Genomic DNA, 72,089 nt, shown 5'->3' on the forward strand with positions numbered 1-72,089 from the left:
TTGAATATAGAATAAACCTGAAAGTAACCTAATATAATCTAATAAATACATCCTAATCTAGTAACCTAATAATTACATCCTGGGTTTAAAAGCTAAGGTTTTACATGCTCCCGGCCCTGGGTCCATCGCCAAAGGCTGTCTCCAGGTCTTGTCTCTTCTGGCAATTAGCGCCTTATTTTGTGCCAAATTTGTCTCAACTATTTACCCTACAAAATACATCTCATTTGTGACCAATGATGAAATGAGACTGAGAAAAAGAGACCGAACGTTGAGGGCGTCATCTCTGCACATAAAGTCTCAGCTTGTACAATGTCCAGACCACATTGTGTTGTGAATGCAGAGACTAAATATGGAAAAAAAATGTATTATAATGTACAGGAAATGGAGTCTGATAATATTTCTAGATCTGCACATTAAGAATTGTAATCTGCTCATCTTTCAGCGGAGAGGGGAGGGGTGACGGGAACTCACCCCTCCCCCCCAAATTTCTCCAACGGCCATGTGCTACATGCCTCTCACAACGAAATAAAAATAAAAGTTCAATATCATATTTGGATTCACTTGATACGTCTGGAGTAAGTTTGCTGAAGTGAAAAGTGGAATAGGTTGTCAAAGTTTGCACAGGATGGCATTTCTGAGACGTTTGTACAGCTGAAAACTGACCACAGTGATACATTCCACCTACTTATTCTTTGGCAATCAAACGTTTGATCTTTCTTTTTAATAAAAAAATAAAAATTAAAAATTGTTACATAAAAGAAGAATGCAGGGACTTGAGGGGAATATATGTGTTAGTGATTGGTGATTGTTAGTGATTTTATTATTGTTGGTGTAAAAACTCGGTGGGCCTTTGTTGGTCTATAGGTGCTCAGAGTGATGGTGCACCCACTGTGGCCTGCAATCAGAATCGGGCTGTACTGGGAGAATGCTGTCAGTGTGACCTCAATGCCGAGTTCCTGTATATCAAAAGATGATGATAGAAGGAGCTGAACTGTAGGGATGTATCTTATGACTAGGTCATTAGTGGTATAGAGGAGACCCCCTCTATCCACAGGAGAGTTTTGCGAGGGTTTTACTCTAAAAATAGAGTTAGTAAATGATGAAGGGGTAGAGCAGGCATTCTTTCCCTAGCTACATTCAAAGTATATAAGACACATGTATCAAACTTTTTGCTTGGCTCTCTCTTTATTTTTTTTATTTATTTTTTATTAAAGCCACAAATTTTGGTGCAAATCTAAGACTGACCCTGACCGTGGACGTAGAAATGAGCTCAGAGCTTAGAATTTTCGTCAAAGAACAAACACCACATGTATCATTAAGGAAAACATGCTAAGATGCACTTGACCAGCAAAAAAGCAAAAGAAACAGACGGACGGACGGACGGACAAATCCAAACTTATGATACATGTGCCCATGTGTGTGCCAGGGATGGCCAAAAACTCTGGTAATTACTAATACCAACATGGACATATCATGGAGCAGCAGGGCACAAGGATCCATCTTCTGCTTCAACAGTTCGTAGGAACATGACCATAGTTCTGTTGATCATTAAAGGGGTTGTCTGACTGTTTTCAAAATTCTGCAGGCGGGCTGGGGAGGGATTTAAAAAAAAAAAAGGCTCTACTCACCTCCTCCGTCACTCCTGGTGTCCCCCGCCACCATCTCCCCCGGCCCAGTCCCAGTCTCTCCTGGCCCGGTCTCTCCTGGCCCAGTCCCAGTCTCTCCTGGCCTGGTCTCTCCTGCCAGTTCAACTTCTGGCTGGCCGAGGTTGCCGACCATGACCACCTTTCGCCATATCTCAGTGATGAGGAATGGGGACAGGGACGTGTGGGCATGGCTGAACTCAGCATGCCTTCTGAAGGAGGTGAGTACAGCTTTGTTTTTTATAAAAATTCCTCCCCTGCCCTCCTGCAAAATTTTTTAAACATTCGGACAATCCCTTCAAGGTCCAGGGCTCAAATCCCTTGTAAGCAGATTATAATTCCTATCCTGTGGACAGAACTACTAGGCATGGGACCCTCCCTTCAAGTCTTCTGTAATCTCCTTCATGCTAAACCATAACACATTTCTTGCTTCATGTTGTAGGATGGCCTGGAATAATGGATCAATGGTCACGGAGTTTATTCTTCTTGGTCTTACTAATAATCCTCAGTTACAAGTCATCCTGTTTGTCTTCTTTCTCATCATTTACCTAATGATAATTACGGGGAACACCTTCATTGTTATTGTAGCTATCAAGGAGCCCAGCCTTCACACCCCTATGTATTTTTTTCTTGCAAACCTTTCTTCTCTGGATATCATCTACTCAACGTCAATAATTCCCCGGATGCTAAGAGACTTTCTATCCACCAGGAAAGTCATATCTCTGGGAGAATGTGTCACCCAAATGTACGTTTCCCTGGGTCTGGCGGAAGTGGAATGTATTCTCTTAGGCGTAATGGCCTACGACCGCTATGTAGCAATATGCCATCCACTGCATTACATGACCACCATGCGTAGGTCAGTATGCATCAAAATAGCAACTGCAACATGGATGTGCGGATTGTGTCTGACGATTCCGAGTGTCATCGCTGTGTTTAACGTGGACCTCTGTGGCCGAAATGAGATCAATCACTTTGAGTGTGAAATCCCAGAACTCATCTCTATATCGTGTGGTGACACCACTGTTATCGATCTCCTCAACCTCACCATTGGACCACTCCTCTTAGTTGGACCATCCATTTTTATCTGTGCAACTTATGTTCGAATTATTAGATCTGTGTTAAGAATTGCTACATCTGAAGGGCGGAGGAAAGCGTTCTCGACCTGCAGCTCCCATATCATGGTTGTCATAGTCCTTTATGGATTGCCAATGTTTTCGTATTTGAACCCGAGGTCTAACACCGATCCAGGAACTGTTAAAATCTATACATTGTTTTATACCACTCTTACTCCACTCTTTAACCCTATAGTTTACACCCTTAGAAATAATGAAATCATAACAGCTCTGAAGAAGGTCACTAAAAAAGTTACTTAATTGCAAATATAAATAGATTATAGTTGACTGCTTAAGCATTTCACCTTCTTCATCAGCTCCAAGTCTTTACATAAATTTATAGGTCATGCTCCACTGATTCTAATATAGTTGAATTTTTTTCCCTACTCACTACCATCCCCGAGGAACGAATGTAATTGTCTTCTAATCTCTACTATCTGATGGGCTAAACTAGGGTGTCTCCTCCAAGCATCTGAACATGGGGGGTCTAATTAAAATATTGGGGACTGAAACAAACCTGAAACTATTTACTCTCTACTGTGAACTATGTAGAAAAATAGTCCTGGGCATGAGCAACTGGCCTGGTTCTCCCTATTCAACAGTAGAGAGGTCCAAATGTTGACAGTTGTGACCGGACCAGAGGAATATTAAAGGTTACAAAAAGTTGGTAAAGGTCGTACATGTTTATTGAGTGGAGGCTTCTGCTGGCCATATTATTAACGAGGAGGGGCTGCTGCCAAGATTTTATTAATAAGGGGAGATGCTAGACAGTATATTAATAAGGGAGGCTGATGCTGGACACTATGTATAAGTTGTATGAGTATGTCGATGTTGCATATACTGTATGTGTATTGTTAAGAATAATGTGTGGAGCAGGGGGGTGGGGGGTAGAGCAATTTTAGGTATATTATGGTGCCGAAATAAAGTTTCCATCGGGGCCCACTGGGGACATGTCCGCCAAGAAAAAATACTTTTTAGACAGAAGCTGAAAAAAAAGACCCAATACCATGAGACCCCCCCCCCCCCAAAAAAAAAAAAAACATAGACGACCATTCAAAGACAAATGATAAATTCCCCCAGTGATTTAGGACACTAAGCAAATGGTTCAAATTTAGTTTAAACAATGGTAATGTCCAAAATCTTTCTCGCATAGCTGTAATCAATCATATTAAAACCAGATGCCTGATGAGTCAGAATAACACCTGGCTTTTTGGATGTTTTATGTTTGAGCGCCAACACCCTTCCCCATCTCTCTTTGGGTCTCTTCCACGAAAGCTTAATTCCACACATTTCAGCATGAAGACTCTTCCTTCTGTGATCTCCACGGGTCTGAACACATGATCGATACCGGCAAAAGAAATGCAGGTACAGTCACCGTTGTATATTTGTTGAAAATGTTTTGAAGTCCTGGATGTATTGACCACATGGGGGTTTCAAGAATAAGATAAGGATTGTTTTATTCGTACTTGTATCAGTACTGAGGTACATTCAACATATTTAACATGACAAGTAATGCTAATAATGGTAAACGACATATGATGTATTACCGGTAAATATTGCAAAATATTCTATGATTGTTGTGTGTTGTTGAGGTTTACATTGAGTCACCGTGACACAACTTGTAGACTTATTGGGGGATATTTATTATATGCCGGCTGCAGCCTCTTGATGTATCCGGTGGGGTGCTGCGGCAAGGTGTATTACCGGTTGCAGCGAGTGTGGAGTAACTCCTCACGCCAGCCCCCTCCCGGCCGGCCACGCCCCCTTCTAGCCCCTTTATTCCTCATTGGCGTGAAGGTGGCGGATTGGGCTAAATAATAATAATAATCGTAATAAGCTAGCATTTGCGTTTATTTCAGGGCTTCTATGCCACTGATTTGGCACAGAGGTCCTGATAAATATTCCCCATTATGTCTGTTTCTATAAAAGCCGTTTAAAGGCAGCCATTTACTAGATTTATTGTTAAAAATAAATTTGGGGAAAGTTCTCTGCTTGTAGTAGTCACTTTTCTAGAAACAATGGGGCAGATTTACTTACCCGGCCCATTCGCGATCCAGCGGCGCGTTCTCTGCGGTGGATTCGGGTCCGGCCGGGATTCACTAAGGTAGTTCCTCCGCCGTCCACCAGATGTCGCTGCTGCGCTGAAGTTCCCCTAGGCCCGCCAGAATGCCCTGAAATTCATGTATGCCTATACCTGGTGAAGGTAAGTGCAAGTTTCACTACACATTTTTTTTTTTTTAATGCGCCGGTTTTTACGAATCTGTCAGGTTTTCGTTCGGCCACACCCCCCGATTTCCGTCGCGTGCATGCCGACACCGATGCGCCAAAATCCGATCGCGTGCACCAAAATCCCGGGGCAATGCAGGGAAAATCAGCACAAATCAAAAATATTCGGGTAACAAATCGGGAAAACGCGAATCGGGCCCTTAGTAAATGACCCCCAATATTTCCATTATCCTTAAGAATAATTTAAAAATCATTGTCAGTATATAGTAATGCCCCGTGCACACTACCGTACAGGGGGACATATATACAGAAGCAAGCTTTTGGCGGTACATATGACCACCATAGACGGCAATGGGAGCGCAAAGCGATACGGTGCAGCATAATTGCGGCACTATACCGCTCCGTACACAGGGAAAAGATAGGACATTTCCTATCTTTCCTTGTGTTACTGCACCACGCATTGCTATAGAGAGTGGAGGGGTCATCCCTTCTCTCCATGGTGCCGCAAGTATGCATGCCCGGCTACGGCTGGGTGGTCACACGTTCGTGTCCATTGGAGATGAGAGAGTATAATCGTCCGAGCTTGATACTCGTGAGCGGGTATACTCGTCCGAAGCGGCTCGTTGCTCGGACGAGTATTTCCCCTGCTCGAGATCGAGCATTTAATTTAAAAAACACAGTGAAGAACAGTGAAGAATAGAATAAAAACAGTGAACACAGTGAACACAGGTTCATTTAAGTGAAGAACACAGTGAAGAATAGATTACAGATGTCCGGCACACCTGCTTAGTTGTCGGAAGATACGCGCGAAACGGTGCAAACAAAATAGTATGTGAAGAACAATATATATGTGTGAAGAACACATTGAAGAACACGGTAAGCAGGACAGAGACACCGGGGCAGCAGCATGGAGACATCGGGGGAAGAGCAGCACGGAGACATCGGGGGAAGAGCAGCACGGAGACATTGGGGGCACAGCAGCACGGAGACATCGGGGGCACAGCAGCACGGAGACATCGGGGGCACAGCAGCACGGAGGTATCGGGGGCACAACAGCACGGAGGCATCGGGGGCACAGCAGCACGGAGACATCGGGGCACAGCAGCACGGAGACATCGGGGGCACAGCAGCACAGAGGCATCGGGGGCACAGCAGCACGGAGACATCGGGGGCACAGCAGCACGGAGACATCGGGGGCACAGCAGCACGGAGACATCGGGGGCACAGCAGCACGGAGACATCGGGGAGACTTCAGTGGAAGAAGAGGAGCGGATCCCGGGAAAGCGTATCTCCCGACAAGTAAGCAGATGTGCCGAACATCCGTAATCTATTCTTCACTGTGTTTTTCACTTAAATGATCCTGTGGCCACTGTTTTTATTCTATTCTTCACTGTTCTTCACATCTGTAACTTGTCGGGAGATAATATACACGCGGAACAGTGAAGAATAGATTGCAGATGTTTGCATACATCTGCTAACTTATCAGAAGACATTATTTTTCAATTAAATAACACATTTTATTCCCGAACCATGGTCCCTTTGAAAAATGCTCGAGTTTCCCATTGACTTCAATGGGGCTCGTTATTCGAGACGAGCACTCGAGCATCGGGAAAAGTTCATCTCGAATAACGAGCACTCGAGCATTTTAGTGCTCGCTCATCTCTAGTGTCCTTGACGCTTAAAGGAGATCTCTTATTATAATGTGGAGGATTTATCATATATATATTTATATATTGGCACATTGTGTGCCAGCATATAAGAGGGAAATAGTCACAATTCCTGCAAGTATACTAGGAAATGCGACTTTTTCGGGGCTCGAATGCCATAAAACTGCCAAATAAGTTTTGATAAATCCCCTTCAATATCTATATTGTTTTTTATAAGTGGTTGAGAAAGAAACAGGAATTTATAACATTGTTTGCTAAGGAAACGTTTAGGATTGTTCTGTACTAAATCTGACCTCTGTGTGTTATTTTCAATGTTTGTGGCCCTGTTTGACATCCGCTTTGAATAATTTAGCCTGTGTAGATATTTAAACACTCTTTTGGGTTCATTCATATTTAGTCTAAGCATTTGTTTATGTGTTTTTTGTCTATTTTCAGAATTTTGGACTTATTTGATGTATCTTAGAGGTTGATATATCAGTCTGTGGGGGAGATTTATCACTGCCTTTTTGGTGTAAAAGAGTGGCAAAAACATCACAAAGGGTTTTTTCTGATTTTTTTGGAGTAAAAAAAACCGCAAGAGCCTTTTCTCGCCACTCATAAATATGGCTAAAACATAGAACCACTGCTAGTGCAACACCGTGCAAAGCCACATTTATGATTTGCAATTTTTCAAAAATAATTCCAAAAAGTTGCAAAATCAATCCAACTCCCCTCCCAGTGTATGTACTGCTGGATTATTTTACTCTACTTATTTTGTGAATATTTTTATAAAATCCCAGAGAGATTTATAAAAGGGCCAACGCCACTTTAATAAATCTCATAAACAGCCGAGCTCCAACGGCAAACATAGAACTATCACAAAGAGCCGCCTAATAATAAATCACCCCCTGTCAGTTTTTTGCAAAAAGTTGCAAATTCTTCTGCAACCCCTTCTAAACTTCGGGCCACATGTATCACTCGTTTTTTCTGTTTTCATTCAGGCGCACCGTTTTTGCGCCATTTTTGTGACTAAACGCCAAACTAGCCAAAATAAGCAGCTTTCCCTCATCTATCTTACCAATCCAGATGTTTTGCTGCGCCTAATGATATTCATCACTTGCAACGTTTTCATTTAGGCACAAAAACGGTCGCAAAAACACTCCAGCCCGAAGGTGGCGTTATCTGAGAAGAAAGCACTGAGCCCCTGTGCAGAACAGCTCATTTCTAGCAGCAAAGCTCAGCCAGACACTGCAGACACTAGTAGAGATCATACAGACATGAGATACTCTGCAGACACTAGTACAGATCATACAGACATGAGATACTCTGCAGACACTAGTACAGATAATACAGACATTAGATACTCTGCAGACACTAGTACAGATAATACAGACATTAGATACACTGCAGACACTAGTGCAGATAATACAGACATTACATACACTGCAGACACTAGAACAGATCATACAGACATGAGATACTCTGCAGACACTAGTACAGATAATACAGACATTACATACACTGCAGACACTAGTACAGATAATACAGACATTACATACACTGCAGACACTAGTACAGATAATACAGACACTACATACACTCCAGACACTAGTACAGATAATACAGACATTACATACACTGCAGATACTAGAACAAATATTACAGACATTAGATACTCTGCAGACACTAGAACATATAATACAGACATTAGATACTCTGCAGACACTAGAACATATAATACAGACATTAGATACTCTGAAGACACTAGTACAGATAATACAGACATAAGATACACTGCAGACACTGGAACATACAATAGATACATTAGATACACTGCAGACACTAGTAGAGATCATACAGACATGAGATACTCTGCAGACACTAATACAGACATAAGATACTCTGCAGACACTAGTACAGATAATAGACACATTACATACACTACAGACACTAGTACAGATAATACAGACATGAGATACTCTGCAGACACTGGTACATATAATACATACATTACATACACTACAGACACTAGTACATATAATAGATACATTAGATACACTGCAGACAGGAGCTGCAGACTCTATTTACAGTTCATCACCTTCTATATACAAAACATTCTGCAAATCCCTGAGCTCAAAGCAAGAGAGGAGAGAACTTTGCAGAATTTTGCAGAAACTACAGACAAGTGTCCCCCCATGTAATTCTGCACAGTGTCGGGGGGGGGATACTGTGCAGAATTACAGGGGTGCAGCAGGAGACCAGCACTGGGGGATCCCCTCCAGGAGAAGCCCCTGCTGAGGAGGTCACTGGGTGCTGGGTGTCACACACCTGGGTGCTGCTGAGGAGGTCACTGGATGCTGGGTGTCACACACCTGGGTGCTGCTGTGAGTGTTATCTTCATTCTGGGCTGTGGGAGAAGCAGAGAGGAGCTTGTAGGAGGATCACATGTAAGTGCCTGAATCTAACATTGCGCCTAAATTGCGCCTAAACTGTGTTGAAGTAAAGTGATTAATAAGAGGCAGAAAATATACTTATCACAGATGGTTGTAGCTTGTGATAATTCTGGCAAAACAGTGCGCCAGAATTTAGGCGCAACTACTACACTTAGGCGCACAAAAGTGATAAATGTGGCCCTTTTTCTACGTCTGTTTGGGAGTAAGTAAGTCGAGACGTTTTACCATGCTTTGCGACAAAATTGTGACTTTTTTCATACATCTACACCTGGATTCTGAAGATATGTTAGACGGAAAAGGTCAGACTTCGTCTAGACAGGTACAACCTGGTGGAGATTGCGTCTGGATCTATTAAGAGGCCGGAGGTGCCTCTGCGATCTGTTGCCCAAATCTACGTCGGGGCACTTTGAGACTAGCATTGAAAACATCGGTCTCAATAAACCCCCTGGTGTTTGGAGTAAATTCACACAACTTAATTTTTTGGTGTCAAAAAATGTTCACAGCTTAATTTAAGGAGGAAATCACAGGAGGAGGAGGAGGTGGTGAAAAGTAAGAGGTGGGATTCCCCAAAACTGTGAGATCTCTGGGTGCCAGACATTGGGGCAGATTTACTTGGTGCAGGTAAGCGCGTGTCAAGCAACACTTTTTTTTTTTTTTAAATACAGCGTTTTTTCCGGATCCGGGTTTTCCGACGACCACGCGCATCACGCCCCGACCAAGCCCCCCCCCCCCCCCGCTAATTTCCATCGCCTGCATGCCAGTGCACCAAAAACCCGGGACAATTCGGCGCAAGCTGGTAATTTTCGGGCAACCCGACGAAAAAACGCGATTCGGGTGCTTAGTAAATGACCCCCTTTCTCTGACTTGCCGTTCAAGCAGAGCCAGTACTCAGGGCGATTTGGTACACTAAACCATCCACAGGTCCTTATGGATCAGTGTTTTAGTGTTCCAAATTGCCCTTTGTGTACTGAGCGCATGCGCTTATCAAGAGATCAGATTTAGTACAGAACAATCCTAAACGTTCTCCTGGCAAACAATGTAATAAACTTTCTTAACTGCTTGTAAAGAACAAGAAATATTTTCTGCATCATAAAAATACATCTTCCTGTTCTATACACCAACAGAGATTTGTCATAAAAGCAGTGACCCTAAGAAGAGAACTTTCCCCCAGTATGTTTTCAACATCTGATCATAAATCTAGTAAGTGGCTGTAAACAGCTTTCATAAATTCACACACAATGGGGCTTATTTACTAAGGGTCGCGGATCGCACTTTTGTCAGACTGGGATTTGCGCATCTTTGACAGGTATTTGCGATGGGATTTTGTCACATGTGATCAGATTGTGGCACAGCTGCGCTGCTTTCATGTGACTGATTTAACGTTCAAATTGTGTCGAAATCCAATGCACTTACATGCACCGGGAAGAAGACCTTCGGACCTGAGCGGGGAAGCAACACATGCAGGATATTGGGCGCACAATCATAGTAAATCGCGGCACAGGGCATTGTTGGAAAATGCACTTTCTGTGAACTCTGGGGACCAGGTAAGTAATTGTACCCCAAGGGCCACTTTCATCAAAACTAGTGCAGACTGTGCTATGTGGAGTGTGCAGAGTGCGGCGGATTATTGAATACTGGCACGTCTTCATTAAAGGGGTTGTCCACTTTAAGCACAGAGCAGCCGCGACACAAAACAGGCGCAGACACTAAGGGCCCGATTCGCGTTTTCCTGACGGGTTACCCGAATATTTCCGATTTGCGGTGCTTTTCCCTGTATTGCCCCAGGATTTTGGCGCACGCGACGGAAATCAGGGGGAGTGGCCGAACGAAAACCTAACAGATTTAAAAAAACCGCCACATTTTAAAAAAAAAAATGTGTTGCAAAAATTGCACTTACCTTCACTCAGCCCGGCTCGGTGTATTCCAGTGCGTTCCGATGCTCTTTAGCGCAGCAGCGCCACCTGGTGGACGTCGGAGGAACTACCTTAATTAATCCTGGCCGGACCCGAATCCACCGCAGAGATTCGGTGGATCGCGAATGGTCCGGGTAAGTAAATCTGCCCCTTTATGTATACATGTACAAGCAGGATGCACATTCTTTTCAGTGCAAAATCATTCAGAAAACTGGCGCAAACGCTTTAATAAACATGGGCCAGTAAGTCTACTAGTTGTGCTCATGTGAAACTTTCACTTAAACAAACACAATCAATTGTACAATATCTCACAAAACCTTACCTGAAATACATCATATGTTGTTTACCTTCAGTAGGGACAGCAGGGTGGCACAGTGGTTAGCATTACAGCCTTGCAGTGCTGGGGTCCTAAGTTCAAGTCAGGGTCAACATCTGCAAAGAGTTTGTATGTTCTCTCTGTGTTTGCGTGGGTTTCCTCCAGGTCCTCAGTTTTCCTCCCACACTCCAAAACATACTGGTAGGTAGATTAGATTGTGAGCCCCATTGGGCACAAGGACCAATCTGGCAAGTTCTGTGCAGCGCTGCGTAATCCATGTACACTATATAAATAAAGAATTATTATTTATTACTAGCAGTAGTTGTAGTGTTCAATATGTCGATGTACGACATATTGAGAAAAATGTCAGCATTGATATTTATGCCTTAATCACTTCCGGTGTATTCTGTATCGTCTTACTTTTGTTTGGTCATTTTGGTTTATTGTTTTTGATATGTCTGCTATATATCGTCCTTACTTGGATTTTTTCATTTCTTGAATGCCAAACGTTAGCTCCTATGATTGGTGTGCTGAGGCTGCATGACTTCCTTCATACCTTTAAGCTTACATCTAATGATAGTAGCCTTGGGTAAGAAAACATATCCAAAATATGTAACCCGAAGTTTTGTTGTTTATTCTGTTCATTGTTTGATCAACTTGTCATGATTAGTGGATCAGTTTTTAAAATTATATAATTAGATATGAGCAAGCATACTCATCCGAGCTTGATGCTCGTTCGAGTATTAGCATACTCGAAACAGCTCCCTGTTTGGACGAGTATTTCACCTGCTCAAGATCGAGCTTTTACTTAAGGAAACACAGTGAAAAACATTTAAGTGAAGAACACAGTGAAGAACACATTGTTTCCGTACATCTGCTAACTTATCAGAAGACACGCGTGCCGAACAGTGTTCTTCACAATAGTATGTGAAGAACACATTGCAGATGTATGGAAACATCTGCAATGTGCTCTTCACACATATTGTTATTCACATACTATTGTGAAGAACATCTTTCTGCACGCGTGTCTTCGGATAAGTTAGCAGATGTACGGAAACATCTGCAACGTGTTCTTCAGTGAAGAACACATAGCAGATGTACGGAAACATCTGTAAACTTATCAGAAGACACGTGTGCCGAACAGTGTTCTTCACAATAGTATGTGAAGAACACATTGCAGATGTATGGAAACATCTGCAATGCGTTCTTCACACATATTGTTATTCACATACTATTGTGAAGAACATCTTTCTGCACGCGTGTCTTCGGATAAGTTAGCAGATGTACGGAAACATCTGCAATGTGTTCTTCAGTGAAGAACACGTTGCAGATGTACGGAAACATCTGTAAACTTATCAGAAGACACGCGTGCAGAAAGATGTTCTTCACAATAGTATGTGAATAACAATATGTGTGAAGAACACATTGCAGATGTTTAACACGGGTCATTCTCCTTTTTGAACCTCCATGAATATTCCATTGAATAAAAAAAACGAAGAAACAGGACTGACTTCCTTATTTCTCAATAAAATGACACATTTTATTGCAGAGCCTTGGTCCCCTTGAAAAATGCTTGAGTCTCTAATTGACTTCAACGGGGAATCGTTATTTGATACGAGCACTCGAGCATCGTGAAAAGTTCGACTCGAGTAAGGAGCACTCGAGCATTTTAGTGCTCGCTCATCTCTAGATATAATACAATAAATCTCTTTAAGGAAAAACGTGGATCTTTTTTGAGCTTAACAAAATTTAGATGGTTGGTTTAATTTTCGTCCAATTCTGTGCAGGTTTACAATTTAAAAAAAAACATACACTTATACTCGATCCAAGACTCTCAGTAGCATTTAGTCAAGTCAGCAAAGTCACCCACACTTTACTGAACATGCATTGAAGCTGCAATGTACTGTGCCATTTGATTGAAGCATTGCATAGGCGTTGGTAATGCTAGAGCCTAATTATCTCTATGTAGATATTAACAATTTGCTGATAGGGCAATTTGAGACAATGATTCACAGGTCCTTAAAGACTTGTAGTTGGTTTAGCGTTCCACATCGCCACAAATAAGTCCTCTATAAGAGTGGCATGGCTACTCTAGTGGTGAAGGTGAGGCCAATGGTGTTAGTGGCTGGCCAGGCATCACATTTGGAGATGGAAATCTTGAAACAACTCACAGTTTCTTTAACAGCACACAGGCCAGAACATTAGCAGACTGTAAACAATCCTTCTTAGGTTTAGGACATCACTATTACTTCTTCCAGCAATCCATCCACGCTGCGACAGAATTTGCATGTTAAATACGGCGCTCGGTATGACTGAGCACCAGAATGCCCCCTAACTTGTGTCGCATGGAGGCTAGTGCAGCCGCGCCACAAAAGGGTCGCATGTAACACAATAGCGCTACGGACATTTCTTAACTACCTGTGCAAGCCGTTTTCCCTTACATGAATGTTCAAAGACAGTCATAAAACCGGCACAACGCCCTTAGTAAATGTGCCCCATTGGGCTTTGCACAAAAGTGGTGGAGCGTGTTGAAGACAATCCGATGTAACTTGAAGCTCTCTTTGAGATATGATTTACCAAGGCCTTAACTTTGTCTGTCCTCTCTGTTCTGGAATTACACTCTCAGTACATCACACTGCCTTAAAAAGGCCAATTTTTTAATTTGAAATACTTTCATAGCTTATTTTGGGCAGAGCAACTGCCCTGTTATCACTCCCAGCCCTTACTACCCCTATTTTACAGCCATTTTTTTTGTGTTAAAATTCTGGTTCCCATTGATTTCAATGAATTTTGTGTTCAGTTTCAAGTTCGTTCTCAAGTTTCTGTCCCAAACTGAGTTTTACCCTGATATTTGGATGAACCAGACGAAGAGCTGTTTAGGCTAAGAAAATAAATCAAAATTTGCTTTATTTTTCCCAGCTGCAGAACCTTTAAAATTCTGATATTATTGTTGTGTCCTATAGTTATTCTTTATAATTGGAAATTTCAAAAATCAAATAAAAAGAAAATATTCTATTGCGAGCTGAATAATGTTGTTATACGATCACAGTTTATTTTACTTGTCTAGAACAAAAAATAAAAAACTAAGTTTAATGTGTGGAGAATGATTAGCTCAGAGAATGAATCATCTCCTACTCTATGTGAACTATAAAAGTACATGGACTTTATTAACCCACTCGGCCGTGCTCTCCGGATTGTCCTCCACCTGATTACTCGCTATGGACTCTTCATTCTCTACATTGGCGCTCTATGTCATATCCCCCCTGCTGGTCATATACATCCTGAAACGTCTGAAGTTATGGACCACTGATGCTCGAGGTGGGACTTTTCCTCCTGGACCCCGGGGATTGCCAATGATTGGAAATCTACACATGATCAATCTCAACAAACCACATGAAACTCTTATGGAGGTAATTTTTATTAAAAATACAAAAGTTTCCATCAGATTATATAGCACCGAGCGACTAATGGCAGGTTTATTTACAGCAGAGGGTTTAGGAGATTAGGAGATCACTTTTTTTTTTTTGGAGGTCACAGATTGTCTAGACTGCTAGGTTCCCCTGTTACATAATAGATGGTAAACTGATTTGGGACTACTTCAAAGGGTTTTTGGGGACTCTGGATTGGTCATCAGTATCAGATCTTTGATGGTCTTAGACTAAGGGCTCTTTCACATTGGTGCTGTTTTTCACATCCGTGGTCCAGTGATTTCCACGGATGCATCACAAAGTTGTTGTTTTCTATGGGTGTTTTCACATTTTCTTGTATTTTCACTCATCCGTTGTCCATGGAAAAAAATTATGAAGCATGACGTATGTTTATTTAAGGATGTGGATCAAAAAAGGCAATGAAAGTCTATGGGGCACATTTACTAACCCGGTCCACGGAGTTCACAGAAAGTGCATTGTCCGTGTATAATGCGCTCAGTCGCCATTCACTAAGATCGTGCACCCGATATCCTGCATGTGTCCCTTCCCCGCTCAGGTCCGACCGAGTTCACCTTCTTCTTCCCGGTGCATGTAAGTGCATTTTCTTGTGACACAATTTGAAAGTTAATCCCATGCTCAGTCCGAATCAGTCGGGTCAACTGATTTCTGTCTCATGAAAACAAATGCAGCTGCTCCACAATCCAATCGCGCCCAACATAATGCCAGCTCAGACCACTGTTAAATACTCGTCAAACTTGTGCAAATCCCGAAAACAGCGAACACACCGACAAAAGTGCGATCCACAACCCTTAGTAAATAAGCCCCTATGGGCCTGCAAAAAAACTGACAGGAAATCATTTTTTTTCACTGATGAGGCTGAGAAACCAGGGGCCACATTTATCACTTTTGTGCGCCTAAGTGTAGTAGTTGCGCCTAAATTCTGGCCCACTGTTTTGCCAGAATTATCACAAGCTACAACCATCTGTGATAAGTATATTTTCTGCCTCTTATTAATCACTTTACTTTAACACAGTTTAGGCGCAGTTTAGGCGCAGTGTTAGATTCAGGCACTTACATGTGATCCTGCTACAAGCTCCTCTCTGCTTCTCCCACAGCCCAGAATGAAGATAACACTCACAGCAGCACCCAGGTGTGTGACACCCTGCACCCAGTGACCTCCTCAGCAGCACCCAGGTGTGTGACACCCTGCACCCAGTGACCTCCTCAGCAGCACCCAGGTGTGTGACACCCAGCACCCAGTGACCTCCTCAGCAGTGGCTTCTCCTGGAGGGGATCCCCCAGTGCTGGTCTCCTGCTGCACCCCTGTAATTCTGCACAGTATCCCCCTCAGACACTGTGCAGAATTACATGGGGGACACTTGTTTGTAGTATCTGCAAACTTCTGCAAGCTTCTGCAAACTTGTGCAAAGTTCTCTTCTCTCTTGCTGTGAGCTCAGGAGTTTGCAGAATATTTTGTAAATAGAAGGCGATGAACTGTAAATAGAGTCTGCAGCTCCTGTCTGTAATGTATCTCATGTATCTATTATATGTTCTAGTGTCTGGCTGAGCTTTGCTGCTAGAAATGAGCTGTTCTGCAAAGGGGCTCAGTGCTTTCTTCTCAGATAACGCCACCTTCGGGCTGGAGTGTTTTTGCGCCCGTTTTTGCGCCTAAATGAAAATGTTGCAAGTGATGAATATCATTAGGCGCAGCAAAACATCTGGATTGGTAAGATAGATGAGGGAAAGCTGCTTATTTGTGCTGCGCGGCTAGTTTGGCGTTTAATCGCAAAAATGGCGCAAAAACGGTGCGCCTGAATGAAAAGGCGCAAAAACAACAGAAAAAACGAGTGATAAATGTGGCCCCTGGTTTACATAAAATCTTTGTTATGTTGTTGTAATGAGTCAAAATGAAGACTTACTTTACTAATTTCGCACAATATGGAGGCAAAAATCTTTACGCTAACTGGCGGACCTGAACCCTGGAGGGAGGTGGTGGACACGTTATTTAAATTACTTAAATGAAGTCACAAATAAAGTGTTCTGCCTGACTTTGCACTTAAAAGTATTGACTGGAGCTTGTACATGTATTTTTAAAGTGTCTGTGCCAGTTTTGTGTCACGGCTGCTCTGTGTCCAACAAGACAGAAAAATTTGCACCCAAAGGGGCTGGTTAGTCGGAGTTTACGGCACATTTAATACAGCAACTCTACAGAATTGTGCCGCATGCTCTATGTTAAAGGTGCATCAAAAAAAAAGAATATGGTGCACACGTCCCGAGCAGTGCAGAGAACGGCAGATAATTGAAGATTTATCATTATTCTGGAGCACACTGCACATTTGGGAGGCAAACTGCCTTAGTGGACTATCTATCACACTCTGGGGCTTATTTAATAAGGGTCGCAGATCACACTTTCATCGGTTTGTTCGCTGTTTTTGGGATTTGCACAACTTTGACAGGTATTTAACAGGTGTCTGCACTGGGATTGTGGCGCACGCGATCGGATTGCGGCACGGCTGCGCTGGCTTTAATGCAACAGAAATCAGGGGGGCGTGCCGTCGGACGATCCGACTGATTCGGACTGAGCGCAGGATTTAACATTCAAATTGTGGCGCAAGACAATGCACTTACATGCACCAGGAAGAAGAAGGTGAACTCTGTTGGACCTGAGCGGAGAAGCGACACATGCAGGATATCGGGTGCACGATCTTAGTTAATCGATGCACAGTGCATTATACACGGACAATGCACTTTCTGTGAACTCCTCGGACCGGGTAAGTAAATGTGCCCCAATGTCTCCCCTGCACAAATCTTGTACTACTGTTCACAACAAATGATCGACACTTCCCATCTGTGTGGGCTGACCCCTATAACACTCACAGAAATGGCAATGGGTCTTATCAAGCTATAACCTCAAAACAATTGCCGTATTAATTCTGCAATCAAACTCCTGTGGGGTAATTTATCTTTATTTTTCATCCAGTTTTTTCTGTCTTTTTTGAGACATTTTTGGCTCATTGCAATTTTTGCGCCTTTTTGGGGACATTTTGAAATGCCCACCAGTCATTTGTCTTCTCTTCCCGAAGTGCTAAATGTCACATTCACCATTTTAAATTCTCTAAAATTTGTGACATTTTTTTCCATTCCATTCTTCTCCAAAACTTTGAAAATGGAAAGAGGTGACTTGAGACATTTGTGTGACATTTGTAACAAACGTCTCAAAAAGAGATCTGAGAAAAAACATTTATGGTCAGATACTTTAACATGATTATTACTTATTATTTGTTGAATATTATTGTTCACTCAATGTCCAACCCTCTAAAGAACTTTTGAAACTTTATTATGGATATTAGTCATTTTAATATTCTCCGTATCCAGACTGATATCTTGGTGAATGAGATCCTCAATTCTCACTAGAATCCAATGAGTAGACATTGCCCTTTTGAGGGGACCTGTTTTTAGCAAGATCATTTCTACATGATGAAACATTCCAATAGCCTCTGACATATTGGTTTAAAATGCTTGTGTTGTGTATCATAATAATTCATATGCTTTTTTAAATTGTTTCTTTAATATTTCCTGTGGTGAGTCCCGGGGGCGGGGTGCAAGTCAGGTCAGATGAGAATTACTTGCGCCAGTGATCTGCTGACGTAAGCAGGGGAAGAGAACAGGGGAGAGGCTGAGGGAGCAGGAGCGCAATGAGTCAGGAGGAGGCAATGAGGAGATAACTCATGCTGTTTGAACCCCCTCCCCCTGGAACTCACCACACACTGCTGGCAGGGAGCCTGTTAATATTAAGTAAACAATTACAAATCAGTGGAATTATTCTGATGTGCCAAAAATAAATTTTTGAAATTAATTTCCCAGAGGATATTGTCATCATGTAAAAATTAACTTAATGATGACAGATGCCCTTTAAAGGGACACTCCAGTCAAACCTAATTCATTGAATAATACATGGTGCATGGCCTAAACGGAGGAGCATGGCTCCTTTTCAGTGTATACCTAGAACCTTGTTAGAACCTAAAGTCATGCCCCTCCCTTCTGACACTGTACATGGTATAACTTAATGAATCAGCTTTGACTGGAGAGTTCCTTTAAGACTTCCTACTCCAGTTGAAATTCCTCAGTGGAAAGCGATAAAGCCTTATCACTTGCATCATGGGCCATAAGCCTTTAGCTATGACTCCAAATTTGTGTGTACAAAAATCTAAATTGTATTTTTTCTTTTTTTTAGCTTTCAAAAAAGTATGGCCCTATATACAGCATCCGAATGGGCGGCCTGAAAATGGTGGTACTGTCGGGGTACGAGACTGTGAAAAGGGCTCTCGTGGACTACGCTGACGAATTTGCTGAAAGACCTCACATCCCAGTATTTGAAGACATTAATATGGGATATGGTAATCTGATTATTATACTATCTGTATGGCTACTGTCATGTATAGTCTGTAATACAAATTTTGGTGCAGATTTTTTATTTTCCATGTAAAAAATAGATTTCATTTCATTTCCTTATTATTAGCTGTAGAATTTTTTAAAAATGCACCAAAATATTCAGAAAGCAGTTCTTTCCAGTATTGATTTGATGCAGATTTAACTGCACTGTGTGAACACCCCCGAAAGTAGACTGCTTTGAAATTTTACTTTTTAGGCTTTGACTTGGCTTATTTTCTTAGAGACCACCACCAAAAGTGGAATATTTGTAACCAATTTGCTAAAGGGATTGTAAGTAGGGAGGAGCAGACCCGAACGGTACAGTTCGGGTTCACACCGAACCTTACCAGTTTGGGTTCCTTGGATCCGTACCCGGATTTTATTAAAAGTCTGGGTTTGGGTCTAGTTTAAACCCACCACCAGGAGACTCAGGATACACCTGAGCAAGTCACCTCCTACTACCGATCTTTCAGGGGGAAGGAGAGAAACCAGAGGACATATCCAACAACGTGGGCATGTGTAAGCACATGTCAGTAGTCCTCTCAATGTTTCCTTATAACAGAGGACTAAAAGACCTAGTGTTACACAGCTTTCTACAGTGAAGTATGAAAAGGTTAAGCTTTTTTTAAATAGACTTAAATTATAACACACCAAAAACTATAAAAAAAATTTATCTCTCGATCGCACTGACCTAATAATGGCACAAGAGTCATAAAAACTAAGGCCAATATATAATATAATGTAAAACATGACATTTCAGATTTATCCCAACCAACGCATATAACCCTTCTCAATCATCCAACCTAAATTTTTCATTATTACAGCGCATTCTGTTACTATTAAATATCAGTACGTGACAAACAATTTTTTTTTTTGCCTCTCTCTACTAGGAATACCATTTTCTCATGGTGAGAACTGGAAAATTATGAGAAGATTCACATTGTCAACTTTACGGGATTTCGGCATGGGCAAGAGAACTATAGAGGACCGGATTGTGGAGGAATGTGGATTCCTAGTTCGGCTATTGGAATCTCAGGAAGGTGGGTATAAGATGATTTGGGGCCTATTTAAAAGATAATGCACAAATTTATTTGAGTTGGTTGAAATTAGAAGTGAGGCAATTCGCATGGCAGTTACAGTATTACAATTGGTAGCCACCAGCTTGATGGTTACATTGACACATGTCATTACATCGGGAAAATTAGACGTTAGGGGGTTGTGTACTCCCTGGCGCTCTCCACATAAATTATGAAAACAAGAGTGAATAGATGTTCACTGTTTCCAAACTTTGCTGGTCAATAAAGTTGTCACTCACCCGCTCCATAAAATTTGAAATAAACTGTTCTACTCGTACTATCAACTCTACTATTTCCAATGTCTGATAGCTTCAGCATTCATAGCTAAAAGGCGTCATGAGTATTAAGGTTCACCACAAACCAACAAGAACCTGTTGGGAAGGTTCCGTCTCAGGTTGTTTTGCATATAAACCAATGTGAAGATGAAGAAAACTTTAGATTTGAAGGAAACCTACATCAGGAATCTACCGAATAAGGAAGATCCGATCGTAGGTCCCTACTAACCCTAAATTATATTTCCCTATAACACTTCCAAGCCTAATCTAAAATGTTCTAATTAATAGGATAATTTTCGGAAGAGGGTATTGGGTCATGGTGACCAATGACCCATGGTCTCCGGGCTGTGGGAGCAAAGTCTACTCCACGCCCCCATAGCCTATGCTGTCCTAACTCATTCCATGTGAGCTGTTGATATGCATCTTCTGCTTGTGCACAAGCTGCATTCCCACCACCGGTTTCTTCAAGCATTGCACAGTAGCCCCTGCAGTCCCGGTGGTTGCCATGAAATGCACATGCCCTCTACAGTCGGTACTAAGCAATTTGGTGGCTTGAATAATGCACCTTGTGTGTACAGGTAGTCCCCGGGTGATGTACAAGATAGGTTCTATAGGTTTGTTCTTAAGTTGAATTTGTATGTAGGTCGGAACTGCATATTTTATAATTGTAACTCCAGACTAAATTTTTTTGGTTTCTGTGACAATTGGTTTTTACAAATGTTGGATTGTCATTAAATCAGGATTAAAAATAAAGCTTAATTACAGAGACCTTATATAACATACACTCACCGGCCACTTTATTAGGTACACCATGCTAGTAACGGGTTGGACCCCCTTTTGCCTTCAGAACTGCCTCAATTCTTCGTGGCATAAATTCAACAAGGTGCTGGAAGCATCCTCAGAGATTTTGGTCATATTGACATGATGGCATCACACAGTTGCCGCAGATTTGTCGGCTGCACATCCATGATGCGAATCTCCCGTTCCACCACATCCCAAAGATGCTCTATTGGATTGAGATCTGGTGACTGTGGAGCCATTTGTGTCCAGTGACCTCATTGTCATGTTCAAGAAACCAGTCTGAGATGATTCCAGCTTTATGACATGGCGCATTATCCTGCTGAAAGTAGCCATCAGATGTTACAGGCTACATTGTGCTCATAAAGGGATGGACATGGTCAGCAACAATACTCAGGTAGGCTGTGGCATTGCAACGATGCTCAATTGGTACCAAGGGGCCCAAAGAGTGCCAAGAAAATATTCCCCACACCATGACACCACCACCACCAGCCTGAACCGTTGATACAAGGCAGGATGGATCCATGCTTTCATGTTGTTGACGCCAAATTCTGACCCTACCATGCGAATGTCGCAGCAGAAATCGAGACTCATCAGACCAGGCAAAATTTTTCCAATCTTCTACTGTCCAATTTCGATGAGCTTGTACAAATTGTAGCCTCAGTTTCCTGTTCTTAGCTGAAAGGAGTGGCACCAAGTGTGGTCTTCTGCTGCTGTAGCCCATCTGCCTCAAAGTTCGACGTACTGTGCGTTCAGAGATGCTCTTCTGCCTACCTTGGTTGTAACGGGTGGCGATTTGAGTCACTGTTGCCTTTCTATCAGCTCGAACCAGTCTGCCCATTCTCCTCTGACCTCTGGCATCAACAAGGCATTTCCGCCCACAGAACTGCCGCTCACTGGATGTTTTTTCTTTTTCGGACCATTCTCTGTAAACCCTATAGATGGTTGTGCGTTAAAATCCCAGTAGATCAGCAGTTTCTGAAATACTCAGACCAGCCCTTCTGGCACCAACAACCATGCCACGTTCAAAGGCATCAAATCACCTTTCTTCCCCATACTGATGCTCGGTGTGAACTGCAGGAGATTGTCTTGACCATGTCTACATGCCTAAATGCACTGAGTTGCCGCCATGTGATTGGCTGATTAGAAATTAAGTGTTAACGAGCAGTTGGACAGGTGTACCTAATAAAGTGACCGGTGAGTGTATATAACTGTTATAGCCTAGGACTAAAGTACAGTAAATTACCAATTACCAAACGTCCGTTTGTAACTAGGGGTCATCTGTAACTCAGGTGTTCTTAAGTAGGGGACCGCTTGAATATCAAGAGCACGCCAACACAAATGGAGGTGGGACACCAAATGCTACTGGGTCATGGAGTAGCCTTTGCTCCTATAGCCCGGAAAGGCTACTCCTTGCCCTGGGGGGCTCTGCCAAAAATTTGCATATTAATTACAAGAATTTTTAAAACAGGTTAGGAAGTGTTGTAGGATTAGGAAAAGATATCTTAGGATTTTAGTAGAAACCTACCATTGCATCTATCTTAACAGTAGGTAGATGGTAGATGCCAAAATGTCATGGTCAAAAATAAATAAAACATACATACATACAATTGAAAAAAAGAAATTATTGTATTTTTTTTTTTTCAAATGTATTTAATTTTTATCCATAACATTCAGCATTTCCGTGTTCTACTTTATAGGTAAACCCACTGACCTGACAATCAAAACAAACTTTGCAATCGGAAATATAATCATATCCATAATCCTTGGCCACCGATTGGACTACCAAGATCCTGCCCTGCTCCGAATCATGACACTCATAGATGAGAATATGAGACTTCTCGGGACCCGATCTATAGCGGTAACTTTGGTTTTTTTTTTTAATAAATATGTATGAAAATGTGCAAAAATTTTTAGTGCAGGAAAACACCAGAGTATTGAGGAGGGGTCCTAAACTTTCAGATCAACAAAAGTGCATTCTACATTGTTACCTGCCAAAAATACTAAAACCCAAATGTAAATTAGCTCTCCTCCAGAAAGCTGAAAACGGTCTTTCTAATGCCGTATCTAGTTAGTTACCCCATTAGTCAATGTCCGACCCATTGAATTTACAACACAGTACATTTGGGTTTTTTTTTTTGTATGTGAAAAATATTTTTTCAGAAATATGCATTTTTTGTTTTTACAAAGAATGTTTAAAAATTCCGGAAAACCAGCAGTTTACGTGCCATCATGGTGGTAGAAGACACCACTTATAGACACCACTCATAGATACCACACGTAAGTGGGGGCCCCAAGTTTTATTAATATGCTCTATCGATAGGATAGAGCAGTGATGGCGAACCTTTTAGAGACAGAGTGCCAAAACTGCAACCCAAAACCTAATTACTTATCGCAAAGTGCCAGTACGCAATTTAACCAGAAAACTGACGGTTTAGTTTAGAATCAATTTACACAGGACTGTCTGAGCTCGGATTCCAGCAGTCCTATACACACTGAAACGCCACTTTTACACCATTTTACATCACATAAAAGAGTAATAAAAAGTTATCAAAAGGTCACGCAGTCCTCAAAATGGTAGCAATGAAAAGAACGGCTCATTAAGCAAAAAAAAAACACACCTCCCCAGCTCCGTGCACTAAAGTTATCAGCGTCACAAGATGGCGAAACCATTTTCTTTTTCGTACACTGTTTTAATTATTGAAAAAGTATTAAAACACAATAAAACCTACAAATCTGGTATCACTGCGATAGGACCGAACCAAAGAATAAAGGAGACAAATGATTTGGAGCGCACAGCGAAAGTATTAAAATCCAGATTCCCAGTACACGACATGGAATAATACATGAGAAGTAAAATATGTTATGCAAAAAATAAGCCTTCACACAGGTATAAATATATAAATGCACATATAAATATATAATATAATATGTATATACATAAATACATACATAGAAATACATATGTTACTTGCTCTTCGGTTGTCCAAGGTGGCGGCCATGCTGGCGGCCAGAAGTTTAGGTGTCTGTTGTTCCAGGGGGGGGGGGGTCAGTAGGGTAGATGGGCAGAGGCCGGGCGGCTAGAGTTAGGGCTGGGGGGGGGGGATAATGCAGCATCTGGAGTACGGGGCAATGGGGTTATGAGGCATGAGTTCCAGGGGAGGGGGTATGGGGGGCAGTGACCGGAATTGAGGGGGGGGGTAGTGAGAGCGGCCAGAGTTTGGGCAGTAGTGGGCGGAGTTTGGGCGGGGGGGGGTGCAATAGCGGGCTGGGGTTTGGGCGTGGGGGGGCTTGTGGTAGCGCCGCAGTGAGTTGCGGGCCGGTTTCTTAGGGGAGGGGCGGGAGCGGGCAGGAAATAAGCCTCCTGCTGATCTACTATGCCCCGTGGAAGCGCCGAATAAAAAAAAACTCACCTCAGACTCCGCGTTCCTCCGGCTGATCTCTGCAGCGCACACGGAGTAAGGTGTCCAGCGCTGGCAGCGTAAAGACATCATTACGCTACCAGCGCTGGGACGCTTACCGTCCTGTGCGCTGCTGTGATCGGAGTGACAGAGCAGGAAGTGTCAGCACCCTGCTCTGTCATGGCTGTTAGCAGTATCGGAGCGCAGCTCCGATACTGCTAACAGCCATGACAACCAGGTGTGGACAGTGGTTGTCCACACCTGGCAATGGTTGGGAGGATGGGGCGCGTGCCAGCAGTGAGGGCTCTGCGTGCCCTCTCTGGCACGCGTGCCATAGGTTCGCCACCACTGGGATAGAGCATAGGAGTCTGATCATGGAGGTCTGACTGCTGGGATGCCTACCGATTCTGAGAACGAGGGTCCCGATCCCACTAGCAGATAATGTAGCAGTTAGAGCATATGTCCTGTCCATATAAGGGTCAAAACTATCCAAACACAGCTCAGCTATCTCCAGTATGAGATTTCAGGATGGGGGAGCGGGAAAGGTGATGACAAATATTTAGCCACAGCCCCATAGTGCGCTGGTGATTCCCCTTTTACCTAAAGCACCTGGGCCAAACTCTTAACAAATATTTTGCTGTATTCACCCTCCTGGGAGCTGCTCAACGGCATTAAAGTATATGTATCACCAGGAAGGAGGATTGTAAACCAAGTACACTGACATGCTGGTGTGTGCCCCCTCTGACAGGATCCAATCTTCTTTTAGCTTCTTTTGTCCTTGTTCTTATAAAAAAAATATATATGCAAATGAGCCTGAGGGGCTCCAGACTCCATGGCTGTTAAATGAGCATGGAGCCCCTGAGGTTTTTTTTTGCATACATTGTAAAGCCTTTTTTTGTAAAAAAAAATAAGAGTGGATCCTGCCAGAGGGGGCGCACACCAGTATGTAAGTGTGCTTGGTTTACAAGCCTTCATCCTGGTGGTAGATTTCCTTTAAGGGTGAATATAGCTATGTACAAGTGGTAGATTTTCTTTGGAGAAAGTTTTGGAAGTATGCTTCCCTAGATGGCAGGTAACCTTTCTAATTCTTCTACCTATACTATAATATAATATTTCCCTGATCCGATATCTTCCTTCTGCAGATCTACAATATATTTCCCGCCTTACAATTTCTGTCTGGTGCCCATACAACAATTATGCAGAATATTCGGGAGCTCCAGGTCTACTTCAAAAAGATGCTTGAAGAACATCTCACATGTCTGGACAAAGACGACCAGCGCGGTTACATAGATGCTTTTCTTGTTAAACAGGAAGAGGTAAAAAAAGTTTATTAGTTTGCTTTATTTACATTCTTTAATTTATCGGTGGGCACGTACCAAAAAACGGTTTTGACCCCCTCCCACCGAGCACTATTGTGGCATGCTTCATGTCATAATTTAGACCAGGGGCGTAACTACAGTGGTAGCAGCCATAGCAGCCGCTATGGGGCCCACAGTGTCAGGGGGCCCCCGTCATCCTACCTGACATACTAAAGAGTGGAGGATGTGCACCATTATATACATATTATGCTGCACATTGTACAGCATAACATGTATAAACCATTTATGTGATGTATATCTGCTCTATATGTGTGTATAAATGTATGGATTGTAACTTGCATGTGTGAGTATATGAATATGTACATTTATTTAGTGAGAAGGGGGGGGGCATGCAGAAGCCTGCTATGAGGCCCTGCTACTCCTAGTTACACCACTGAGTTAGACGGTTCATTTTGGTCATCTTTTACGCCCAGGGGTGGAGACGACCACCATGGGTCCTGGACTGTATGAATATTATGGCCCCTACAAGTCTGGCATTACTTCCTACATCTGGTACTAGAATCAGCTTTTTGGGCAATGGATGATGTGTTCCTTCTGCTGCTTTCCATCTGTGGTGAATGTTTTTCTAAGCATAAAATCTCGTGGGTGGGTTGGGTGGCCATGGCTCCCTGGAAAGCTTGGACCCCGGGCTACTACCCAAACAGCCTATATTATAATTCATTACTGATATTGCTGTACTTTTAAGATGGTGGCCGTACTTGTTTCCCAATCTTCAACCTTCTTTTTTTGTTTTGTTTAAAAACTGTTTTTATTAGGTACAGTCAAGACAGTTTATACATTTACAATCCGCACAATTAGTGTACCAATTTTTTAGAACTGCGTATAGATGTGCAATGTAAAATAGAACAACAATAACCACATCAACCGTCCTTGTTCAGTGGAAAAAGGGGGGGGGGATAAAGGAGGGGACAGGATAGGGGAGGGGGGTTTGAGAAGATCAATTCATCATTGGTAGGATGTTTTGCCTCTGCGGGACAGCCAGGCCGACCATATGTGGAGGTATCTATATCTTGTGTCTGCAGCCCAGTGTGCGATTTCTTCAAATCTGCACAGTTCGTTAACTTTTTCATACCATTGGGTGTATGGGTTTTCCAGTATCTAGGGATTAGTAATTTAGCCGCGGACAACATATGGGTGTGTAGCTGATTGCTACCCAAGGTGAAGCCCTCATTCGGAATACTTAAAAGGACTGTCTTTGGTGATTTGGGGATTTGTGTGTCACATATCTTCCCTGTTGCCTCTAGGACCGCATCCCAGAAATCCTCAATAATTGGGCAGGACCACCATATGTGAGTCATGTCTCCTGTATCAAGTCCACATCTCCAACATGTTTTGGGGATATCTGGGTTTATTGAGTGTAGCCAAGCTGGCGTTTTATACCATCTCGTAACAATCTTATACTGGTTTTCTTTGATTCTAATACATCTGGAGAAGCCGTAGGATTGTCTCCACTTCTTCTTTAGAGAATGTGGTCTGTAGTTCCCGTTCCCAATGGCGAATGTAGGTGGGGTTCTCCTGCTTTCCTAGTTGTAGGATAGCGTCGTAGCTACTAGACAAAATACGTTTAAATAGAGGTTTTTTATTGGCTAGGGCAGTTAACCAGTCAGCTGATTGGTTAGTGTGCCAGAGTGAGTCCTGGAATTTCTTACAAATGACCGTGAAACTTTGAATGTGTAGGAAGTTTTTAAGCAATAGGCCTGTTTTCCTAAATAGATAGTGTTCATCAACCGAGTCTACCTTGTCAAAGAAAGAAGCCACTGAGTAACTCTGAAGATGTCTCCAGTATGAGTCTGTATGAGACCTCTCGGGGTATATAAGATAAGGGAGCATACTCAAGGGGAGTATTTTGTAAGGTATGCCTCCGGGTCCTAGTTTATCTCTCAGATCACGAGAAAACTGAAACAATCCCCCATGTAGGATGCTGGTAGGCTGTCTTAACACTTGGGAGTGCCCAAATCCCCATAGCTGTATCTTATCTTCCTCTCACATTGTGTGACACTCCAGAGTCAATCTAGCTAGTTGTGTAGCTTTGTAATAGGCATGTATAGCCGGGCATCCCATGCCTCCTTGTCTAGGACGCTTTACTAGTAGCCTCAATGGCAATCTGGCTCTCTTCCCTTGCCAGAGAAATTTGGCGAAAACTTTGGACACTATTGTGAAAACTTTTTTTGGATGTTTAATAGGTAAGGTCTGATAGAGGTAGAGAAGTTTAGGTAGGATATATGTCTTTAACATGTTTTTCCTCCCCCACCAAGACATGTATAATACTTTCAGGTTATCTAGCTGAGACCTAATTTGAGATAGTAGCGGGGTATAGTTTAATTCAAACAGCTTATTCACGTCTGGAGACAAATTTATGCCCAGGTATTTAATACTCTGTCTCTGCAATTTGTAAGGCGAGTTTTGACCTAATCTCTGCACACTGTGTTCCGAAAGGTTAATATTTAATATCTCTGATTTAGAGAAGTTTACTTTAAAATTAGATAAAACTCCGAACTCTGTGAACAAATATGTTATTATTGGGAGGGATTGGGACAAATTAGTTGTTATTATCAGGAGATCATCAGCAAATGCTGCCGTTTTGTGTGTGTACTCTCCTATCTGAAAGCCCTCTATCGAAGAGTGGGATCTAATCTTTCTGATGAGTGTTTCCATGACAAGAATGAATAATGTGGGGGAAAGGGGGCATCCTTGTCTAGTCCCATTTTTAATATGGAAGTAGGGAGAGAATGTGCCGATTACTCCTATGCGCGCAGTAGGTGTATTATACAGTGAATGGACAGCATGGGCAAATTGGTCCGGGATGCCGAATCCAGACAGAGTAGATGTCATAAAAGGCCAGCTTACCCGATCGAATGCCTTCTCGGCATCAGATGAAAGAGCAAGGTAACTGAAAACATACAGTAAGAGAAGAAAAAAGGTATAACATTTAATCCTACAACTTGGAATCCTCCTGTTTCGTGGTGCGCATGACCAGAGCTACTCTCTATCTGCGCCCCATGAGCGCTACTGAGCGCTAAACGCCAACATGTAGGAGCACTGACTCTCAGTCCCCCACTCCGATTGGGATGTAAAGGCTCGGGGTGGAGGGGGGGGAAGAAGTCAGTCCTCTGAAGCATGATCGAGTTTGTCTCCCCTTGCGCGGGACCTCTCTAGCAAGCTGTCGGGTAAACTGTCGTGAGTCATTCAATCCCCTGGACTCACTTGTCCAGGGCCTACGACATATCTAAACAAGCTCAATAAACTAAACAACTTGTAATGAATGAATAAACCAGAGTTATATATTTGTCTATATGGATCTGGGGTGTAAGATCTCACTGAAACATAAAGTTATACACTCAACCAGCGTCAGACTGGCCCACCGGAGTACCGGAGAATCCTCCGGTGGGCCCTGACACCTGCCGGCTCCGATGCCGTCGAGTCCCCGACGCTCCAAAGCCAGTGCGGCCCCAGCGCTCCAAAGCCAGCGCGGCTCTGGCGCTCCAAAGCCAGCGCGGCCCCGGACCTCTCATGCTGGCGGGGCCCCAGCGCTCTCATGTCTTCACATCCGCGTGGTCCGGCTCCCAATGCCTGCTTCCACTGTGACACCGCATCCTCGCCGGCACCTGAGATTTCCCAGGGCTGCTGAACATGGTAAGACCCTCTGTGTGTGTGTCTGTCTGTACTGGGGTGGGGGGTGAGGCCCTATTTCTATCCTGGGGTAGGGGGGTGAGGCCCTATTTCTATCCTGGGGTAGGGGGATGAGGCCCTATTTCTATCCTGGGGTAGGGGGATGAGGCCCTATTTCTATCCTGGGGTAGGGGGTGAGGCCCTATTTCTATCCTGGGGTGGGGGGTGAGGCCCTATTTCTATCCTGGGGTGGGGGGTGAGGCCCTATTTCTATCCTGGGGTGGGGGGTGAGGCCCTATTTCTATCCTGGGATTGGGGATCAGGCCCTATTTCTATCCTGGGGTGGGTGGTGAGGCCCTATTTCTATCCTGGGGTGGGGGGGAGGCTCTATTTCTATCCAGGGGTGGGGGGGAGGCCCTGTCTCTATACAGCTGCAGTACACAGCCACACATGGAGCTACAGGCACAGTACACAGCCATACATGGAGATACAACTGCAGTACACAGCCATACATGGAGCTACAGCCGCAGTACACAGCCATATATGGAGCTACAGCCGCAGTACACAGCCAAACATGGAGCTACAGCTGAAGTACACAGCCATACATGGAGCTACAGCAGCAGTACACAGCCATATATAGAGCTACAGCCACAGTACACAGCCGTACATAGAGCTACAGCACCAGTACGCAGCCATACATGGAGCTACAGCACCAGTACACAGCCACACATGGAGCTACAGCCGCAGTGCACAGCCACGCATGGAGCTACAGCCGCAGTGCACAGCCACACATGGAGCTACAGCCGCAGTGCACAGCCACACATGGAGCTACAGCCGCAGTGCACAGCCACACATGGAGCTACAGCCGCAGTACACAGCCATACATGGTGCTACAGCGGCAGTACACAGCCATACATGGTGCTACAGCCGCAGTACACGGCCGTACATGGAGCTACTGCCGCAGTACACTGTAATATAATAAGATGTTTTCCCAGAGATTATTTGACACAGTTAGTGTGCATTCACATTGCCAATGTGGGGACGCATATTTGGCTGCGACCCCCCCCCCCCCAAAATTTTCTCTGGTGGGCCCAAGGTACACCAGTCCAACACTGCACTCAACCCATGGACAATGTGTCTTCAACTCATGCTCCTGAATAGAGCTGCAGGTATGTCAGTCCCAGGAGTTTCAGATTGTCCCCTCCGGGTCTCTTGGCATTCTCTTGCTTCTTCCCCACTGTGTTCCAGGTTGCGGCAGTGGGCAGCGTCGGGAGCTTAAGATCCTGAGCAGACGGTAGCCAAGATGGAATCTCAAGCGGTTGAATACCGAGTAGGGGCCATGCTGTTGTCAGGTCGTCTGGTGATCGTATGCTCAGTCCGAAAGGGTAGAGCCAGCGGAAGGGTAAATAAGAAGCTCGTAGGACCTCTAGCAGTGGTTTAAGAACTCTCCTCTTCGCCAACGTCGATGGAGCTATGTCTTGATAGAAGGTAAGAGTCGCATCATGATATGTCATGGCGCCTTGTTCTCTGCTGGCTCTTAAAATGGCGGCCGCGTCTGTGTAGCATAGGAAGCCACAAACGATGTCTCTTGGCGGCTCTCCTGTTTTTGGCTTAGCCCTGAGCACTCTGTGGATTCGTTCTATTTTTATCGACTCCGCTCTATCTTGGCCCAGGAGGCTCGAGAAGATTTCTTTAGTGATCGCAGGTAAGGCCTCATGAGCGAATGATTCTGGCAGTCCCCGGATGCGGACATTCTGCCATCGGCTCCTGTTCTCCAAATCTTCTGCTCTCGCAAGAGCCTCGTTTATCAAATTATAATGTATCTGGAGCGATTCTTTAACTTTTCTATCAAAGTACAGAATGTCTATTTGATTCGCTTCCACCAGCTCTATTCAGTTACCTAAGTGCATCATGTTGGCTGAGAGCCTGCAAGAGGGTGCGTCGGATGAAGCCTCTGGAAGCTGGGGCAGTTTTTGCGGGATTAAAATCTCCTCCGTTGTCCGATGTCTCACCCAGACTCTCTCCTTCCGATTCCTCCTCTGTGCCCGTTCTTGATGCAGGCGCCATCTTGGACATCCGCGCGGGAGACTCACAGATCTTTCTCCGGAGGAATTTCTCCAGGTCTGCTTGGTTTTTAACCCCTTTAACCATGCCTGGTGTCCTTGAGCTTTTCCTTGCTCGTTTTGCCCATGTTCGTAGCTAAATTAGAAGGCAAAGAGAGGTCTAGTACTCGGTATGGTGAGGAGCACAGATCTATGCGGCCATCTCACTCAGCGGTCATGCTCCGCCCCCCCCCCCCCCCCTTCAAACTTCTTTTTTTGATTTTGGCCAAAGTGGTGAAAAATCTCCTTTTGAGCAAAAACATTTCTACATCAGTAAAAAAAAAAAGGAAATTGACGCACCCCATCACAATGAGTGTCTATTAAGAAATAAGCAAATCAAACCTAAGTACCACAAGGAAATAAATAGTTAAAATACCAGATCTAAAAAATGTTTGCGTCTTTACAATAAAAAACGTAAACATTTACATTGTAATAATGACAGATTATCTATTAACACCTGATTAAAATATACACAAAAGCAAAAATGTCACTGCACTTGTATGTATACAGACAGTCCCCGGGTAACATACAAGATAGGCTCTGTAGGTTTGTTCTTAAGTTGAATTTGTATGTAAGTCGGAACTGTATATTTTATAATTGTGACCCCAGCCAAATTTTTTTTGGTCTCTGTGACAATTGGATTTTAAAAATGTTGGGTTGTCATAAGAACCAGGATTAATAATAACGCCTCATTACAGACACCTGTGATAACTGTTACAGCTGATCATTGTAGCCTAGGACTAAAGTACAATAAATTACCAATATCCAGTGGTCCGTTTGTAACTAGGGGTCGTATGTAAGTCGGGTGTTCTTAAGTAGAGGACCACCTGTATCTATCTATCTATCTATTTATATATAGCTGTGCCATCTCCCTGCTGTTTCGACCAAAAAAATTCTATACCAAAAAAGTCTCATCTTTTATTTGATTTTCCTACTAATACATTCAGCCCTGTGAGAACTTATTTTTTTTTGCAGGATCAGTAGTTTTCACTGTACATATAATTTATTTACCAACTTTTGTTGGTTTTCAGTTATGAAGTTTTCTTTTCAGAGCGCTTACATTTTATACTGTTAATCATTCTGCAGGACAACTAAGGACAAGTTTGGAATTTTATAAAAACAAGTTTTATTTTGTTAAACATGAATGTAAATGCCGGCGGTCTCTGAGTTATAAAGAGCCTGTCATGTAAATGAACCCAATGTTACAAAAAAGTAAGTTTTTAACTTATATTCAACTCACCTGATGTGAGTCATTCACACTAAGTGAGTCATGCATATTCAATTTTACTTGCATTGGCCCGCCTCCTTGTTCCTAATTGACAGGTCAAAGAGCAATGATATTCTGTTGAATGGAACATTGATAAAGAGCTCTGTTACATCATTTGGGCAGTTAATGTCATGTGACCAGGATGACATAATTTAAGGTCCTGTTAAATTTACAATGTGTATCCCATGTATGTATCTGATCACATGAAATCATAGCAGAGAAACAGAATTTCATGGAAGATGGGGAGGAGAGAAGTCCATGGAGGATGGGAAGAATTAGAAGTCCATGTAGGCATGTTGTGATTTCATGTGATCAGATATATACATGGGTTATACAATGCAAATGTAACAAGACCATCCAGGTCACATGATTTTATGTGCCCAATGATGTAACAAAGCTCTTCTTCAATGTTCCATTCAGAAGAATATCATAGCACTTAGACCTGTCAGGATCACGGAGGGCGGGACAATGCAAGTCAAATTAAATATGCACAACTCACTTAGTGTGATAGACTCAAATCAGGTTTACAAATGGACCTTTGTAACATTGCAGCCATGGAAACGAACCATTCAGGGATAAGGGCAATGCTTTTTAATTATGGTTTTTATGGTTTTTGTATAGCCATATACATGACTATAGCCCCATCATACAATGTGCAATTTGTACATTGTATTAGATGGTGTGGAAAATCCCCACATACTGCCATACTGTAGTATGCTAGTATATGGTAGGATCAATCAGACAACCTAGGGTTACAGAAAAACAGTGAAAAAGTAAATAAATAAAGAACTGATAAATAAACAGTAAAAATCCTAAACATGTTAGGTATCGCCACGTCCCGAAATGTCTGATGTATAAAAATATAAAAAATTCCTGACGTTTAACCCCCTAATGGAAAATAGCGCCCGTAGTTGAAAATTTATACTTTTTTTTAAAAAAAAGTGTTCCAATACATTCTCCCCCTGTCTCCATCCTAATCCAGGCTTGGTTTATATAAAAAAAATACAAAAAAATATTAAAAAAATACAAAAACCTTCTCCGACATGAAAATGATTTGATTCCGAAATTCTGTAATAAAAATACAGATATGCTTTAGTGCCTCAAAATTAGGAAATCCATAAACCTCTGAGCGTGTGTAACGTACCGTACATGTACATTTAGCAGCACTAAACAACATTTTTGTTATTGTCTAGAAAGAGTTAAATAGTTGTCTGACTTTCATAACACTTGTCGTGGTTTAGTTGGGTCCATTAGTGTGAGGTGCTGTGAGGGGAGGTTCTGGGCAGATACTCAAGTTATTTGACACTAAAAAGGACCTTGATGTGTGCACAGAGGTTAAACCACGTCTAGAGCAGGGGTCACTCCTCAAAATGTTGCAAAAAGTTGGCAGCCATCTTTTCTAAGCATAAAAAAAAAAAAAAAAAAAAATTCCTTGCAGCAGGACTTACCTCCGAGTGTGATGTTTACATAGCAGATGATAGACTTTATCACTGACGGTCAAAGAGTTGCAATCCTCTGTAGTAAGCACCAGTCTGCAGGATCATAACTAGGCTATGAATACTTAAAGGGATATTCCCATCTGGGCATTCACATTTAATTTAATTCATCTGCTATATACAGACATTCCTTCAATTGGACGTTATTAAAAATATACCTGTGTGAAGATAATTTCCCATGTTGTCCCTTAGAAACGGAATAGCTGTCCATGGATACGACCACCCCTTAACCTTGGTAGTGGTGGCTAGGCATGAGCTACTGAGCCCTGCTTGACCGCCTGGGTTCAGCATTCACTACCACAGGACAGACGTGGGACATGCAGTAACTCCCAAGCATTTTATATGCAATAACAATTTGATTCTTTGTGTAATCACTCAAGCAGAGGTGGTTGTATCCAAGGACAACAATTTTGTTTCTGAGGGACAACATGGCTACATTTATGGGATATTTTCTTCATACATGGACATATAACATTCAATTGAAAAAAGGTTTGTATATAGTAGATGAGTTAAATTGAAAGTCAGTGCCCCCTTTGAGCTTAGTATGACACAGTGGACACCTATGGGCATGAAATTAATTGGAGATTAATTTTTCCTCCACGGTCTACTCATTCAAAAAAATAAAAAAATTTCAGCCACAAGCTTAACGAGGACCTGTCACCCATACAAAGGCACTAGGAGCTGCTTACCAAAGTAAGCAACACCTAGTGCTACAACAGACTGAGCAGTGTTACACCGCTAGCGTTATCAGAAACCTCTGATAACGCTAGGGGACACTGCCGTGATGTACAATAGACACCGGAGGGCGCTGTAAGTGATTGGGCGCATTCACGAGGGGGTGAGATTAGGGGCGGTGACTGCCCCATGAAGCTCGGCAGTCACTGCTGGCCTATGGAGTGGGAGGGTGTATTCATGAGGGGGCGGTCCGAGGCAATGCTTGTCCCCCGGACCGCCCCCTCATGAACACACCCGACCGTTTAGAGCGCGGTCCGGCATTTCTATTGTTTCCGATAACACTAGCAGTGTAACACCTGTTGTAGCAGTAGGAGCTGCTTACTTTAGTAAGCAGCTACTAGTGCCTTTTATATGGATGACATGTCCTCTTTAAAAGGAACCTGTCATCAGAAATGGTACTACCATTATATTGTCAAGCAGCTGAATAGCTTCTAGGTCATGTTTTAGACATGTGAGAAATAAAAGCACATAAAAAAATGCAAAGAAATGAATGTAAATGTTGGCTATGAAAATCACGGACACTGATCATTGACGAGTCGCACACTGACTTAATTCAGGAAAGTATAAACAAGCCCTAAGTCCTGGGGTAGGGCATTGGCTCCACCCATGCTGCTTTTGCCAAATTCATCCAAAACGAATCAGTAAATATTCAGATACTATTCAGTCCTGAGAAAATGGAAGTTTTTCACCAAATTACGAATTTACGAATATATACGCACCTGAGGTTGGTCCGTTTATCGTCTATACATATATTACAGAAGTACTAACCCTATTCTTTTCATGAACTTTTTGGATTGTTTTGGTAGTAATATTTTGTTCTATTCCAGGAAAAATCTGATCCTAACAGCTTTTTCCATGAAGATAACCTTGTCAGCACCCTGACCACCTTATTTATGGCAGGAACCGAAACCACGTCCTCGACAATCCGATGGGCCATCTCCTTTATGGTACAAAATCCTGACATTCAGAGTAAGTTTTTGGTATAACCTGCTATTTAAAGGTTAGAACTGCAGAAAGTATTAGGTATTGTCACTGGGTATCTATGTAATTATACCTTTGTGTATGTTGTTAGTAGCAGCAGGACTGTGAAAAGACTTGATGCACTGTGGTAAACTCCTCCTTCACTAAACACAACTTTTCCCCCTTTGAGCTCTGTAAAATCTGTAGCAGGTTTCTGAGTGATATCTTTCTAAGGAGATGGATATGGAGAAGTTTGAAAGCCGTGATGACCAAGCAATGTGAGGAGCCTCTCGTAGTGTTCTTCTGTAGCCTGCTGCTACAAACATAATGCAGACATAACAGTAGTTACAGTTATAGAGTATTACCATTGCCATTTAAGGGCAACCACAAAGCTCAACATTTGTTAAATAGCCTCAGACAATCATATGACCATTATATGCCCCTGCAGGAGCCAAAAGTCAAAGTCCACATACACAGTAGCACATGGTCATAGTGCCCAGACAGAATCAATGTAATAGCCCCCCTTATAGTTAATAGTCACAGTGTCAACCAGTGGCTAATAGTGTCAGTTCCCTAAATAGTCACTTTGCCAATAGTCACAGTGCCCCCATAGTAGCCAATAGTCACAATGCTCCACCATAGCCAATAGTCACAATGTAACCACAGGAGCCAACAGTCACAGTGCTCCCATAGTAGCCAATAGTCACAGTGCCCCCATAGTAGCCAATAGTCACCGTGCCCCACCATAGCCAATAGTCACAATGCCAACACAGGAGCCAACAGTCACAGTGCCCCCATAATAACCACTAGTCACAGTGCCCCACCACAGCCAATAGTCACAATGCCACCACAGGAACTTACAGTCACAGTGCTTCCATAGTAGCCAAAAGTCACAGTGCCCTCATAGTAGCCAATAGTCACCGTGCCCACCATAGCCATAGTCACAGTGCCAACAAAGGAGCCAACAGTCACAGTGCCTGCCCCACAATAATCAATAGTTATCGAATAGTCACAGTTTGGTCTGTAACCCCCTCGTAAACTGCCCTCTTTTGTGCCGTCTGCCATTGGCTTCCACCGAATACTGAGGCAGTTTTGGTAGTAGGACAGACTGACATATTGCCATTTGAAACTTCTTTTTCAAAAACGACACACTTTAGAGCGAGTACATGAAGAAATTGAAAGGGTGATTGGATCAGCCGTGCCAAGGATTGACCACCGTAAAGATATGCCATACACCAATGCCGTTATCCACGAGACGCAGAGATTTGCCAATATTTTACCAATGAATCTTCCCCGAGAAACTACCAGTGATGTTGTCTTTCAGGGCTACAATCTACCAAAGGTAAGTGCTTTTTTGTATATTTTTTCCTCCAAAATCAGGTTCACTGTTCAATTAACCTTCTAACTTGATTTTGATTGATTTTTTTTCTGTACTTATGATGTGGCTATGATGTAGGTATATGATGATGAATTTGCATATTAATCTAATGCATATTAATAATTATATTTTAGGGCACCTACGTCATTCCCCTTCTGGAGTCAGTCTTATATGATAAAACACAATTTGAAAAGCCAACATCCTTCTACCCGGAACATTTCCTCGATTCTAAGGGTCAATTTGTCAAGAAATCTGCCTTCATGCCCTTTTCAGCAGGTAATTTACTAATATTAGACTATAAGACTATTAGACCATCGGAGTTATGAGAAAATCTGCACCAGCCTGTGTCATTAGAAGGGGCAGAAATTAGCATTAGGGGGATCCCAAGACATAATTTAGCTTTGGAACCCCAAAATTCCAAAGTCTCCTATATGGAATATATAGGAGGTTTTGGAATTTTGGGATCCCAAAGCAAAATTATGTCTTGGGATCCCCCTACTGCTAATTTCTGCCCCATGTTATGACACAGGCTGGCGCAGATTTTCTCATTATTCCAATGGTCTCATTTCTAACTGAAGAAGGATAAAACACGGCTCTTAGAAGGGTTGTCACCTTTACTCCAATCATTTTGAAGGAAGGGTCCTGATGTTGAGACCCTCAATGATTATTCTTTGGAAGAAAAGCTTCATTTACTGATCATCACATTTTATTGCTCCCCACCTGAATGGAAAATGCTGGGTTTGACAGTGGCTCATGTGGTAGCTACCTATAGGTGGCGCTACAGAAATAGTTTTTCTATTTTGTATGAAAGCTAATTTGCACTTTTTCCCAACAAGTATTTCTACTTTTTTTTTTTAAATCAAGGCACAATCCATGTTATACACATGTCCTCCAGTACACATTGTAGATTGCATCCTCCCAATTGTAGCAATTTTCTTAATAGTGTTAAGTGTTATTCCCGTTTTAGAGATATCCTTGTATCGCCTGATAATGAGTCATCGATGCTGGCAGACTGTAAAGGTGCACACCTCTTTGACATAGGAAGTGGATAGAGCCAGTTGTCAAGCTAATTCTAAATATTTAATAGATTTAAAGGAAATCAACCATTAAAAAAACGCAGAAAAAACTAGAAATACTCACCTCGGCTCCTCTTCATCTTGATCCCGCCGCTGTCCGTTGCTAATCTTGACACTCCTGGATCACCTAGAAAAGAAAGTTATAGTTAGCAGCAAGGGGAAAAGATATCCGGTGCTCCGGGTTGCTAATTATGCATGCCCTTGCCACCTCCCACGACATTCACATGACGTCACCTCACTCTCCCATGATTCCAGTGTGGGGGTGTGCATAATTAGTACCCCAGAGCACAGGACATCTTGTCCCCATGCTCTGTGCTGCTAATTATAAGTTTCTTATCTAGGTGATCCGGGCATGTCAAGATTAGCGACGGACAGTGCTGGGATCATGATGAAGAGGAGCCGGGGTGAGTATTTCTAGTTTTTTTTGAGAGTCTGATTTCCTTGAACATAACAACTTGATATAATGGGGGTCATTTACTAAGGGCCCGATTCGCCTTTTCCCAGCGCGTTTCCGATTTGCGCCGATTTTCACTGAATTGCCCCGGGATTTTGACGCACGTGATCGGATTGTGGCGCATTGGCGCTGGCATGCACGCAATGGAAATTGGGGGGGGCGTGGCCGAACTAAAACCAGACGGATTCGGAAAAAGCGCTGCATTTAAAATAAAAATCTGTTGCAGAGCTTGCGCGCGTTCCGATGCTTTTCAGCACAGCAGCGCCACCTGGTGGACGGCGGAGGAACTACCTTATTGAATCCCGGCCGGACCCGAATCCAGCGCAGAGAACGCGCCGCTGGATCGCGAATGGACCGGGTAAGTAAATCTGCCCCAATGTTGTTATCTATAGCAAAACCTTCTGCAGATTTGAAATTTTATTAAAAAAAAACATGCATTTTTTATTTAGATATATCCCTGAACTCAACATCTAATAGCAAACATAGGGGAAGATTTATTATTCCGGAAAATTGGCAGAGAAGGCATATAGTAAGCAAAGCAGGCAGGGGGTGGATGGGGGCGTGAATGCCCCATCCTCCATATTTACTATAGTCCCCACCGGAAAAACTTCAGAGACAATAGCTGGAATCTCCACTAGGTCAGGCCTGGTGTAGGAGTGCCCTGACTCCATAGCACATCGCTGTTGCTTGCCGGGCTTTATCAGTAGGCTGGATATCCGGCAAGTGCCGGGGCACCGTCGCGCGCTGGCTGCCCGTATTCCTTTAGGCACCACTACAGTGAATCCAGTGCGTTAAAAGGTCATCCAGTGTGTCGATGCTCATTTACCCACATCTCTCTCTGACTTTTCATTATGTTATTTGTTATTCTCCCTAGGAAGAAGAATTTGTGCCGGCCAAACACTGGCAAAGATGGAGCTGTTCCTGTTCTTTACTAGCCTCATGCAAAAGTTTACTTTTCATCCATCACCAGAGAAAGAATTTTACGTGAAACCTTCGTTTGGATTGACTATTCCCCCGATAGCCCAGGAAATCTGCTGTGTGTCACGGACCTGCATAAACTAAAGACACAAAGAGACACATTGGAAAAACAGTGTAAAGCCGAAATACAGAACATCTGACATATGTCACATACTGTATGTAACTCCTCTTACTATATGTAGCGTGAATTAACTTCACCCATTGGGCACCATCCACTCCTACTCACTATACATGGTGGTCTCTGACAATTGTAACAGCCACAATGGGATTGCTTTGACTGCTTCAATAAATCAGTTATGATCAACTTTAAGGTGATCACATGGTTTCCTGTTTTCGACCATTCAGAAAACATTACCACAGGTGAAATTGGGCATTACCTAGTTCCTAGTATGAATTCTTGTAATTCATGGAAAGGCTGAGTCTTCCAGACAAAGGGTTTCCCTTTTAGTACAGGTGGTCCGCAACACCCGACTTACATATGACCCCTAGTTACAGACGGACCTCTCTGCCCCCTCTGACCTCTGGTGACCTCTCTGGAATTTACTATAGTCCCAGGCTGCAATGATCAGCTGTAAGGTGTCTGTAATGAAGCTTTATTGATAATCCTTGGTCCCATTACAGCAAAAAATGTTGAAAATCCAATTGTCACTGGGATAAAAAATGTTGTCTGAAGTTACAATTATAAAATATACTTGTTCTGACTTACATACAAATTTGACTTAAAAATATAAGATCTAAAGAACCTATCTTCTACGTAACCCGGGGACTGCAAGTATATCTTAACTCTACCCTAATAAATGATCATTTACTAAGGGTCATGCTGCTCACTTTTGTCAGACTTTTTTGGAGATTTCAGGGTTGCACAGGTATTCAAAAAGTGTGTGCACTGTAATTTTGGCACACACGATCCTTTTTTTGGCACAGCTTTGCTGGCCTCCATGCGACACAGTTTAGGGGGGTGATCCGACTGTTTCGGACTGAGCACGGGATTTAACTTCAAAATTGTGTTGCAGGCCCAAACACTTAGATGCACCACTAAGAAGAAGATGAACTCTGTCAGACCTGATCGGTGAAGCGACACATGCAGGATATCGGGGCACGATCTTAGTGAATCGCGGCACTTTCGGTGAACCACAGTGGCCTGGTATGTAAATGTGCCCCATTAACTTGGTTGATTGTTCTTGGAAGACAGTGGAGTACTAGAGCTTGTTTCGACCTGTAATCCAATGATTACTATGGGGCTTCAATCATGGCTCACAGTGTAAGTCAATGTAGTTGGCAATACAGGGCAGCCAAGTAGGGACCGAGAGGTCGGGTGATTGGTGATATTTCCTGCTGTTGAATCAACGTGATCGGACATTTCATGGGAAAAACCCTTAAAACTGGAAAATCCACAATGTACCTCAACAGTGATCAGCTATAATCCAAGAGAAAACTGACTGTAAGGGTTCAATTACTCTGTAGCGTAATACGCTACACGATCATTGATTTGACTTTCTAAAGCAAGACAGCCGCTCCGCCTCTGCTCAGTATTTTGATGTGTATACAGTATTTAGATCCTAAACTAACAATTCCCCAATATCAGTAAAGGGGTTTTCTAACCTGCGTAGCCTCTTAGCAAATATTTGATTGATAATTCTATAAACAAGTATTTTATTCATTAGCTGTTCTCCTTCCGGGCCATTCAATACCAACAGCTTCTTGTCCTATATCACAGGAAATATTCTGGTTACATAGAACCACCCAATCTGGCTACTGTGGGGTCATTATTACTGTTTTCAACTACGCAGATACGATTTCTATATTGTCTTCATGGGGGCACCGTGACTATATTGGCTACTGTTGGACATTGTTACTATATTGGAAACTGTTAGCAAATAATAGCAATTAGTGATAAGCTGACCCAAACTGCGAAGTTCGGGTCCATACCAAATTTGGCAGGTTTGGCAACCACGGACCTGAATGGAGACTAAGCTGCTCGCTTGACTGCTAAAGTAGCCAATCAAGCAGCTTACAGCCCCTGGGCTCGACATATGACTCTTCAATATAAGAACTGGGGCACATGTCCACATGTAATTACACACAGGAGAGCAAGGGAGAGGTTGCTGCACTTTATAGGGTTAGTCAGATAGGCAGGGACTTCTCAAAACCAGCAATTTCCCTTTTCAGGGCATTTAGGAGTATAGAAGAGGGTGCTGTTATTAGGGACAGGTGGAAATCTGTAATAATTGCCCTTACTAGGGCACTCTAAAGATCTGCATTAGGCTACTGATAGGCTGCTATAGTGCAGGGATGTTGTTACTGATTATAGAGGATTATACAGCAATACTTAGAAAGACCAGACATGAATATTAGAATTTACTGCAATATCCTGCAAGATGTTGAAGGTCCTGTCTCTGTATAGTATTAAAGGACACCTGTCATCAGGTCTCTGTCACTAGTCCTGTCACTACTACCTGTTGGAGCAGCTCACAAGGATCCCATCACAGCCTTTATCTAATCAATTCATACGTTAATTATTGTAAAATCCTCTTTTCTTTATTATGCAAATGAGGCTGGTCACATGGTTAGAAGCAGTGATGTCACCCCTGTTCCCCTTCCCCTCTCCTCCCCCTGCTCATGTCTGTGTGTAATGTATAATAAAGCATTGCTGGTGTCTGTGCTTTACCTGCTGACATCCTCTGTCTTCCTATACACATGTGAGAGACACATACATCAGCTACACAAGTACCTGACATGTTCTGCTATATCATGGCTGCCTATATACACACAGGCTGCAGGGGGCGCTAGCACCAGGAAGCACATGCAGGAACCATTACATCATTATACCTCACATCATTATACAGACTGTCAGTCATGTGTATAGGAATATCTCATACACACAGGCTGCAGGGAGCGCCAGCACCAGGAAGCACATGGAGGAGCCATTACACCATTATACCTCACATCATTATACAGGCTGTCAGTCATGTGTATAGGAGTATCTCATACACACACAGGCTGCAGGGGGCGCCAGCACCAGGAAGCACATGGAGGATCCATTACACCATTATACCTCACATCATTATACAGGCTGTCAGTCATGTGTATAGGAGTATCTCATACACACAGGCAGCAGGGGACGCCAGCACCAGGAAGCACATGGAGGAGCCATTACACCATTATACCTCACATCATTATACAGGCTGTCAGTCATGTGTATAGGAGAATCTCATACACACAGTCGGCAGGGGGCACCAGCACCAGGAAGCACATGGAGGAGCCATTACACCATTATACCTCACACCATTATACAGGCTGTTGTCATGTGTATAGGAGTATCTCATACACACAGGCAGCAGGGGACGCCAGCACCAGGAAGCACATGGAGGAGCCATTACACCATTATACCTCACATCATTATACAGGCTGTCAGTCATGTGTATAGGAGTATCTCATACACACACAGGCTGCAGGGGGCGCCAGCACCAGGAAGCACATGGAGGATCCATTACACCATTATACCTCACATCATTATACAGGCTGTCAGTCATGTGTATAGGAGTATCTCATACACACAGGCAGCAGGGGACGCCAGCACCAGGAAGCACATGGAGGAGCCATTACACCATTATACCTCACATCATTATACAGGCTGTCAGTCATGTGTATAGGAGAATCTCATACACACAGTCGGCAGGGGGCACCAGCACCAGGAAGCACATGGAGGAGCCATTACACCATTATACCTCACACCATTATACAGGCTGTTGTCATGTGTATAGGAGTATCTCATACACACAGGCAGCAGGGGACGCCAGCACCAGGAAGCACATGGAGGAGCCATTACACCATTATACCTCACATCATTATACAGGCTGTCAGTCATGTGTATAGGAGAATCTCATACACACAGGCAGCAGGGGACGCCAGCACCAGGAAGCACATGGAGGAGCCATTACACCATTATACCTCACATCATTATACAGGCTGTCAGTCAAGCACTGGGGGTGTGGCTGTGCCTCCCACTCATGAATAAGCTGGACAGCAGGAATATGCTAATGCTTCATTGGACATTTCACAGGTCATTTGCATACAGCTTTAGGACCTCATTGCTTAGGTTTACAGGCATGTAGAGGGACAATGAGGGGATAGAGGCAATGCTTTCTAATGGCAGTTTATGAAAATATATTTAGTTTAATTTGCCTGATGGGTTCTCTTTAAGCTTCAGAAAAATCATCATCAATTATACCTTGATTGTAAAGTTGCCAAAAGTGCTTTTCCCAGTATTAGCGTCAAGTAATACTTGGCTCATAAAAGTGTTTTTCTCTGTAAAGAGCATAGAGCAAAACATGAATCATAAGGGCTCTCTTCTTTGATGATTGATGTCCTGTGATACTTGATATGGTGGTGGAAGTTTACGTGCCACAACAATTCCTGTCTTGGGCCTAGACGCCATTACTTCAACCAAGTGGGCAGTTAAAGAAATATAACGTCCCTGTCCATTCTTAACCCCTACGGGACTCAGACGATTTTGGCCTTTAGGACGTGGTCCCATTTTTCAAATCTGCCCTCTGTCACTATAAGTGCTTATAGCTTTGGAACGCTGTGAGATATCCAGGGGATTTTGAGATTATTTTCTCGTGACACATTGTACTTCAAATTAGTTTAAAAATTTGGAGGGACCGTGATCCCTCTCCATGACAGCTTTTAGGTTGCTTGTCAACCCTTTATATGTTTTATAGTAAAAGATTGGAAGTAAGCAGCAGGTAACAGCTGCCAGAAGGGGTTAATTGGGAAAAATAAGGGGGTTATGAAGTATGTAGGTAGGTGAGTGTTTGTGAGTTTTAACTTTGATGAACACAAATCACTTCAGATATCTCTTAACTCCGATCTCCTGGCAGGGATGCGGAGATCAGAGCTGCTGAGGCAAGATACTTTCTTTCTTTTAAATTTTTAGCTATGACTGTTCAGTGAGATTTGACTGACCAATCACAGCAATCACTGTGCAGGTACAGCGGTGAGACTTCTTGGGAGTGATGACCCTGACGATCCGCCATCTGTGACAACTTTTGGCACTTTTCTATGACTATGGGGCAGATTTACTTACCCGGTCCTATCGCGATCCCGTGGTGCGTTGTCCGACGAGGATTCGGGTCTGCCGCGATTCACTAAGGTCGTGCGCTCGATATCCTGCATGTGACGCTGCTGCACCGAGGCCTGCCGTAGTTCACCTGCTTCTTCCCGGTGCATGTAAGTGTTGATCTTGCGACACAATTACGTTTTTAAATTCCGCGGTTTGTCCAAATCCGTCAGGTTGTCCAATGGCCACGCCCCCTGATTTCTGTCGCATTCAAGCGGCGCCGATGCACCACAATCCTATCTTGTGCGCCAAAAACCCAGGGCAATTCGGAACCCTCGGTGCAAAACGGAAAAAATTGTGAAACCCGACGAAAGTGCGGCGTTCGGATCCTTAGTCAATGTGCCCCAATGTGTTTACACAAGGTGACAATTAACTGCATGACGAAATAGAGTGTCCAAATGCCAAAATGGCTGACTAATCGTGACGAGAAATCTCATCCTTTGTCTTTAAGCAGTGCCTGCCTTATAAGGTAGCTAAGAAGTGTTGCTTTCCTTGTCCCATCATGGAAAACTTATTTTCATTTTCATCGGACTGATAAGGAAAGCTTGTTTTACAAATGTGCCAGAGACGTCTTGAATCTTCATCCCCAAAAGAAGCTTTTGTACAAATTATTGTACCCAGTAAACAAGTTCAACACTGATTCCCTGCATCATTTCTTATTATTACCCATAACTTATGGCAGTGGTGGCGAACCTATGGCACGGGTGCCAGAGGTGGCACTCTGAGTCCTTTCTGTGGGCACCCGGGCCACCGCCCCAGCACATCAGACAAGACTCGAACCAATCTTCCTGCAGTTCCAAGCAACTTAAAAGTTGCTGCTTTCAGTCATATTTTGATACTTACTTCGCTACTTGGGACTGTAGGAAGAGGGAGAATGAATAGACAGGGCCGAATTATCTATGGAGGACCCCCTGCTGGCCCCACGATTCTGTATACAGACGGACACTGGAAAGAAGCAAAAATTATGCAAATTTTCCATCTTTCTACTGTGTTGCTGTCCTCAGGAGGCCAATATGATTGTTGAAGAACAGGGAGCAGTAAGTTACTGCTTTAATTTTTGGTTGGCACCTCGCAATAAATAAGGGGGGTTTGGGGAGTCTCTTTGGGCACTCGACCGCTAAAAGGTTCGCCATCACTGACTTATGGACTAAATGATACAGGATGTTACTGACACCTAGTGATAATTTCACTATAAGAGCAACTTTAGAAATAAACTTTTACGATTTGTATGTTATGTTTTTTTCCTCTTGTTTTTGGCATTTGTGTCTTTATAACTAGGAGTTGGCTGGTGCGGAGAGTGTAAAATGCAATGATCCTGAACCCGAGAACAGGGTTAATCATTTGAGAGATAAGTGTGAGTCCAGCCAACTATAGCAAAGGACCATAAGATCATCAAAATGTAGAATTTTTCTGTACTTGTGGATGTGATCCACCATAAGAGCCATGTCTTGCTGTATCACCATATTAGCTCTGGTGATAATTTGCATATTGAAGCGTTACAATGTATGGACCTCCCAGGCTCCGCTGAGAAACTTCCCTCCAGGTCCCAGGACTTTGCCAGTTATTGGGAATCTGCACATTGTAAATCTTAAAAGATTCAGCAAAACTCTCCTGGAGGTAAGTATGTGTACTTACTGCAGTGATGTACAAGCTATCCCTCACTGACTGCCGCAAAACTGCAAATCCAGGGTTTTTACTCTGAAAGTTGCCGTTTTGTAACCGCTTGGAAACCCGAATTTTAGAGTTCAGCGTGTGTCATCTATACTGTATGGGGGAGACGTACTAAGTGTCATGCACCATGATTCCAGCTTAATTTGCATCAAATCAATTGGGGAGGGATTAGCAGAAAAGGCGTGGCTTAACATGAAGGTTGGGGTTGTAAGATATAAGTATATGTGTCAGTATTGTTACAAAATTTAGTGTGAATTTTCTGCTCCAGATATATTATCCAGGATTGTTGGTGCATCTGCACATAGAGACCATTATACACTTTTATTACATTTTCTCTTCTTTTTGTAATTTATCAACACAATTCTGGTATTTTTGCAACCATAATTATTTAAAGGAGGTGAATATGTATGATCAAAACTCCTGAAGATGCAAAGAAACCCAAAACTTAACATCAGATGAAACCCCAAAATATCAGCAGCAGGGGAACAGCAGTAATAACAGTACAGTAGTACTCAGTGGGAGGGGGCGGGGGCTTTTGACAGAACCCTTTTATATTGGGGCAAATTCTAATAATAATGGTATGATAATATAGGCAACTATACAGTACATGGATCCAAGGGAAAGTCATAGGTAACAAGGACATCGGGCTGTATGAAGATTGTGACCCCCTTCCAGTTTATTTTTACATGATTTGACACTTACTACTTAAAAACATGACCAGAATAAAACATTACTACATATGTACAAAATCAAATCCAAGCCTACCGCATAGATCCATTACCAGAATCAAACGTACTACATAGATACAATACAGACAGTCCCGGGGTTACGTACTAGATCAGTTCTGTAGGTTTGTTCTAAAGTTAAATTTGTATGTAAGTCGGAACTGTATATTTTATCATTGTAATCCCAGCCAGAATTTTTTTGGTCTGTGTGACAATTGGATTTTTAAAGTGTTGGGTTGTCATAAGAACCAGAATTAACAATAAAGCTTCATTACAGACACATGTGATAACTGTTACAGCTGATTATTGTAGCCTAAGGATAAAGGACAGTAAATTACCAATATCCAGAGGTCCATTTGTAACTAGGGGTCGTCTGTAAGTCGGGTGTTCTTAGACCACCTGTACCAGAAACAAGATTACTTGTCATACTATATGAGGAGTGCAAGAACCTACTTCTCATTGGGGCACATTTACATACCCAGTCCCTACACGATCCCCGATCCGGAATGTCCGACAAGGATGAACTCTGCTGCGATTCACTCCGAGTACCCGATATCCTGCATGTGTCGCTTCCTCGATCAGGTCCACCGAAATTCACCTTTTTCTTCCCGGTGCATGTACTGTAAGTGCATGGCTTGCGACACAATTTTAAATATTAAATCCCGCACATTGTCCGAATCCGTCGGATCGGCCGACGGCCTGCCCCCCGATTTGCGTCGTGTGAAAGCCAGCGCAATCGCGACACAAACCCCGGTGCCATCCCACGAAAAGTTGGGAAACCCGATGAAAATGCAGCTGCGGGACCTTTCGCAAATAAGCCCCATTATGTCTTCAGGACAATATCCAACTTGGTGGACAGTTTTGTAGCCCGAGGGCCATCCACACAGCCATCAGTATCACCCTTAGTATAAGTCGGAGTTGCAAGGATTTCTGATGTTTGGTAATTTTTATGTATTTCCTAATAACTAATAACGAACTTTAACACTCGGCTCACTTACAGTCATTAAAAGTGGATTAGAAAGGTAAATATTTACAATAATATCACCCATATAGAATGAAAAGTGTCATTTATAGCAATGTTCAATAAATAACATAAATAATGTCATATATACAGGTGGTCCCCTACTCAAGAACACCCGACTTACAGACGACCCCTAGTTACAAACGGACCTCTGGATGTTGGTAATTTACTGTACTTTAGCCTTAGGCTACAATAATCAGCTATAACAGTTATCACAGGTGTCTGTAATTAAGCTTTATTGATAATCCTGATTCTTATGACAATGTAACATTTTTAAAATCCAATTGTTACAGAGACCAAAAAATTTCTGTCTTGGGTTACAATTATAAAATATACAGTTCCGACTTACATACAAATTCAACTTAAGAACAAACCTACAGACCCTATCTTGTACGTAATAATAGTAAAATAAATAAATCGTTGTGGTGTAATTTATTATAATACCCTCAGCCAGAATAAAAAAAAATATTTACAAATATAGTAAATGTAATTTAATGTAACAGTTAAATTCTTACAATTATAATGATGATGATTATTATTTTAATGTATTAATACATACTGCAGAAGTTTCAACATTAAAGTATTATGAGGACATTTATGGCCTATCCACATGATCAATGATAACATCCTTTTGTTGGTGACATTAGCATCGGTTCATCCTGGACCCTGTTGGGCGTCCCATGGCAATCTAGGGGGTGGAGGACAAAAAATGTAAAAAGTGGACAACACAAGACATCTAACAGGATCTTTCATTCTGCTGATTGCCCTTAGAGACGGGAGTTGGGTGGTCGCCTGTGTATAGGGAATAAATATCCAGAATGCGAAAATAATAATACAGGCAGTCCCCTACTTAAGGACACCCGACTTACAGATGGCCCATAGTTAAAAACGGACCCCTCTGCCCCCTGTGACCTCTCGTGAAGTCTCTGAATGCTTTACTTTAGTTCCAGACTGCAATGATCAGCTGTCAGGTGTCTGTAATGAAGCTTTATTGCTAATCCTTGGTCCCATTACAGCAAAAAATTTTGAAATTCCAATTGTCACTGGGGCAAAAAAATTTTACCATTATAAAATATACAGTTTCGACTTACATACAAATTCAACTTAAGAACAAACCTACGGACCCTATCTTGTATGTAACCTGGGGACTGCCTGTAATATCATTCTTTATTTGTAAAACTCAACTTGTAACAACTTGTCAAAGGTATAGCTAAAAAAAAGGAAATTCAAATTATAAAAATGTGTATCCTTCAATCTAAATCACAAATTTCTGATAAAATTCTGTTGAAATGTTTAGCTTTCCCAAAAGTATGGACCTGTATTCAGCATACAGATGGGTAGTGTCAGAATGGTGGTTCTCTCTGGATATGAGACCGTGAGGAGCGCTCTCGTGGACTACGCGGATGAGTTCTCCGAAAGTCCCTACATTAACATTTTTGAAGACATGAACCAGGAATTCGGTAATTTTTAAAAAATTTTATCAAATAATTTAGAAAGTGGCTTAAGGTGCATTGTCTGGTCTTTGTGTATTTTGCTTGACATTCTAGTGTGAACTGTGGCTACTGTTGCTGGCTGTATTAAGACTAATTGTACCATACCCAGTTCCACTGCAGTTCTGCTCTGCTCCATCAACAGTGATGGACAGACATTCGCTCTGGTCTTCTGAGGTTCTTTGGCCACCTATATGGATTCCAATCACAGCTCGTTCACTGCTGGTTAAATTTCTAACTAGCTTTTCAGTTTGCTATTGACTTGCTATACTTCTGATATTTCTGTTTTTCTGGTCTTGGCTTTTGTATTTTTGACTATCCCTTTTGACTCTGATTTTGTGTCATATTCACTTTCTTTGAGACTTCTGACCTCGCTTTTGTGTTTTTTGTCCTCGATGAGTTCAGAGTTCACAATACAATCCCCCCAGGGCACTCCCAGTGTAGGTGCCTATCTCTCCAACAGAAGTTATGTTGCACACCCAAGACATAGATTGAAGCAGAGATCTTTGGTGTGGAGGTGGTGTAATCACAAAATAATTGCAATTGCTTGCGGTGCATAAATTGCACCCATAGACTTCCTCTGTCTAGACATTCTGAGCATGCCACAAAATCATTAAAGGAAACTTACCACCACGGATCCGCCTGGGATCTGGATGGAAGTTGCCTCTATTGTATGTGAGGATAGCCCTTTTAAGGGCTAATCCTCAACTCCGCTGTATCTTTTTATAATTTTTATTCCCCTAATATGCTAATTTTCTAAAGAGGCTACTGGGGCGTGGAGTAGCCGGAGCTGAGGCTACATGGCGCGGCTACTCCACACCCCAGAAGCCTCTTTGATCCTCCTACCAGATATCTTCGGCGTGCAGCTCCTCGCAGCTCCTTATCCATGAAGCTGGCATTCTGCGCATAAGCAGAACGCAGGCCCGGTCACTGCTCGGTCACTGCTCCGAAGCCGGAACTCTGGCTTCACGGATGAGGGGCGTGCAGCTACATTGAAGATATCTGTAGGAGGATCAAAGAGGCTAATGGGGCATGGAGTAGCCGCGCCGTGTAGCCTCAGCTCTGGCTACTTCACGCCCCAGTAGCCTCTAAATTAGCATAATAGGGGAATAAAAGTTATATAAAGATACAGGGGACGTGAGGATTAGCCCTTTAATGTGCTATCCTCATGTACAATAGGGGCACTTACCACCCGATCTACCTTAATAAGTAGATCCGTGGTGGTAGGTTTCCTTTAAAATGGCAACCTACAGGAAGATACATAATGTAACAGCCACCCAGTAAATACAGATATTAACCCTTAGTGGCAGACACAGCATGACATACTTGTATAAAGACACTCTCTGGACAGTAGGTGTCATCAATATATTAACACATAGAATGGCTGAGCAGGTCATGCAAGGTGCTACAAGCTTGGAAATGGCAAGGTCTGGAACAGTAACGGGTCTTTATTATTTTGCAAAGTTTTGATATTAACTTTGCTATCTCCATGTATTTATTGATCCAAAGAGTTTTTTTTTTAATATTATAACACATTTGTAATTTTTTTCCAGCTTCCATGTAAATGGCACAGAATATTAAATGGTGAAGATATAAAGACCCATAAGTAAATGGAAAAATCAAAAAAATTATGGCTTATGGAAGGAAGGGAATGAAAATTGCGAACCCAAAACACTGAAAAAACCCAGTTCTGAAAAGTTTATAGCTAGAGATGAGCGAACATACTCGTCCGAGCTTGATGCTCGTTCGAGCATTAGCGTACTCGAAACTGCTCGTTGCTCGGACGAGTATTTCGCCCGCTCGAGAAAATGACATCTCCCGCCGTTTTGCTTTTTGGCGGCCAGAAACAGAGCCAATCACAAGCCAGGAGACTCTGCACTCCACCCAGCATGACGTGGTACCCTTACACGTCGATAGCAGTGGTTGGCTGGCCAGATCAGGTGACCCTGGAATAGACTAGCCGCTGCCCGCGCTGCTCGGATCATTCTGTGTCTGTATGCCGCTAGGGAGAGAGCTGCTGCTGGTCAGGGAAAGCGTTAGGCTGTTCAATTAGAATAGTGTTAGGCAGGACTGATTCTACAAGAACCCAACAGCCCTTCTTAGGGCTACAATAACGTTATACTTTTTTTTTTTTTATTTGCAGCTAGTACCATATTGTGAGGAATTTGCAGGGGGACTTGCTACCGTTGTGTTTAGCTCTTAGTGACACACATATCCACCTCAAACACCAAAGTGGGAAAATTTATTAAGGGTTTGATTTCAATTAGGCACAGTCTGCCATTTCCTTTTTATTTTACGTTTATTTTTTCATAACTCAGCGTCATCTCATCTGGCATAGCAGTGTGCTTTCATACTTGGCTAGAAAATAGCCATAGGAGAATCCAAACGGCTTACTTACGCCTACAATAGCGTTATATATATTTTATTTCTGGTTGATCTGCTGGTGGCTGGCCTTGCTGCAGTGCATCTACTACCAAATTGTGAGGAATTTGTAGTGAGACTTGCGACCTTTGTGTTTAGCGCTTAGTGACGCACATATCCATCGCAAAGACCGAAGTGGGAAAATTTATTAGGGGTTGGATTTCAATTAGGCACAGTCTGCCATTTCCGGTTTATTTTTTCATAACTCAGCGTCATCTCATCTGGCATAGCAGTGTGCTTTCATACTTGGCTAGAAAATAGCCATAGCAATAGGATAGCATCGTTTGGTTTTAAAAACTAAAAAACACACACAAAAAAAAAACACAAAAAAACACAAAAAAAAGTTAAAAAAAAATTAAAGTTATAACTTTCATTTTCAAAATGTTTAACCCCAGGGCTAGGGGTAGAGGACGAGGGCGGGGACGTGGGCGTCCAACTACTGCAGGGGTCAGAGGCCGTGGTCCTGGGCGGGGTGAGACACCACCTGCTGATGAGGGAGCAGGGGAACGCCGCAGAGCTACACTCCCTAGGTTCATGTCTGAAGTTACTGGGACTCGTGGTAGAGCACTGTTGAGGCCAGAACAGTGCGAACAGGTGATGTCGTGGATTGCTGAAAATGCTTCGAGCAATTTGTCCACCAGTCAGTCTTCCACGCAGTCCACCCATGTCACCGAAATCGGCACTCCTCCAGCTCCTGCACCTCAGCCTCCTCCCCCCCAGTCTGCCCCCTCCCAGGAAAATTTGGCATTTGAACCGGCATACTCTGAGGAACTGTTTTCTGGACCCTTCCCACAGTCACAAACCACTTGTCCGGTTGCTGCTGAGCAATTTTCCGATGCCCAGGTTTTCCACCAGTCGCAGTCTGTGGGTGATGATGACCTTCTTGACGTAGTGGAAGAAGTGTGTAAAGAGGTGTCCAACGATGAGGAGACACGGTTGTCAGACAGTGGTGAAGTTATTGTCAGGGCAGGAAGTCCGAGGGGGGAGCAGACTGAGGGATCGGAGGATGATGAGGTGACAGACCCAAGCTGGGTTGAGAGGCCGGGTGAACACAGTGCTTCTGAGACGGAGGAGAGTCCTCGACCAGAACAGGTTGGAAGAGGCAGTGGTGGGGCCAGACGGAGAGGCAGGGCCAGAGCAGGCGCATCAGCGCCAAATGTGTCACGTAGTGAAGCTCCCGTGGCGAGGGCTCCCGCGGCGAGGGCTAGATTTTCAGAAGTCTGGAGGTTCTTTAAGGAAACAACGGATGACCGACGGACTGTGGTGTGCAACCTTTGCCAAACCAGGATCAGCAGGGGTTCCACCACTACTAGCTTAACTACCACCTGTATGCGCAGGCATATGAATGCTAAACACCCCACTCAGTGGCACCAAGCCCGTTCACCTCCGGCCGTGCACACCACTGCTCCTTCCCCAGTGTCAGCTGATAGTCAGCCCCCTGCCCAGGACCCTGGCACAAAAACCCCATCGTCGCCTCCACGATCCTCCACAGCATCCACCAGCGTTCAGCTCTCCATACCCCAGACGCTGGAGCGGAAATGGAAATATAGTGCAACCCACCCGCACGCCCAAGCCCTTAATGTCCACATCTCCAAATTGCTTAGCCTGGAGATGCTGCCCTATAGGCTAGTAGAGACCGAGGCCTTTCGCAACCTCATGGCGGCGGCCGCCCCTCGGTATTCGGTCCCCAGCCGCCACTACTTTTCCCGATGTGCCGTCCCAGCCCTGCACAAGCACGTGTCAGACAACATCATCCGTGCCCTGACCAACGCCGTTTCTGACAAGGTCCACCTGACCATGGACACGTGGACGAGTGCTGCCGGGCAGGGCCACTATATATCGCTGACGGCACATTGGGTTAACTTGGTGGAGGCTGGGACCGAGTCTGACCCTGGGGCTGGTCATATACTGCCGACGCCGAGGATTGCGGGGCCTACCTCGGTCCAGGTCTTTCAGGCCTACTATGCCTCCTCCTCCTCCCACCCCTCCTCCACCTCCTCCTCCGAACTGCCATCCGTGGGCATGGCGCCATCAGTCGGTAGCTCTAGGCACAGCAGCAGTGCCATCGCTAAGCGACAGCAGGCGGTGCTCAAACTGCTGAGCCTAGGCGATAAAAGGCACACCGCCCAAGAACTATTACAGGGCATCATGGCGCAGACTGATCTGTGGCTGGCACCGCTGAACCTGAAGCCAGGCACGGTTGTGTGTGACAACGGCCGTAACCTGGTGGCGGCTCTGCAACTCGGCAGACTGACACATGTGCCATGACCGGCCCATGTGTTAAATCTGATAGTTCAGCGTTTCCTCAAGACATACCCCAATCTGTCTGATTTGCTCACGAAGGTGCGCCGCATCTGTGCGCATTTCAGGAAGTCCAGCACAGATGCTGCCACTCTCAGTGCAGCGCAGCGCCGCCTCCAACTGCCCGCTCACCGACTGTTGTGCGACGTGCCCACGAGGTGGAATTCAACATTAACCATGTTATCCAGAGTTTACCAGCAGCGCAGAGCGATTGTAGACTGCCAGATGTCAACTTCCACCAGAACTGGTAGTCAGGTCAGTCAGCTTCCTCAAGTCTACAATGAGGAGTGGACGTGGATGTCTGATATCTGTCAGGTGCTGAGTAACTTTGAGGAGTCAACACAGATGGTCAGTGGCGATGCCGCCATCATCAGCCTCACCATCCCGCTGCTTGGCCTGTTGAAAAAATCTCTGATCAGCATGAAGTCGGAAGCTTTGCGCTCGTCACAAGAGACGGGGGAAGAAGATTCCCTTGTTGATAGCCAAAGCACCCTTAGATCTGTTTCTCAGCGCATATCGGAGGAGGTGGAGGAGGATGAGGAGGAAGAGGAGGAGAATGTTGGCGAGCCACAAGAGGGGAGCATTGCTCAGACCTTCACTGTTCAGCGTGTATGGGCAGAAGAAGAGGAGTTGGAGGAGGAGGAGATGGACAGTCAGGCCAGTGAGGGGAGTGAATTCTTGAGAGTTGGGACTCTGGCGCATATGGCAGATTTCATGCTAGGCTGCCTATCCCGTGACCCTCGCGTTCAAAGAATTTATTCCAGCACCGATTACTGGGTATTCACTCTCCTGGACCCACGGTACAAGCAAAATCTTTCCACTCTCATCCCTGGAGAGGAAAGGAGTGTGAGAATGCATGAATACCAGCAGGCCCTGGTGCACAAGCTGAAACAGTATTTCCCTTCTGACAGCGCTAGCGGCAGAGTGCGTAGTTCTGCGGGACAAGTAGCGAGGGAGAGTAGGCGAGCTGGCAGCTTGTCCAGCACTGGCAAGGGTACGCTTTACAAGGCTTTTGCCAGCTTTATGTCACCCCAGCAAGACACTGTCACCTGTCCCCAGTCTCGGCAGAGTAGGGCTGATCTTTACAGAAAGATGGTGAGGGAGTACGTAGCTGACCATACCATCGTCCTAAATGATCACACAGCTCCCTACAACTACTGGGTTTCAAAGCTGGACATGTGGCACGAACTGGCGCTGTACGTCTTGGAGGTTCTTGCCTGCCCTGCCGCTAGCGTGTTGTCCGAGCGGGTTTTCAGTGCAGCTGGTGGCATCATCACCGATAAGCGTACACGCCTGTCGACTGACAGCGCTGACAGGCTGACGCTTATTAAGATGAATAAAGCCTGGATTTCTCATAATTTCCAATCTCCACCAGGTGAAGGAAGCTCAACCTGAATGATTTATGCACTCCTCCTCCTCATTTTCCTCCTTCTCCTCCTCTTTGTACACTAAAGCAGAGGAAACTGGCTATTTTTTGACAGGGCCCACTGGCTCTAGCTATAGTACTTTATGCATTTAATTTTTCTGGAGGGCCACCTACCCGGTCCTCTGTTTTAAACAATTTTTGGGACTGCCACATACAGGCACTCAATCTATTCAATTTTTCTGGAGGGCCACCTACCTGCTCCTCTGGTTTGAAAACTTTTTTGGACTGCCACATACAGGCACTCAATCTATTTCATTTTTCTGGAGGGCCACCTACCTGCTCCTCTGGTTTGAAAACTTTTTTGGACTGCCACATACAGGCACTCAATCTATTTCATTTTTCTGGAGGGCCACCTACCTGCTCCTCTGGTTTGAAAACTTTTTTGGACTGCCACATACAGGCACTCAATCTATTTCATTTTTCTGGAGGGCCACCTACCTGCTCCTCTGGTTTGAAAACTTTTTTGGACTGCCACATACAGGCACTATCCAAATTAAATTGTCTCCATAGCAGCCTCCACACGTTGTCTCCATTGCTACCTCCAAAAGTCGTCCATATAGCTGCCTCCATACATCGTCCCCTTATCAAACGAGGTGTGTCAGGCAGAAATTTGGGTTGTTTTCATGGATTCCACATCAAAGTTGTTAACTTTGTCGCCACCCTGCTGTGTTATCCACAAAATATACTGGCAAACTTTTATGATTAACCTATATTATTTCAGCGCTTCTTGCGCATCTGTTTACATTCCCCTCACCCGCCATATCCCAAACTTATAAGAACGCTACTACACTTAACTTGGTGGAGGCTGGGACCGAGTCTGACCCTGGGGCTGGTCATATACTGCCGACGCCGAGGATTGCGGGGCCTACCTCGGTCCAGGTCTCAAAGGCCTACTATACCTCCTCCTCCTCCCACCCCTCCTCCACCTCCTCCTCCTCCGAATTACCATCCGTGGGCATGGCGCCATCAGTCGGTAGCTCTAGGCACAGCAGCAGTGCCGTCGCTAAGTGACAGCAGGCGGTGCTCAAACTGCTGAGCCTAGGCGATAAAAGGCACACCGCCCAAGAGCTATTACAGGGCATTCCACATCAAACTTGTTAACTTTGTCGCCACCCTGCTGTGTAATCCACAAAATATATTGGCAAACTTTTATCATTTACCGATATTATTTCAGCGCTTCTTGCGCATCTGTTTACATTCCCCTCACCCGCCATATCCCAAACTTATAAGAACGCTACTACACTTGATCTTATACAAAAGGTTCTTAGAAGTGCTGTTTGGGGAGTAGCCTAGAGACAGGGGCTTGGATTGGCGAAAGCTCGCCTGGAAGCGGAGCGCCAGCTCCATCCCAAGATCCAACTAACATAGTTTTAACTGCAGCACCTTTAATCTACTACTAGTTCACTACCTCCATAATAATAATAATAATAATCTTTATTTATATAGCACCATCATATTCCGTAGCGCTTTACAAATCATAGGAAACAAATACAAATGTAATGTAACAGAGCACAACATTTGTATGGAACAACAGGAGTGAGGTCCCTGCTCGCCAGAGCTTACGGTTTATGAAGATGATGGGGTAACACGAGGTAAAAGAATATTTAATGGTCAAGCCATTCTTCTTAGGGAATAGAACAAAATATAATAAATGGAATTGCTGTCGCTTGAACCACTCAGCCGTCATCTTATATACCAGGTCCAGGGTGAATGGGACTGCAGAGAAGTCTGGTGCCTGTTGGTTGCTGGATAACAGATGGGAGGACGACACAGGACGGGTTAGTAGAAGAGTTAAAACTTCATGCAGTTAATGAGTGTTATAGGCTTGCCTAAAGAAATGGGTTTTAAGAGCACGTTTGAAACTTTGGAGGTTAGGTATTAGTCTGATAGTCCGGGGCAGAGCATTCCATAGAATTGGTGCAGCTCTAGAGAAGTCTTGGAGACGCGAGTGGGAGGTCCGCACTAGGGTAGAGGTTAATCTAAGATCACTGGCGGATCTAAGCGCACGGGTTGGGCGATAGACTGAGATAAGAGAGGAGAGGTAGGGGGGTGCAGCATTATACAGAGCTTTATGGATGAGGGTTATTATTTTAAACTGTATTCGAAAGGAGACTGGCAGCCAGTGCAGCGACTGGCATGAACTGTAGGCATACATGGTCCCCTTATCAAACGAGCTGTGTCAGGCAGAATTTTGGGTTGTTTTCATGGCTTCCACAACAAACTTGTTAACTTTGTCGCCACCCTGCTGTGTAATCCACAAAATATACTGGCAAACTTTTATCATTTACCAATATTATTTCAGCGCTTCTTGCGCATCTGTTTACATTCCCCTCACCCGCCATATCCTAAACTTATAAGAACGCTACTACACTTGATCTTATACAAAAGGTTCTTAGAAGTGCTGTTTGGGGAGTAGCCTAGAGACAGGGGCTTGGATTGGCGAAAGCTCGCCTGGCAGCGGAGCGCCAGCTCCATGCCAAGATCCAACTAACATAGTTTTAACTGCAGCACCTTTAATCTACTACTAGTTCACTGCCTCCATACATGGTCCCCTTATCAAACGAGCTGTGTCAGGCAGAATTTTGGGTTGTTTTCATGGCTTTCATGTTAACTTTGTCGCCACCCTGATGTGTAATCCACAAAATATACTGGCAAACTTTTATCATGTACCGATATTATTTGAGCGCTTCTTGCTCACCTCCTTTGGTTCCTCTCTGCCACCCATTGGTTTGAAGCCTGAGTCCATTTAGGGTATGTCGCCATGCCACTCTCTAGCCTGCCGCTGCTGCCGCTGCCTCTGCATGCCGTCCCCTATAGTGTCAGGGTCAATTATTGGATGTTTTAGATGCTATCTAGCTTCATTCTGTCACTCTGTCATGGCCATGCTGTTGCCCATAATTTTGGCATAATCGTGCATTTAAGCAGCCTCAGAGGCATCCATGCATGCTGCCCCTGCTGTTTCCTGTCCATTTCCGTGGTGTTTCCATCCTTTTCTGAGGTTTCCAGGTGTTTGGCCAAGCTTCCCTGTGCAGACCCTTGGTCCCCTTGAAAAATGCTCGAGTCTCCCATTGACTTCAATGGGGCTCGTTATTCGAGACGAGCACTCGAGCATCGGGAAAAGTTTGTCTCGAATAACGAGTACCCGAGCATTTTAGTGCTCGCTCATCTCTATTTATAGCTTTCGAATTAAATAACAAAAAAAACTTAGCATAAAGAAATATACCATCATATCCGGACTATGCAATGTATAAAATAATACTAATATATAAAAAGTAAGCTAGTGTCGGACTGGGTTTCCTTAGACCCTCCAGAGAAAATCAATTTGGGGGCCCATTTTTCCTTATTCCCCAGGAAATGTACTCTAGCAGACCCTGAATTGTGGTGTTTTCAGATGGACTTCTGTGGTTCAGTATTGGGTTAAGCCAGGGCCCACCAGAGGATCCTCTGGTACTCCGGTGGGCCAGTCCGACACTGTAGTAAGAGCTTATTCATCTTCCTCCTTGTGCACATGTAGCCGTAGTTATTGTGATAACCATACATGTTCTTTAATGGCAACCAATGGAAAAGATGTAACCTGATATTTCATATTTTATTCATTACCCACAAACCACCTTACTTATTTCATGATACTCATCTTAGTTTGTATCATCTACCAGTAACAGTATTATTTTGTTCTCATAGGCATCACATTCTCCCATGGTTTTCAATGTGTTTCACATTGTTACTAATACATAGACCCAGTATGGTACCCTCACTAAATGCCGATGGCAGGGTACTCGTGTATGAGTCCATATGGCAAAAGGGAGGGGTGTCAGCCACAATCCTCAGGACATAGATAGAGCAATTGATTTATGTATGTCTGACTTCTTCGATTCTGCATAGTATGGACACACCAAAGTACTACTACCATCATCCTATACATATGGAGACAGTACTACTAATTATGTCTGTCATATACTGTAAGGGTATGGCACAGTTCTACTACTCTTATACTGCCCAGGCAGGCACAGCAAGTACTACTCCTATCCTGCATATATGATCACCAAGCACACGTTTATGTATATATGGACATGTGGTACCCCAGGGGATGGCAAGAGTTGCTAGGATTAGTTGTCACTACTCTAGAGTCTCTTCCACAGGTGTGACTAAGACAGTGGAGGGAGAAGGCGACTAGTTGGTCGGTGTTCCAGACAAGTTCCTTGGGGTACTTGCTTTGGTGTATAGTGGGTGTAGTGATGTGGCCTTGGTGGGTCCTGTCCAAGATGGTTGTAGCTGGTGGAGTTGCTCAGACACACACAGAGGCAACAGAGATAGTAATAGCAATATCTGTCCCTTATCCATTTCACTACTGTGTGCAGGTCCCAAATGTTTTTATTCTTGGCAAATTGTAATTTCGGTATAAAGTATTGTGACACTACACTAAGTAAGTCCAAATTCTGGTATTGGTGTCACTTTAATAGGCATTGCACAGTACTATTACGCCTATCCTGTAAATATGGGTACAGCACTAACTAGTACTCTTATCTCATTTTTACCAACCCTGGTAATCTCCTATCCAGTTTTTTCCATTGACACCATGTTACTTTTGCATTTTGGGTAACCAATGAGTTAAAAAGCCATATAATTCCAAGTTTTAAAGGAAATCAACCAGTATGAAAAAGTAAGAAAACATCAAAAATATTCACCTACTCTCCTCTTCATCTTGATCTCGGAGCTTGTCTTCGCTAGCCTTGAGATGTCGAGATCACCGAGAAAAGACACCTATTAAAAGCAGGCCAGAGAGCAAGAACAAGATGTCCGGCGCTAAAAGCTTATTAATTATGCAAGGAGGTGACGTCACGCTAGAGGCGTGCATAATTAGCAGCCCGGAGCGACAGACAGCTTGTCCTCGCGTTCTGGCCTGCTTTTTATAAGTTTCTTTTCTAGTTGATCGTGGCGTGTGAAGACTAGCAAAGACAAGGTCCCCGGTCAAGAAGAAGAGGAGGGGAGGTGAATATTTGCAGTTTTTAAAATTTTTTTACCTTGGTTGATTTCCTTTAAGTATTGTGTATATATATTCTGTGATATTGCTCAGTGATTTGTTTTACATTTCCTTAGGAAAAATCCAACCCAATGACCTATTTCCATGAAAATAATCTTCTGGGCGCTGTAACCAATTTATTTATGGCTGGAACTGATACCACATCCAGTACTTTAAGATGGGCTATCTCTTATATGACGCTGAACCCGGAAATTCAGAGTAAGTTTTCAGTAGGAATAAAAAATATGGTACTTTACTAGTATCTGGCTCATTGCTCATTAATCAGCCCCCTTTGTACATGCTACTAGTCACATGATGACAGAGAGGGATGGTGAGACATTATTGTTAGCTTTTTGTGTTGGATTAAAGTGGTTGTCCGATACTAAGAAAATAAAGCTAGGTGACTGGGAAGCTGCATAATCCATCCCAGTGTCCCGCTCTGTGAGGGAAGGACCTTCTGTGCCTTTTGAAACAAACAGGGCCATGGCATGGAGCGACCTCGGTGCAGGACACCCGGATGGATCTGGGAAGTAAGTACATATTGTTATATGCAGCCACCCCCCGGCCAGTTTTCTTAGTATCAGACAACCGTCAACCCCTTCAAAGCCTCATTCACAAGACCGAGTGCAAAAAGTTACACTAAAAGGGTAAAGTTTGTGGCCCGTTTCAGCTGGGTGGTGACTTCAGAGGTGAGATCATCCCTCCCTCCATAGGAGTTGAGCGGCTGCTATAAATTTCGCGGCACGGCTGCCTGGCGTGGTAAAAGTGCAGTGAGACATGGTGTGACCATACACAAAAGACCACTAAGGGGGCTGTGGGCTAGCCATAAATTGTGCAGCTAGCTGAAGACCCCAAGTATGGGTGGGTCCATGCGGTCTCTGGTGTTAGACTAATTGTTGACCAACAAACAGATATTAATGGTCATTTCTTGGGATTCAAACAACCTTCAAGCTGAATACAGTTCTACAGGTGGTAGGGATAGGTTTAGAAGACATCTAGAAAAATCAAAACATTTCTATCTATTTCTTATTCATGTTTCTTAATATGTAAGGGAAAGTACATGAAGAAATTGACCGAGTGATTGGATCGGCGGTGCCACGGGCTGAACATCGGAAGAATGTGCCTTACACAAATGCCGTCATTCATGAAACCCAAAGATTTGCTAATATTTTGCCCTTGAACCTTCCTCTTGCAACTTCTCAGGATATTTAGTTTCAAGGATACTATTTGCCAAAGGTATATATTTGTGCTGTTGTTAATTCCTTCATTTTTTGTAATATTTCTTATTATTAGAGATGAGCGAACATACTCGTCCGAGCTTGATGCTCGTTCGAGCATTAGCGTACTCGAAACTGCTCGTTGCTCGGACGAATACTTCGCCCGCTCGAGAAAATGGCATCTCCCGCCGTTTTGCTTTTTGGCGGCCAGAAAAAGAGCCAATCACAAGCCAGGAGACTCTGCACTCCACCCAGCATGACGTGGTACCCTTACACGTCGATAGCAGTGGTTGGCTGGCCAGATCAGGTGACCCTGGAATAGACTAGCCCCTGCCCGCGCTGCTCGGATCATTCTGTGTCTGGATGCCGCTAGGGAGAGAGCTGCTGCTGGTCAGGGAAAGCGTTAGGGTGTTCTATTAGAATAGTGTTAGGCAGGAGTGATTCTACAAGAACCCAACAGCCCTTCTTAGGGCTACAATAACGTTATACATTTTTTTTTTTTAATTTGCTTGTGCCTGGGCTTGCTGGCACTAGTAGTGCAGCTAGTACCATATTGTGAGGAATTTGCAGGGGGACTTGCTACCGTTGTGTTTAGCTCTTAGTGACACACATATCCACCTCAAACACCGAAGTGGGACAATTTATTAGGGGTTTGATTAGAATTAGGCAGAGTCTGCTGATTTTTTTTTTTTTTACCTTTATTTCATTTTATAGCTCAAACTCATCTTGCAAAGCAGTGTGCTTTCATTGTAGGCTACAAAATAGCCATAGGAGAACCCCAACGGCTTACTTAGGCCTACAATAGTGTTATATTTTCCTTTTTTTTGGTTGCTTGTGGCTGGGCTTGCTGGCATTAGTAGTGCAGCTAGTACCATATTGTGAGGAATTTGCTGGGAGACCTGCGACCGTTGTGTTTAGCTCTTAGTGACACGCATATCCACCTCAAACACCGAAGTGGGACAATTTATTAGGGGTTTGATTAGAATTAGGCAGAGTCTGCTGATTTTTTTTTTTTTTACCTTTATTTCATTTTATAGCTCAAAGTCATCAGGCACAGCACAAAATCCAGTTGTGTGCTGTCAGTGTAGGCTAGAAACTAGCCATAGCAATAGGATAGCATCGTTTTGTTAAAAAAAAAAAAAAAATTAAAAGTTTACACTTTAATTTGGAAAATGTTTAACCCGAGGGCTAGGGGTAGAGGACGAGGGCGTGGACGTGGGCGTCCAACTACTGCAGGGGTCAGAGGCCGTGGTCCTGGGCGGGGTGAGATACCACCTGCTGATGAGGGAGCAGGGGAACACCGCAGAGCTACACTCCCTAGGTTCATCATGTCTCAAGTTACTGGGACTTGTAGTAGAGCACTGTTGAGGCCAGAACAGTGCGAAGAGGTGATGTCGTGGATTGCGGACAATGCTTCTAGCCATTTGTCCACCAGTCAGTCTTCCATGCAGTCCACCCATGTCACCGAAATCAGCACTCCTCCAGCTCCTCCACCTCAGCCTCCTTCCCCCCAGTCTGCCCCCTCCCAGCAAAATTTGGCATTTGAACCGGCATACTCTGAGGAACTGTTTTCTGGACCCTTCCCACAGTCACAAACCACTTGTCCGGTTGCTGCTGAGCAATTTTCCGATGCCCAGGTTTTCCACCAGTCGCAGTCTGTGGGTGATGATGACATTATTCACGTAGTGGAAGAAGTGTGTAAAGAGGTGTCGGACGATGAGGTGACACGGTTGTCAGACAGTGGTGAAGTTGTTGTCAGGGCAGGAAGTCCGAGGGGGGAGCAGACTGAGGGAGCGGAGGATGATGAGGTGACAGACCCAAGCTGGGTTGATAGGCCGGGTGAACACAGTGCTTCTGAGACGGAGGCGAGTCCTATAGCAGAACAGGTTGGAGAGGCAGGGCCAGAGCTGGTGCATCAGCGCCAAATGTTGCCCGTAGTCAAGCTCCCGTGGCGAGGGCTGGATTTTCAGAAGTCTGGAGGTTCTTTAAAGAAACACTGGATGACCGACGGACTGTGGTGTGCAACCTTTGCCAAACCAGGATCAGCAGGGGTTCCACCACTACTAGCTTAACTACCACCAGTATGCGCAGACATATGAATGCTAAACACCCCACTCAATGGCACCAAGCCGTTCACCTCCGGCCGGGCACACCACTGCTCCTTCCCCTGTGTCATCTGCTAGTCAGCCCCCTGCCCAGGAACACGGCCCAAACACCTCCCGTGCGAAAACCCCATCTTCGCCTCCACGATCCTCCACAGCATCCACCAGCGTTCAGCTCTCCATACCCCAGACGCTGGAGCGCAAAAGGAAGTATAGCGCAACCCACCCACACGCCCAAGCCCTCAACGTCCACATCTCCAAGTTGCTTAGCCTGGAGATGCTGCCCTATAGGCTGGTAGAGACCGAGGCCTTTTTGAAACCTCATGGCGGCGGCCGCCCCTCGGTATTCGGTCCCCAGCCACCACTACTTTTCCTGATGTGCCGTCCCAGCCCTGCACAAGCACGTGTCAGAGAACATCATCCGTGCCCTGACCAACGCCGTTTCTGACAAGGTCCACCTGACCACGGACACGTGGACGAGTGCTGCCGGGCAGGGCCACTATATATCGCTGACGGCACATTGGGTTAACTTGGTGGAGGCTGGGACTGAGTCTGACCCTGGGGCTGCTCATATACTGCCGACGCCGAGGATTGCGGGGCCTACCTCGGTCCAGGTCTCAAAGGCCTTCTATGCCTCCTCCTCCTCCCACCCCTCCTCCACCTCCTCCTCTGAATTAGCATCCGTGGGCATGGCGCCATCAGTCGGTAGCTCTAGGCACAGCAGCAGTGCCATCGCTAAGCGACAGCAGGCGGTGCTCAAACTGCTGAGCCTAGGCGATAAAAGGCACACTGCCCAAGAGCTATTACAGGGCATCACGGCGCAGACTGATCTGTGGCTGGCACCGCTGAACCTGAAGCCAGGCATGGTTGTGTGTGACAACGGCCGTAACCTGCTGGCGGCTCTGCAACTCGGCAGACTGACACATGAGCCATGCCTGGCCCATGTGTTAAATCTCATAGTTCAGCGTTTCCTCAAGACATACCCCAATCTGTCTGATTTGCTCACGAAGGTGCGCCGCATCTGTGCGCATTTCAGGAAGTCCAGCACAGATGCTGCCACTCTCAGGGCAGCGCAGCGCCGCCTCCACCTGCCCGCTCACCGACTGTTGAGCGACGTGCCCACGAGGTGGAATTCAACATTAACCATGTTATCCAGAGTTTACCAGCAGCGCAGAGCGATTGTAGACTGCCAGATGTCAACTTCCACCAGAACTGGTAGTCAGGTCAGTCAGCTTCCTCAAGTCTACAATGAGGAGTGGACGTGGATGTCTGATATCTGTCAGGTGCTGAGTAACTTTGAGGAGTCAACACAGATGGTCAGTGGCGATGCCGCCATCATCAGCCTCACCATCCCGCTGCTTGGCCTGTTGAAAAACTCTCTGGTCAGCATTAAGTCGGAAGCTTTGCGCTCATCACAAGAGACGGGGGTAAAAGATTCCCTTGTTGATAGCCAAAGCACCCTTAAGTCTGTTTCTCAGCGCATATCGGAGGAGGTGGAGGAGGATGAGGAGGAAGAGGAGGAGAATGTTGGCGAGACAGAAGAGGGGTCCATTGTTCAGACCTTCACTGTTCAGCGTGTATGGGCAGAAGAAGAGGAGTTGGAGGAGTTGGAGGAGGAGGAAATGGGCAGTCAGGCCAGTGAGGGGAGTGAATTCTTGTGCGTTTGGACTCTGGCACATATGGCAGATTTCATGCTAGGCTGCCTATCCCGTGACCCTCGCGTTCAAAGAATTTATTCCAGCAACGATTACTGGGTATTCACTCTCCTGGACCCACGGTACAAGCAAAATCTTTCCACTCTCATCCCTGGAGAGGAAAGGAGTGTGAGAATGCATGAATACCAGCAGGCCCTGGTGCACAAGCTGAAACAGTATTTCCCTTCTGACAGCGCTAGCGGCAGAGTGCGTAGTTCTGCGGGACAAGTAGCGAGGGAGAGTAGGCGAGCAGGCAGCTTGTCCAGCACTGGCAAGGGTACGCTTTACAAGGCCTTTGCCAGTTTTATGTCACCCCAGCAAGACACTGTCACCTGTCCCCAGTCTCGGCAGAGTAGGGCTGATCTTTACAGAAAGATGGTGAGGGAGTACGTAGCTGACCATACCATCGTCCTAAATGATCACACAGCTCCCTACAACTACTGGGTTTCAAAGCTGGACATGTGGCACGAACTGGCGCTGTACTCCTTGGAGGTTTTTGCCTGCCTTGCCGCTAGCGTGTTGTCCGAGCGGGTTTTCAGTGCAGCTGGTGACATCATCACCGATAAGCGTACACGCCTGTCGACTGACAGCGCTGACAGGCTGACGCTTATCAAGATGAATAAAGCCTGGATTTCTCCGGATTTTCATTCTCCACCAGGTGAAAGAAGCTCAACCTGAATAATGTATGCACTCCTCCTCCTCATTGTCCTCCTTCTCCTCCTCTTTGTACACTAAAGCATAGGAAACTGGCTATTTTTTGCCAGGGCCAACTGGCTCTAGCTATAGTACTCTATGTATTTAATTTTTCTGGAGGGCCACCTACCCGGTCCTCTGTTTTAAGCAATTTTTGGGAGTGCAACATACAGGCACTCAATCTATTTAATTTTTCTGGAGGACCACCTACCTGCTCCTCTGGTTTGAAAACTTTTTTGGACTGCCACATACAGGCACTCAATTTATTTAATTTTTCTGGAGGACCACCTACCTGCTCCTCTGGTTTGAAAACTTTTTTGGACTGCCACATACAGGCACTATCCAAATTAAAGTGTCTCTATAGCAGCCTCCACATGTCGTCTTTTTAGCTGGCTCCACACGTTGTCTCCATTGCTACCTCCACACGTCATCGCCATAGCTGCCTCCAAAAGTCGTCCATATAGCTGCCTCCATACATTGTCTCCACATCAAACTTGTTAACTTTGTCGCCACCCTGCTGTGTAATCCACAAAATATACTGGCAAACTTTTATCATTTACCAATATTATTTCAGCGCTTCTTGCGCATCTGTTTACATTCCCCTCACCCGCCATATCCCAAACTTATAAGAACGCTACTACACTTGATCTTATACAAAAGGTTCTTAGAAGTGCTGTTTGGGGAGTAGCCTAGAGACAGGGGCTTGGATTGGCGAAAGCTCGCCTGGCAGCAGAGCGCCAGCTCCATCTCAAGATCCAACTAACATAGTTTTAACTGCAGCACCTTTAATCTACTACTAGTTCACTGCCTCCATACATCGTCCCCTTATCAAACGAGCTGTGTCGGGCAGAATTTTGGGTTGTTTTCATGGCTTCCACATCAAACTTGTTAACTTTGTCGCCACCCTGCTGTGTAATCCACAAAATATACTGGCAAACTTTTATCATTTACCAATATTATTTCAGCGCTTCTTGCGCATCTGTTTACATTCTCCTCACCCGCCATATCCTAAACTTATAAGAACGCTACTACACTTGATCTTATACAAAAGGTTCTTAGAAGTGCTGTTTGGGGAGTAGCCTAGAGACAGGGGCTTGGATTGGCGAAAGCTCGCCTGGCAGCGGAGCGCCAGCTCCATCTCAAGATCCAACTAACATAGTTTTAACTGCAGCACCTTTAATCTACTACTACTTCACTGCCTCCATACATCGTCCCCTTATCAAACGAGCTGTGTCAGGCAGAATTTTCAGGTGTTTCACCAGATACATAGTGGAACTCGGCCCATCTGTCGCCGCCATGCTGGAGACCTGAAGTTGCAATCATAGCAGCGCAATATGGATGCCCCATACTGTCGCTCTTAATCATGGAACCATTTCCGTAAAAACAATTAAAAATAGAACCACTATGCTATTCCATTATTCCTAGGTGAAATATTCAAACGACCCGGCCTGATTTGAAAATTATAATCTTTTCAAAGTAAACGCTTCTGGCCCCCAGGCCCATTTTGGGTGGGGAGGAGCCGAGAGACAGGGGCTTGGACAGGCGAAAGCTCGCCTGGCAGTGAACCGCCAGCTCCATCCCAAGATTAGGCAGCCTCAGAGGCATCCATGCATGCTGCCCCTGCTGTTTCCTGTCCATTTTGCCTCCACGATCCTCCACAGCGTCCACCAATGTCTCATTTCAACTCTCTATACCCCAGACGCTGAAGCACGAGAGGATATGCAGCACATCATCCCCTTATTAAACGAGCTGTGTCAGGCAGAATTTTCAGGTGTTTCACCAGATACATAGTGGAACTCGGCCCATCTGTCGCCGCCATGCTGGAGACCTGAAGTTGCAATCATAGCAGCGCAATATGAATGCCCCATACTGTCGCTCTTAATCATGGAAGTCGTCTCCATGGCTGCCTCCACATGTCGTCCCCTTATCAAAAGAGCTGTGTCAGGCTCATTTTTCGGGTGTTTCACCAGATACGTTATGGAACTTGGTCACTATGTCGCCACCATGCTGTGTTATCGACTAAATATACCGTCAACCTTTTGTTCACATAGGAAATCATTTCTCCTCCTTTGGTGAAACCTGAGTCCATTTAGGGTATGTCGCCATGAGACTCTCTAGCCTGCCACTGCTGCCGCTGCCTCTGCATGCCGTCCCCTATAGTGTCAGGGTCAATTATTGCATGTTTTAGATGCTATCTAGCCTCATTCGGTCACTCTGCTGTTGCCCATAATTTTGGCATAATGGTGCGATTAAGCAGCCTCAGAGGCATCCATGCATGCTGCCCCTGCTGTTTCCTGTCCATTTCCGTGGTGTTTCCATCCTTTTCTGAGGTTCCCAGGTGTTTGGCCAAGCTTCCCTGTGCAGAGCCTTGGTCCCCTTGAAAAATGCTCGAGTCTCCCATTGACTTCAATGGGGCTCGTTATTCGAGACGAGCACTGGAGCATCGGGAAAAGTTTGTCTCGAATAACGAGTACCCGAGCATTTTAGTGCTCGCTCATCTCTACTTATTATCCTTAACCTCACTTGATTCATGGCTACATAAAGCAGATCCTTCTCCAAATGACAGTGCCCTCTGTAAGAGCAATCTATTGCAGGGACAGGTCAGTTCTCCCAGAGGTCTCAATGGCGCCCAAAATAATGGAGCCATCAAAGTAAACAGCAGATTAAGAGTGATATAGTCCTCTCATAAATACAATCGGCTATTAACTATAACCCTACTCTATTCTTAAATCACGCATAATGGGGTTAATAGGCCGTATATAAGACATTGGGGGAGGAGGCACCAGGGCATGATGTCCCTCCAAAATGGGATTGAGCCCCTATTTTTTTTGTTTGTTTGTTGTCTGCTTCCTGCAAAAATTTATAACTTTTCGGAGACTTAAAAAAAATCACCTGGAATCAAGTTATAATTCAGGCAACAATACAGAAAACTTGACCAAGGTGAATTTTGAACTTCTCTATTATTTTGTAGGGAACGTACGTCATCCCTCATCTGGAGTCAGTCCTATATGATGAGACGCAGTTCGAGAAGCCTCAATCTTTCTACCCAGAACATTTCTTAGATTCTGAAGGAAAGTTTGTGATGAAAGCAGCATTTTTTCCCTTTTCGGCAGGTAAGCTGCTAGATTAAGACTGCCATGTTCCCTGGGCTGTATGGATATTATAGCCCCTACAAGTCTTGTAATTAGAGATGAGCGAGCACTAAAATGCTCGAGTGCTCGTTATTCGAGACAAACTTTTATCGATGCTCGAGTGCTCGTCTCGAATAACGAGCCCCATTGAAGTCAATGGGAGACTCGAGCATTTATTGAGAAATAAGGTCTTCTGATGAGTTAGCAGATGTATGGAAACATCTGCAATGTGTTCTTCAATGAAGAACACATTGCAGATGTTTCCGTACATCTGCTAACTTATCCGAAGACACGAGTGCCGAATGGTGTTCTTCACAATAGTATGTGAAGAACAGTATGTGTGAAGAACACATTGCAGATGTTTCCGTACATCTGCTAACTTATCCGAAGACAGGAGTGCCGAACGGTGTTCTTCACAATAGTATGTGAAGAACAATATGTGTGAAGAACACATTGCAGATGTTTCCATACGGACGAGCTAGGACGAGTATACTCGCTCATCTCTACTTGTAATACTTCCTACATCTGGTACTAGAATCAGCTTCTTGGGGAATGGAGGATTCGTCCCTTCTGCTGCTTTCAATCTGTGATTTCAGATCAGTTTCAGGTCTTGAAATGGCTCTTGTGTACATGTGTATTGAGAGCAGGATTAGATAGGGAATAGATGGGAAATGGTGGGTGCTTTGGGTGGGCATGGGACCCCATAGGACACTTGGGCCCCGGGCTTCCGCTCAAACCACCTGTATTAAAATCAAATACTGACTATTGAACTACTATAATATATTATGTAATATAAGGGTCCCGATTCCTCATTGTCCTCTCCCATATGTAACAATAAAACAAAGTGGCCCACATTTATCAAGAACAGTGCAGTGTGTACTATGTGCAGTGTCCTGTGCAGTGTGCAGAGGGTGCCAGATTCAGGATTTCTGGTGCTTGCTCTTCATGAATCTGGCTCCTCCTGCACTGCTCCTACAGAGTGCACCAACTTTTTTTGGTGCACCTTTAACATGGGGCGTGTGACACACTTCTTTTGGACTCTGCATGATAAATCTGGCGTATGGTCCGACTATGCATTGGAATGCCCCTTTCAGTGATGCATGAAGAGTAGTGCAGCCGAGACAAAAATGAATCGCGTGTGACATATTTGTGGTCCAGACACTTCTTAAATAATTGCGCAAGCTGTTTGAACTAAAAAAGAATGTGCAAAGTCCGACGGAAAACTGGAGCAAAGCCCTTAGTAAATGTGTCCCTGTAGGTCTTTAACTCAACAATCTTCAACAAATCTTTTACATGCTGTCAGGGTCAGCGGAGCAATAGGATCAAGGGCTGTAACACTGTAGAAGGGCAACACATTTTTGAGGATAACATTTCCTAGAGGTCCATAAACAATATAAAAAAAAATGTATCTAGGAAGAATTTCATGTAATATTTTGTAAAATAATTTTGGTATGAAAGGTATGAAAACTTCAGCCAACTTGGATACCCATCAATGTGTTATGAGACCCCTATAACTCACACCCCATAAATGATATATATAGTTCCGAATCCTCACATTGAATTCTCTGTTAATCTCCCTAATTCTCTTTAGGAAGAAGAGCTTGTGCTGGGAAAACTCTGGCTCACATGGAGCTGTTCTTGTTCTTTACGCATCTCATGCAAAAATTTTCCTTCCATCCATCACCTGAAGTGACTGAATTCAAAGTGAAAGCTTTGGAAGGGTTCACCATATCCCCTGCCGGCCAGAAGATCTGCTGCATGCCTCGCCTATAATGAAGACATATAAAGGGGTTTACCAAAAAATCTACAAGTCTAATAGTTACCAATGAAACAGACAGGGTTCATAGTATCAGCAATAGGTGTGAAGGTTGGTGGAGCTTTTATGTAAAGACCTTTGATTAAA

At 44.1% G+C, this 72,089-nt stretch overlaps 2 protein-coding genes and 1 pseudogene across 2 annotated transcripts; all 3 read left to right on the plus strand.

The window, feature by feature from the left end:
• The first annotated feature begins 14,472 nt into the window (after positions 1 to 14,472).
• On the plus strand, positions 14,473 to 40,462 carry LOC140122675 (cytochrome P450 2K4-like). Its single transcript, XM_072143783.1, has 9 exons — positions 14,473 to 14,719; positions 18,972 to 19,134; positions 20,059 to 20,208; positions 23,018 to 23,178; positions 25,861 to 26,034; positions 36,134 to 36,275; positions 37,424 to 37,608; positions 37,779 to 37,920; positions 40,049 to 40,462. The coding sequence occupies exons 1-9, from the start codon at positions 14,528 to 14,530 to the stop codon at positions 40,234 to 40,236; spliced, it is 1,497 nt and encodes a 498-aa protein (XP_071999884.1). The 5' UTR covers positions 14,473 to 14,527; the 3' UTR covers positions 40,237 to 40,462.
• Positions 40,463 to 46,717: 6,255 nt separating this feature from the next.
• On the plus strand, positions 46,718 to 60,057 carry LOC140122941 (cytochrome P450 2C19-like). The gene is made up of 3 exons (XM_072144185.1): positions 46,718 to 46,891; positions 49,989 to 50,151; positions 60,011 to 60,057. Exons 1-3 carry the CDS (start codon positions 46,718 to 46,720, stop codon positions 60,055 to 60,057), a joined length of 384 nt encoding a protein of 127 aa, XP_072000286.1.
• Positions 60,058 to 60,071: 14 nt separating this feature from the next.
• LOC140122942 (cytochrome P450 2K1-like) overlaps positions 60,072 to 72,089 on the plus strand; it is a 12,052-nt pseudogene continuing 34 nt past the window's right edge.

This window comes from Engystomops pustulosus, chromosome 3, assembly GCF_040894005.1.
Source record: "Engystomops pustulosus chromosome 3, aEngPut4.maternal, whole genome shotgun sequence".
Lineage (NCBI taxonomy): Eukaryota > Metazoa > Chordata > Amphibia > Anura > Leptodactylidae > Engystomops > Engystomops pustulosus.

Bases quoted from the DNA above. Each gene is read 5' to 3' on its own strand.
- LOC140122675 (XM_072143783.1), top strand. From the start codon at position 14,528: ATGGACTCTTCATTCTCTACATTGGCGCTCTATGTCATATCCCCCCTG. The intron at 19,135-20,058 runs GTAATCTGATTA...TCTCTCTACTAG, and splicing joins AGACATTAATATGGGATATG to GAATACCATTTTCTCATGGT. The intron at 36,276-37,423 runs GTAAGTTTTTGG...GACACACTTTAG, and splicing joins ACAAAATCCTGACATTCAGA to AGCGAGTACATGAAGAAATT.
- LOC140122941 (XM_072144185.1), top strand. From the start codon at position 46,718: ATGTCTTGCTGTATCACCATATTAGCTCTGGTGATAATTTGCATATTG. The intron at 46,892-49,988 runs GTAAGTATGTGT...TGAAATGTTTAG, and splicing joins TCAGCAAAACTCTCCTGGAG to CTTTCCCAAAAGTATGGACC. The intron at 50,152-60,010 runs GTAATTTTTAAA...TTGTTCTCATAG, and splicing joins AGACATGAACCAGGAATTCG to GCATCACATTCTCCCATGGT.